We start from the raw sequence: 56,613 nt of genomic DNA on the forward strand, positions 1-56,613 counted from the left end.
CATGTGGTAATTTCTCCATGCTGAGACATGGCTGGGTGGGGGCGATGGAGCTACGTACCTCCGGAGTTTGGTCCAGGGGTTGCAGTTTTGACTTTTGATTCGCGCATAAGAATGCAATCAGATGAGCTTTTGTTTGTTTGTTTGTTTGTTTGTTAATCTCGTTCTTTGCAGTGCCGGAGCTTAAATCTGGTTCCTCTCTGCATCTTCTGGAAATCATGAGGCGGAGCGCCAAAGGAAAGAGAGAGAGAGAGAGGGGGAGCAGCTCGAAAGTGGTAAAAATCAAACGAGAACCCGGGGGAAGCGGTGGAGTCCGTGGTTTGTGTGGGCCCTACAACCCACTGCCGCCCTTTTGAGGGAGGGACTTCAACGTCACGACAGTGCGGATTCGCGAGGACAGCTAGCAATGAGAGAAGCGGGCTCACCTACCGGAGCAGTAGTAACAGCTGGGAATCTGAGAAGAGTGGAGGAAGCGGAGGAGCGGAGATAATAGTAGGACTGGTGGTGGGAACCCCCCCATATTCAACTTTCACCTCCCTCACGTTCTCTCCTCAAGCTCCTCTTTTCTTTTTTTAAAAATATTTAGGCCTTTTCGCATTTTGCTCCCCCGCCCCCTCTTTCTTTCTCCCCAACAACCCATTTCTCTCTTCACCGACTCTCATCCCCACCCTCTCTTTTTATTTACTTTCCCCTTGCCTCTCTAACTCGCTCGAGGTGAGGCCTGCTAGCTTCCAACGGGTTTGCTGCCTCCGGTTGGGGTGCCCTCCCGGTGGAAGAGTAGGGAGAATATAGAGGGGGTCTTCTCGATAATTGGCGACAGTCCCACTTGTCTTCCGGACCATCCTGCTGCATTACTGCCAAGGAGCTGAGAGAGGGATCAGAGCGAGAGAGAGCAGCCTTCCATCTTCTAGGCTATTCTCCGTTCGCATTCCCCTCTGTATTCCCTTAATTCCTTCGCTCCCTGCTCCTCCTCTGTAGGCCTTGGTGGTGGCGTTGGGTTTCCCCTTTTACTCCCTATCATTATCATTGGAGTTGGCTCTGGTCTCCCGTCCCGCATTGAATTCACGCTGCTACTCCCGAATCGAGGTCGCGGGCTTCCAGAAAGTACTCGATTCCAGCCAGAACCAAAAGGTATCGGCATTGCCCTCTTCGTTTCTTCTCCACTTCTTCGTTTCTTCCCCATCCCGACAAAACCGAATTCTTGCCTGGAAATCTTAAATCTTTTTTTTTCCCGAAGACAGAGTTCTTGCTTTTAAATCAAACCCGCTCTCCAAAGTCTTACTTTTTTTGAATTTATCAGGACGCCTTTCATTTCACTTGTTCAATTCAGTTGGAAACCTTTTCCAAAACATTCCTCTGCCAATTTTTGTTCGTTTTGAATTTTTTCTTCTATTTTTCCAACATGAAAGGAAGGAAGAAATAGCGACTCGTGAAGGAGGCAGGCGGAGGAGGGGAGAGAGCTCCTCCTCCTCCTCCGTACTCCGTCGCCGTTCGGAGACGACAGCCGTCCGCGTCGCTGCGTCACCGCTCACCAGGCGGGGATCACCGCAAGCCAGACGCTGCCCTCTCCGCTTAATGATCCTCGAGTAATTGGAGAAAGGGGATGAAGGGAGGCTCGGAAAAACTTTGCTCTACATATCATAAAGAAATGCCCCTCGGAGTGGACGCCGTAGCCCCAAACTTTTTTTAATGCATAAAGGCAAGCGTCACCGCCGCGGTAATTACGGCCGCGGTCGGCGGATAATGGATGACGTGTTCGAGTTAATAGTAATCATCCACGTGCCCCTGTGAGGGGTTAATTAATATTTCAGCTGGAGAATATCTGCAGCTGTGAAAACCGCGTATCTACCAAAATTAAGATACTTCGCTGCTACGGCTCTGCGATCCGCCGTGCGATACCTCAATCCTGCAATCCTGCGTGCCTAAATGCATCGAGCATGTCGAAAGGGCAAGCAATATGCGGATAAGATCGATTCTCTTTCCAGAGATGCACTCTATATACCGGTCTCCGAAATGTGTGCATATATATTTATGACGCGCACGCTTGATTTCTTGATCGATTTGCTCTACTTCTGGATTTTTCAAGGTTGGCGTGTGGAATGGCGACGGGGACGAAGAAGTACGTCGACAATGCGATGGCCCGGACGGTGGACGTGATGTGCGGCGATCTCTTCGATCACATCGACGACTTGCTGGACTTCCCCGACGACGATGACGTGCGAGGGATGGACGACTACCAATGTGGGCCCGCCCCTCCCGCCCCCGCTCCGGCTTTCACCCCGCTGCTTCCTCCCCTTCACGCCGATGGCTTGTTGGGCGGAGACGGCGCCGGCGGAGGAGACTCCAGCGATGGCTCTGGTGACGGTGCCGGCGGCGCTGCTTCTGCCTTCCACCGGGGGGACGAAAAACTCGCTCCGGTATGTTGCATGGATTTTTTTCTCTTTTTTTTTCCCTTTCCTTTTGGCTCGGTTACAATACCAGATCGTCATTGTCAGCCTAATAAAAAATTTAAATTATAAAAGATAGACGGATACAGGACGTGATGAAGATTAACAGCCCCTCGGGCCCCGACGGTCGCACGCACCATCTAGCCTGCAGGCACGGGGGCCCGCGCGTCTGATATGACCACCTTGCTCGATTGACGTGAGCTATCCACGTAAAAAAAAAAGAAAAAAAAGAAGAAAAAAAGAAGAAAAAAGGAATACTTAAAAAATCTGTTTGATGCAAGCATCCAAACCGACATATGTTTATGCGGGCCGGGTGCTCGATCGAGGTGGGTGCCACAAGAAGTGGGTTTGTTGGACCTCTTCCATTGGTATGCTTTCGGGATCCGGAAGTGACCTCACAACAGCACCCTTCTAGAAAAAGGTGGGTCCTATCTCGTAATGCAGGACTCTTATTTGTACTGGGATGGGACCCGCACCTTCTCCCTTTCTGCGCCAGGCATGCGTGGGCGTTTGTGGTCTCTGTACGCTCACCGACAGTCCAGCTCGACTCGCCGTATGATGTTCTTCTTTGAGTCGAGCGGTCACCAATTCCTGTGGTGGATGATAGAGAAGTCCATCGGTCACCAATTCCTGTGGTGGATGGTAGACAAGTGGATCGCTCCGAAGTCCATCAGTCATCCTTCGGCACGTATCTCAAAGCGGGCCGCGGATGATCCGCGCGAAAGAAGGTTGATCATCCTTTTTTTTTTTTTTGGCTGAAAAAAAGGTTGATCATCCTTTCGCGCGGAAGATGCACCCCTGTTCCGCTGCTCATGTAGTGGCAATGATTTGTCGTTCATGAGTTTTTACTGGGACGCCAATACTCGGCCCGGTGTAGAAATCTTTTCTCCTGGGCTGGCTCCCTCCTCCGCGTTGCTGTGTCTTTTCCTTGTTACGATCATCTCTCTCTCTTGACATGCAGTGGGACGACCTTGAAATCGCTGAGCTGGAGTGGCTATCCAGTTTCTTCGACGACAACGATTCCTTCACCGTCGACTTCCCCAAATGCAACACTGCCCCCACCGCCGCGGCCGCCACCGTCATCGGCACCAACGACAGCAACAATAGCAGCGGCAACAGCAAGGAGGGCTCCCTCTTCCGCACCTCCAGCCCTGTATCCGTGCTCGAGCCTAACAGCCTTAGCATTGGCGGCAGTGGCGGAGGTGGTTCCTCCTCCTCATCGTTCTCCTCCTCTTCCTCCTCCTGCTCCGGCACCGGTGGAGGAAGCAGCGGCGCACGGATCCGGGAGGCTCCTCCCATCAGCCATCCGGAGCCCATTCTGGCGGTCCCGGCCCGTGCTCGCAGCAAGCGCCCCCGACCTGCCACCTTCTCCTCCCGCCCCCACGTCACCGTCCCCTTCCTCCCTCCTCTCTCCGACAACATACCTGCCCCAACCCCTGTCGACTCCTCCTCTAATTCCAAATCCGAGAGCTTCGGCGAGTCCAATCCCGGACCTGATACGATGAAGCAGAAGAAGAAGAAGAAGTGCTCTGCTGGCACTGCTGCCGGAGGAGACGAGGCACCCCCGGTGAGGAAGTGCATGCATTGCGAGATCCAGAAGACCCCGCAATGGAGGGCGGGGCCGATGGGGCCCAAGACCCTCTGCAATGCCTGTGGGGTCCGCTACAAGTCGGGAAGGCTCTTCCCTGAGTACCGCCCTGCCGCCAGCCCCACCTTCGTCCCCTCCCTCCACTCCAATTCTCACAGGAAGGTGGTCGAGATGCGTCTCGAAGCCAGCCACAGGGCCGCTGCCGCCGGGCTGCCGTCGCCCGAGTCTGCTTCCAAGGACAGCTGCGATCTCCTTGCTTACATCCGTAGGAGGGAGTGAGAGAGAAAAGGATGATGAACCACATGGTTGTGGTTTTCTTTCTTTTCCTTTTAGTTTCAGGGTTGTTTCGGTTCATTTTCTTCTGCTTTTTGTTTCTTTTAATATTCTTCTTATTTTTGTACATAGGAGGGAGATCGAGGAGGGAAAGTGGGAGGGAGAGATAAGGGGACTGACGGAGGACCGACCCACTACGATTAGGTAATCTGTGTCATGAAACGGAGGGAAGAGATAATTAGATTGAGCTGTAGTTAGAAGAAGCAAGGAGGGGAAAAAATGAGTCTTAGAACGGGGCTATTGAAGAGGAGGGATCTAGTTTGATAATGCAGCTTGGAGTATTGAATTCTTTTTGCAGTCGATTGCTTATGTAGAAAAGCGTCCATTTTAATTGGTTTTTTTGTCTTGCTTTCTCGTTCATCAGCAATACTGCCTGATGCCCTTGTTCTAAATTATAAGCTTTCATCGGCAAATCGTTTGGCTTTTGTTCAGAAGGTGGTCTGGGCATCATCATCATCCATCACTGCACGCGTGATATGGGAGTTCATAAAATCGGTTGCCATGATAGTTTTCTTCGGGATTGTTCGTTGAAGTCTTCGTCCCGGCTTTTAATATCTTAGTTTTGTGATTTGGAAGATGATGAGCCTTCTATGATCAGATTACCTTATAAAGGTCTAAGAAAAAGAGCTTGATGGGCAACAATAGATTAATGTCTTATTTCGTAAACAATAATTATGTTACCACAATGGCGGTAAGTACTGAGAGAACTAAGCCATCATTTGGTTTGGAACGAGCTAAACCTCCAAGCCTCTCAAAGCATAAAATACTGGCACGTGCCATTTACTGCTACAACTTTTATATGTGGTGCCACCTAATTGACGTGTTTGAACTACCCAAATGTAAGATGTTCTTGATAGATGATATGAGAGAGGATGCCGTTCGTGCGATCGTTACTCATGGCCCATGTCTGCTTGGAAATTATTACTTTTGAACTAGTCCCATATTCATACTAGATGTTTTATTGCTGCTGAATCTGAATCGAAGTGGGAGCATCGCTCGATCGACCGTGACGTCGGCTGGAGGCGAGCTGAACAGGTCGGTTGATGTGTCGGGTGCTGTGCTTCTCTAAAAATGGCTTACAAAAAAGTCCATTTGCCAGAAAGTTTCCAGCGGAGAACCCTTTGATGCTTAAGTTAGAATAACAAGACAATAGTGTAGAAGGAAGAGATCTCAGCAAAGTGTGCTCTCTCTGAGTAAAATATAGCATTGTATCTTAAGTACCCAAGCTACCTCTGGCTGTCCCTTTATATAGGAGAGCTTATTTTATCGTTATCTGACCCGACGTGGGTTGGAAAGATAGCGAGGTAATGGCCGGTTGTACGGCCGCGGCATGTAAGTCAGTCTGCGTAGAAAGTATGCAGTGTTGGTGGGGCACAAGTCATGGTGCTGCCATGACTGTAGGCTGCTAGAGTAGTAGGCTGTTAGGAATGTCAGTCTTTGCCATCACATATTGATTCTTCTCCTTAGCTAATTGGCTTCTCGGTCGGGGTCGAAGTCACTCGCTTTGGTTGGTCAGCTACTCAGTTGGGGTTGCTGTTGTTCTCCTCGACTTGTTCCGAGGTCAAGAAGGTAGGTTTGGCCCGAAGTAGAGGTGTCCATTATCTCCCCCAACAGGTTCTTTTATTTTTTAAGCAAGATATTGTCAAATTGTATTTACTTAGTTTTTTATAAAACATTTTCTCCGTATAAACGAAGTGTCAAAGTGTCACATTATTGACTATGATTTTTATGTACTGCACTAAGGAGGGCAAATGGGTCGAGTAAGACTAGGTCACAAGTGACCTCAGCCCGATCTGATTCCTTGTGCAGATCCTAATGTTAAATCCAAACCTAACCCAATTAAAGATCAGGTTGGGGCCACAATTTTAAACCGAATAGATCATTCGGGTTTAGTCGGATCCATGCATAAACCGGTCTCAACCTATGTTGGGTCAGATCCATACATAAACCGGTCTCAACTTGAATAATTTGGATCTGGATCAAATCGAGGTCGTTCAACCCAGATTAGTTGTCAACCTATCGTAACAGTAACCCATTCATGGTACAACATAGACAAGATTGGTATGAGGAACACATTTTACACATCCACATGTGAGGCCTACAACATAACAATAACCCATAATGGGACATTTCACTCTCCAATTTTCCAAATTCACCATTTTTCTGGTGTAACAAATCTAAAAGGTCTCTGATTTTTCACATAGAATGAATTCCAACATCGCTAAGAAAGCAGCCAACAGATTTTGACACAGTAATAAATGATAGCCAAGAAACTTATAGATTGTGCACTTAAATTTGGAAAATTACATGAGAGATGTAGTTTAACATAACAATGATTTTGACAAATCAACGTTAATTAAAATAGCAACCAAAAAATGAAACACAAAATGACTTCGACATATCTAGGCACCTAGGCAATGATTTTGACAAAGTTTCTTTATGTCTTCTCAATTTCCTTGTGTCTCGGGATAAGCTCATGAACATCAGCCCAAGAAAATGCTTTTCCTTTAAAAATCAAAAGGTTTCCACAATGAATCCTACACTATTAACTTGAATTTAATGAATTTAAGTAAAGCACTAGGTTGCATCTCTGTCCTTTAAAGGTTCCTAATACTGTAAATATTCAGCTCAATGGAGATTTTGGAAAAGAGATTACATCCCAAACACAATAAAAATTGATCATATTTTCCACTCCGCAACCTAAAAAGTCAACCTTCGTCTATTCCAAGAATTCTTTGGAAAGATGCAGACGTTCGATTCCAATGCATACAATAGAATTGAAAAGGTATGCTTCAGAAGTAAAATCAATAACTCAATTCAAATCTAAAACATGCAATATAAATCAATCAAAAGTCAAAACATACAGATACGAACACTATAAAAAAAGGAAAGAAAGACAAATAGAAAAGAAGGAATACAGAGCAACCAGAAATGAGTAAGTTCTCGGTGCTCATGATGGTCATAATACACATGCTAATTAAATTACAAATTGATCGCAAAAGCTCCAGCATTGGAAACATAGAGCCAATGAGAGAATCTTTAAACATAGCATACATGGAAAAACAAAATTTAGCCCTACTTTATATGTACTAATCAGGAAACAAGCAAGCAAGCATCCTCTCTAGCATTGAGATTAAAATCCTAGGGCTCCAAGGTTTGGTTTGTAACGATGGATTGGGGCTTAAGGGCTCCATGCCACAATAGCAATGAGAGGGATAGATCTAGAGGAGCAAGGTAACAAGAAGGGAGGATGATGCTTGAGATTGAAGCAAGATAGCATCCAGAGGAGGAAGAAGGGAGGATGGAAGGGGATAGGGTAGGAGAAGACCTAGGGTTTCAAAGGAAGGATAAAAGAGTAATATTCGAAGATCTGGTCGGCATGGTGGAGGAGGGGGATATCTCAAGAGACCGTTTCGAAGCACACCAAAGTTGCCAGATGGCAAGAATGCATGATCAACCTATTAAAATGTCGAAGAGACCGATCAAGGATCAAAGGATCTAGGTTTTTGAAGCACGAGTGCATGACTGTTTCAAAGGAAGGGAGAGATCGATTTGGATTCTTTGAGGTATTTAGAGATTCATGACTTGATTTGGGAATTGGGAGTTTGGGAGAGTTAGCAATTGGGACTCTGGAGAGAATAGAGACAGAGTTGGGTCGGGAGAGATTAGAGACTGACTTAACTGGTTAACCCTACTCAATTGCGCCTCTCCCCCCCACCCTCTCTATCGATCCCCTAATGGGCATATTGGGTTTGGGTCGGGTCAGATCAGATTATAGACTAGAAGATCCAGAAATCAAACGGATCGGCTTGGGTTAGAATTCAGCAAACCCAAGTCTGACTCGAAATATTGGGTTAGAATTTGATAACCCGATTTGGTCCTATAGATCCTTTAGAGCGGGTCAGATTGGGTTGGGTCACAGGTCACCCCGACCATTTTGCTACCCTTACTATACTCTTTGATCTTTCTCTATATGCCAGGGTTGGAGTCAGGTAGGGAGAGGCTATCTTCTACTAGTCTGATTCAAAAATATGTGGATCTCAGGTCAAACTTAAGCCCAAAATAATTGTGCCCGAAGTCTAGCTTGTCCCAAAGTCAAAACAAGCTTGATCCAATGTGAAGCTCCTCATAGAGATTTTTCATGTATTGGGAAGTCAGGGAGGTGGCAAAGGCAATGCTGGAGGTGATGCAACAAAAATGTTGAAGTCGAGGAAGTAAGCGAAGAAGCTGTGCTGGGGGGTGTCGAGGAGGGAGAGGGGCAAAAAGGAATGATCATGAGGCAACGGGGGAAAGCATTAAGGGGGATGCTGATCTCTTATCCTATTCTATTCTAAGGAGTGTGATTGTCCCAAGATCCAAACTTTTTATTACCTTTCCCTCTCCATTGTTGTAGGTGGCCGAAGGTTACTATCTCAAACCCTAACCCTGGTTTACCACGCCAAGGATTAGTGGGGATTTAATTCAGGGAGGTGGAGGAGATGATATATGTGTGTATGGCTCGGGTGTGGTGCGGGGAGAGGGTGCTGCTTGAGGCATATGCCACGATCGAGACGGTATGGAGAATGGACTTACTGGGGAGCTTCAATTTAGGATTTGGGTTAGATGAAGGCTAGACCCAAATTTCAATCAGATCTTAGATTTCAAGTACAAAACCAGCCCAAAGAATACTAATAAACACAAACATCTTGCGCATGCACAGCTGGATCCAAAAACAAAAATCCATAAAATCCTCCAAAGTATCTCCACTTATCCGACACATGGAATATCAGATCAGTCGATCACTCAGTTCAACGAGATGACTTGGTCGAGAATCGGGTTGGTTCGAATGATAAGCATCAATCATCCCTGGGCTAGGACCTGGTCTAGATCTAGAATCGAATAGGTTATTAGTTCCCAGTTTAGTAGAGAGTTTTGGAGGGTCACAAAGTAGCCTCCTGAACCGAGGTCTGCCTTTCAGGCTCCGAGTTCTATTGCCTGGGGCGTTGCTAGTGCCTATATGGCTTATCACATTTAGCTGGATCGCAATGACAGAGTCTTTGAGAACAGGAGAGCTTCTATAAGGGCTGTGGTGGATAGAGCTATTTGTCAGGCTAGTAAGGTATCTGAGGTTACTATGATTGCTTCATTTGGGTTGGCTAGGGACATCTGGAGTTTCCCTTCTGCTGCTATAGCGCCTAGATATGTACTAACATCCTAGGAGCCCCCACCCCCGGCCATCTTAAGGTGAACTTTGATGGCGGTCTATCCGTTGGTGGAGGAGGCATGGGTGCTGCCTTTGTGATTAGAGATCACGAGTTCAGACTGATTGTGGCCGGTGGGCGACGCTCCTTCAAGTCATCTGTTCTGGGGGCCGAGCTCAGGGCCGCATGGGAAGGTGTCTTCTATGCAAGATGAGTTCCGGAGGCCCAGTGTATCATCTTGGAGGGAGACTCAATAGAGGTAGTTGAGTGGATTCTACAGGAGGGGCCTGGTGTCTTCGACCATCCGCTTCTAGAGAACGTCCGGCGGTTACAGTAAGAGTGTGATGTCTTTCAAGTTGACCATGTGTTCCGGAAGGCGAACAAAGTTACTGGCCGAGTCGCCTCCTTTACTGCTTATTATTTTAAATTTTTTTTTTAAAAATGCTGTTTACCTTTTTCTTCATCGTTGTAGAATATTTTGTCCCTCTGACTCAGTTAGCAATCCTCATGTCAGATTCGTATGAGCGCCAGCGTACCAAAAAAAAGAAAAAAAGAAGAAAAAAGAAAAGAACCCGAGGTCCGGTCATGCGGGGGCTAGTCGGCCCCGGGTCATCCTCTCAACCGGTTTCCTTCCAGCGTCCGATAAAATGGTCCGAGCAAAAGATGATCCATTCCCCCGCTGGTGAGAGAGAGAGAGAGAGATTAGGGTTGCGATCCTCCCCTTTCTAAGCTTTCTTCCTTCCAGCCCGGGATTCGTCGTTGTCGGCTGGAGGAATAAATCTCTTTCCCTCTTCTCCTTCCTTCTGCTGCGGCGTGGCCCACGAGGAGGAGGAGGAGGAGGAATAGGCCTCCGATGTTAGTTTCTGCGGCTTCTCTTCCGGCGGGCTCTCTGCCCGCCGGATTTCGAACACGCCGCGCGGACGTATGAGCATGAGGTGTCCAAAATACGAGGCCGGTGAACTCTTCTGGACCCCCACCTTCAATCTTTTTTCTTTTTGCCCTTTCTCTCTCTCTCTCTCTTGTTTGGGAATTGCGTCCTTGTTTGGGTTTGCATGGGAGCTTTTCCTGGGGTTGCTCCCTTCGAATTCGGCCAGGTGTTCTAATCTCGCAAGCAATTTCTTTCTTTTGTTCTTTTCTTTCTTTGGTTCTTTTCTTTTCTTTTCCCTCCAAAGATTTCCCCCTTTTCTGCTAGGACTGTGCTCCGTTTGATTCGTTAAACATTTCGTTCTATCTCCTCGGTCCCGTTCGTCCTTCCATTCCGTTCTATTCCCTTCGATTGTCGTTGGAATGTCCGGGAATCGCGCTGCCGCTGGTTTGGATTGGGATTATTTGTGGAACTGGTCAAGGTTTGCTCGATTTCTTGATGGATACCTGCTTCTTGTATGAGATTCTTGGAAGTACTTTCTCAGGACTTTCTTATGCTGGCTCGCTCGGTCTTATCATAGGTTTTGTCTGATTCATGTATGGGAAAGTTGGATCTTAATCTCGTTCTTTGACAATTCATTCATGATCAACGCGATATCCGTTAGCGATATTCTGGTTTCTGCTGTGCTAACAGGGTTTGGCCTTTCCTTTTTTTTCTCTCTTTTTTTTTAAAAAAAATAAGAAAATGCGCAATGTGATTCTGGAAACTGTATTGTTACCATCTACCTTCTGCCATTGTTTCATTAACAATCTATATTATTATTTTTATTTTGAAAAAAAAGCTTGCTTGCTGGAGCGGTAATAATAAATAAGAACTTTTGCTGCCAAAGTGCAGTGCACATGAAGAAAGGCTTAACAAAAAAGGGCAAATTGGCTTCATGGATGCATGTAATTCTTCACGAATCCATTCCCTGGTGGTAAATTGGCCACTCAAATTTTGTCACCTATATCTTTTCTTCTTTTAGCTGGGAATAATAGTTAATTTTTGTGGTCAATATTTTGAAAAGATGGTATGAATGGATTTTATACGCCAGAGTTTTGTATGTTGAATTATTTTGTGTTCAATATTGTGCTTATATTTCTAAAATTTTATTTTGTGGCTCTCAGCTTGTTTTTGGATGAGATGCTTTGTTGTCTTTTCATTCTTTTTTTTTTTCAAACATTGTTATGGATTATTCTCCTACTGGTGCAAGTTGCAACTTCTATTATTGCACATACTTCGCACTCCTTCCTTCTGCTGTCTTTTTTGCCAGTTCTTAATCATTATTCGTATGAAGTGTTTTCTGCCTTTTTATTTGTGTAGATATAGCTGGACAGGAAGCAAAGGAATGACATGGACTTACATATTTGCCATGTTAGTGATAGTTCTTTCATTGGGTATGACTGTTTATAGCATCTTCTTCTTCTTCTTCTTTTTTCCTTCTTTCCTCCTTTTCTTTTCAAGCATTTTTATATGGACAACTTTTTTTTGACATTTTAAAGCATTTTCTACTCTCTTAATTTGGTCCATCTTTTTATCACATATGTAGCTTTCTTTAATTTTCTCATTGTAACATCATGTTAATAGTGTATCTCAATATTTTCTCGAGTTCAACATCATTATTTTTCTTGCCACTTGATGAACTTGTTCCCTGTCACATCCTGTAATTTCCCCTTAAACTTACCTGCCAATGGAGTATTTGTTAACTAGAAGTATTAGATGGACAGGTTATGCCTGGAAGTTATTTTTGTATATGTTTATTTTATTTTATACTATTGATCTTCCATATAGCGGTTTTGTATAAGACCTGAGGAAATTTTATAGTCTCGAGCAATGTCTAAATTCTGGACTATAATTCTCCGTGCATATCTTATTAAGTTGAAACTTCCTCAAATTTTTTAGGTTAAGAAAAAGTAGTGTGAAACATTTGTCCTTTTCTAGTTTGTCTTGAAATTACTGTAACCTCAAAATTGTCAGGTTAAGAAAGACTTATCTGAAATATGTTTACTTATTGTTTTGTCTTGATATTACTCTTACTCTAAAGTCGTTTTGTGGAGGACTGATTCCAGATGATTCAGTAGTTCAATATTAGCAGTATGAGTGTACTTCATTAAGCCTTTCTATCTTTCCACCTTCTCAATTATTTTCTTTCAAACCCTTACTTCACATAACATGGACATTCTGATTTTTTAGAATACTTGGATTGTGTTTCACTAGTCAATGATGAATCCTACACGATGCATATATGATAAGTGGACTAATACATTTGGATTTTTTGTGTCTTTCAGTTCTGCTTCATCTCCTGTTTCTTCCGATGAAGATGATTTCTTCCAGTGTGATAGCATTGTTAGGAATTGGGCCGATTCTTCAAGTGAAAGTGGAATCAGAGAAGATTTAATCAACTCTAAAGGATCTGTTATTCTTTTTACATGTCCCAGGATTGAGGGTTGGACATATTTCTGCTGGTAAATAGTTCTGGCATTGTTGTTGGTGGCAGTAGTCTCTCTCTCTCTCTCTCTCACAGTTTCGTGGGAAAGCTTTACACAAGTGCTCAAGAAAGTCTGCACTCCTATGACAAATTGCATTTTGATCCAAGGTAATTATGCCCGATCTACACTATATTACAATTAAGATCTTGATGGACATTTGATAACTATAGATGTCCAAAAAATCTGCTCAGTTGATGCAGTACCACAAAGTAGTCAACATGCTCCTTTACCATTTTACAAGCTTGATTCTTGTAGCTTGAGGCAATGCAGGTCAATCAATTCTCTTGAAAAGACAGAAGCTGGAACACATTTGAAGCATCTATTCAAATTATGTTAAAATGCAAAAAGGAAAAGGGATTATAAAGAGTACTTGATACAAATATTTAACATATAACAAAAGGATTAGAATATCATTAATAAGAAGGGATGCTTGTATGAGTTAAACATGGTGGTGGTTATTCTGTAGCAGCAGAAAATGCTTCATGTGAGCTTTGAACTCCTAGATGGCATAAGGCCTATGATGGTTTATTGTTTAGATTGTCAGGCAATGTGGAGGGCCCAACCAAGCCAGATGAATGTAGTAAAAAGCAATTTTCAGTGACCTGGTTGGGTCGACCTGCTCGACCCATCTCTTGTTGACTGTTCAGGGTCGGGCTGACTCAAAACCCAAGACTGAAGAAAACCTGTCTGAACCACTATTAAACCACTGACCCAGATGGTTCATTTGCAGCACATGGTCAGGAAAGTAAAATTATGGAGCCCCCCCCCCCCCCCCCCCCCCTTCCCTTTCATTTAAGATTCTCATCCTTGACAAATATAACTCAAAACCCTATATCTCCTGGTCCCAGGGGCGGCCCAATACATTTGGAGGCCTAAGGCGGATTTAGTGAATGAGGCCTTTTTTTTATAATAATAAATTTTTTTAATAAGTATAAAATACTTAGAAAAAAGATATGAAAATAGCCATCAAGCACATTATTTCAACAAAAATGCATGTATGCAACAAAGACAAATTAAAAAGCCTTTTCAGTTTAATATAATTTTTGAATGAAAGCATGGAAAAGTAATTATGCTTAAGGAAGGGCCCATAAAATTGATTAAATAACTGAGATAATGCTTGCAGTACTGTTTGCCATGTCAAGCAAGAGCAGAGTAGGAAAAGGTTATCCCATGGCACTTCATGGTCAAGGTAAAGGAAAGAATTTGTCCAGAAAGGAACCTCTCTATGAGAGAAAGTAGGGGCATTATGGAAAATTTACTCTATCTAATTAAGAAAAGTCCCATCCCACCATCTCCCCTTCAAGTGAGTACCCAAGCAGCCACTGCAACATCACAGCACAGCAGCCATTCAACCTCCCCTCCCTCCTTTTCTTTCTCTACCCTCCAAGAAGTCCATCTCCAATCCCCCTATCTTTCTTCCTGATGGCCCTGCTGGATCAGGGGTAATGTGAGGGAAGGAAAACCAAAATTAAAATCAAAAAAGAGAAGGGATGAAAGATAAGAGTGGCTTCAGACATGTGTATCAAGCCAACCAAATGCCTCCTCTCTCTCTCTCTCCAGTCTCCACCCAAAACAAAACTACTATCCCCAACTTCCCAAATTGCCCCTCTGCAGGCCAAGAAACTCTCCACCTCCCTTCCATCAAGGGGGAAGACTCGTAGCCAGCTTCTGTTCCCATTTTATATGGGGCCTTTGCTTCCTTTTGGTCAGCCTTCCGGAGGTCTTCCATTGGCCCAAGGCCTTAGGTGACCGCCTCGGTCGCCTAGGGCTCGGGCCGGCCCTGCCTGGTCCCTCAACTTAGGTGTTGCAATTGAGCATGGAAATAGATTGAGCTACCAAAGCTTAGTGATGGATACTATAGTCACAAGTTTGACATTCGGGAACCACTCACCAAGGTTAAGAAGTTAAGAATTCAGCAAGACTCTGGTTATTTGAAAAATGTGTGGGAAAAGAATCAGAATATTTAAATATAAAATAATATTTATAATATGTGCATATGTACATACATATGTATCTATGTGTGTGCATGTAGCTAATATGTGGGTGCCCACACAACAACCCAAATAAGGTCGGTGTTGGCTAGATGACCGAGAACCTCCATGTTGATGGTTTGAGTTGTTGGATGTAATGTATATCTCTAAACTACTTACTATCAAAAAATCACGTGTTGGTTGTGCACACAACTCTAACAAGGTTGGTGACCTGATGATTGGGGGTCCAACACCATTGATCTGAGTAGTTGGATCCGATATGAAATATTTTTAGTTCCTCTTTTACTATCTATGTTAACCTTTTTTTTTTTAAAGTAATGTTGAGGGATGCTAGGAAACTTGGGTGATGGCTTAGGGGAACCCATGATTCATACATGGAAGACATGGTTATGCCTTTGCACAAGTTCATCAATGATCCTTTAGCACATGAGTTTGTTCACAATGGAGCCACTTTCCATGTATGATAGCTTTGCATATGTTAATGGTTTTCCAATAATTAGTTGATTTTGTTTTAATGTTGCCTCTTGTGGAGTCTGCATCTCATATTTCATGTGAAGTAGAAATTTTCAGAAACTATCTTACTATCCTATTGCAATTAGTCCTATTAGGGATGGTTCAAGGTACGATGTCTCGGTACCGAGCTCTGTACAGATGCCATCCTATTATTGTATCAGTGCATCTGGTATGGGGACCGATTCAGTATACTGAGTATTTATACACTCTTCATACTGCATACCGGTACCGAACTGATAAAGTATAGTAGGCTTCGTACAGTCTAGTTTGGTATGGTATGGCATAACTTGAGTGGTTCCTTTTCCCCTCTTGTGTGTATATGCGTGTGCAATTGTACTAATGAAGTATTCATGTGATCATACTAGCATTGTGCATTCACATTATTGTCAAAAACTTTGTTTTTCAAAGTGATGAAAATGCTCGAGGAGCTTGTGTTGATCAAATCAGATCAATTTCTAGGTCCCTGTTTGTAACACCTCTAATTGTCCAGTCTATTCTTTTCACTTATATGATTGCATTTGCAAAATACCAAAAAGGGAAAAGATACTGATTAATAAGAATAATAACACTGAAATGCTGAATTCTAATATGATTAAGCTTTCAAGGTGCTGCTATCTGTCTCTTAAGCTTAGGCCTTGATTCCCCTCCTCTTTCGTGTATATGTGTGCATGTGTACCAATGAAGTATTTACGTAATCATGCTGGCATGGCTTATTCCTCTGTTCACTTGTAGTATTTTGCATTCACATTATTGTCAAAAAAAGTTGTTTTTCAAAGTGATGAAAATGCCTGAGGAGTCCGTGTTGATCAAATCAGATCAATTTCTAGCTCCCTGTTTTGTAACACCTCTAAATTGTCCAGTTTATACTTGCAAAATATTTTCAGCCTTCTTTTCACTTATGTGATTGGGTTTGCAAAATACAAAAAAGGGGACAGATACTGATTTATAAGAATAATAATACTGAAATGCTGAAATTCTAATATGATTAAGCTTTCAAGGTGCTGCTATCTGTCTCTTAAGTTTAGGCCTTGGAACACAGTATGATCATGAAGTTAGTGCACAGATGCTTAAAATCCTTACTTTTCCTGTAGGCTCTGAGCTGAATGAAGGCACAAAAGCAAATATCTGTGATTCATCTGATTGTTGGTGCTCATCATGAATGTACGGACTTTGTTGGTCAAGAGCTTTATTTGTTCTTTGCTTTTTCCCGTCTTGTTTTCTGGTTATGTTTGTTTTTTTACAGTTTTATTTATTTTTCTAAATGCATATTGCATTCAATGTGATCTTGACTCGATAAACTTCAAATATAATGTACTATCATCATATGACTTTAACTTTTGCCACTATTATTTTAAGCAAGCATTAAGTCCTGGTGGGATAGTGGGGCGTCCCCACCTTCTCGAGTGCCAGAACAGGACAATGACCGGGATAGGACTGGATGGGTCATCCACCATCCCAAGTGTTAGGACACACCATTGAATCCTTGATTTTAAGATAGTATTTATTGTTTGATAGTCATCTGGGTAGAATGCATAGGAAACTACAATCACAATATCCAGTGCATATAAGACCTTGCCTCAGTTCAGTATTTATTTGTTAATTTTATCATTTTTGTCTTTCAAAACAAACACCACTATGTTTCATAAATGTATTTTGATTTGCTGTCTATAATTTTTCCTTTGCATCAACAGGCAGTAGGGTTGACAAACAACTCTTGTTTAGTAGAATCACATGAGGTGGGGCATTGTGTGCGGAAACACTAGAACTGGGCCATTTGTACTCTAGATTGCTAAGGTACACAAAAATTAAAACCTTGGATAATGCCTTGAATTGTGCACTTCATTTTTTGTTGATCAAAGAACAAGTGAGCAGCTTATGAATCCTATATTGGATCATATGTTATATGTTGGCCTTACTGAAGATCACAAGAAATCTGCTATAGATGTTTTGTCAATATGGTTGGTTCTCGAAGTTCTTTCCCAATCGGAGGCCTTAAATATGGAGCAGGAGGATACTACCGGTATGTTTGCTGCCAAAGTTAGATCTTTAGTTCTGGCCTCATGCCTATATTACAATGATTAACTAAAGATGTTTCATTGTGTGGATATTCCTTGGTGTTCCAATACTACTGGTATGGTTGGTGCTCAAGGAAGATATTTCTTGGTGTATGCTATTTGTTGATGATATTGTTTTAGTGGATGAAACTAAGGTCAGGGTTAATCGTATGTTGGTATTATTTAGGAGTGCATTAGAATTCAAAGATTTTAGGTTAAGTAAGACCAAGATAAATATGGAATGCAATTTTAGTAAAAGTAGAAATAAAGATGAAGGTGAAATGGAAATTGAGAATCATGAAATTTCCAAAAGTGATTATTTTTGGTGCTTAGGATTTGATTATTTATAAAGAGAGGTTGAAAAGGATGTTATTTATAGGATTAAAGCAGGTTGATCGTAGGATATTTGTCAGGTGATGGAAAAATTTTACAGGACACTTATACAACTAGCTATGCTATATAGTATAAAATGTTGGATAATTAGAAAATAAAATCGCGCAAGATGAATGTGTTTGGACTAAGAATGTGAAATGAATTTGTTGTAATACTAGAAAACATAGAATAAAAAATGAAGTCATTCATAAAAGGTGGAGGTAGTATCAATTAAGAACAATTGAGAGAAGACGACTTAGGTAGTTTGGACATGTAGAACACAACTAAGGGATGTACCGGGTATAAAAGGTTGTTTTGATATATAAAAGGAATGTGTAGTGATAGAGGAAGATCGAAAGTTATATGGGATGAAGTAGTAAGGAAAGACTTGATATCTTAATATCTTCAGAAAATATAGCCCTAAACCGAACGAAATGAAGGAAAATGATTCATGTAGCCAACCTCAAGTAGTTGCGTTTAAGGCCCTGTTGAGTTGAGTGTAGATGGTTCTTTGTATATAAATTTGCATATGGCATTGCAAGAATTTGAAAGTGTAATACTGTACTCTTTTGCTATGCTCTAATATACATATGTATACACATACTACGGTTGCATTGATATGCATGTATAAATAATGACTTGTATGGTTCATGCATGATTGCTTGAAGAATCATGGGTAGCAACATTCCAAGATAAAGGCTTGCAGCTGTGCATGTGAATGCATGTCTGAAATGTTGCATGCGTATTTGATGTTATCAGGATATTCTAAAGGTCACTGCTGGATTTTATTTTTATTAGTTTTTTAGGCTTTGATGCTAGTTCTATGTCATGGTTTATGTTCAATGTGTTCTTTTATCATAAGGTGAGATTGGGTGACCTGAGGTGGCAAGTTATAAGTGCCATCTTCTGCAGCCTTTCACCTTTTTTTGGGGATGGGGGTGGGGGTGGGATAGATCATAGGAAAGAAAAGGAGAGAGAATGGAAGATGGATGACCAATTCCCTTCGGTGTCTTTTCACCCATTCTTCCTGCCTCTCTTTCTCTAGTTGCTTTAAGGCCTGTCGCATTATGGAGAGACTTCAGGATTTTTTTTCTTAAATTTTGTTAGAGTTTATATTTATGTGTGTCCAAGATTTTTAGTAAAAAGGGCAAACTTTGGAGGATAAAAGTGACATTTCTTTTCCCTTTGGAGCAGCGTTTGCTTGGATTTCTTCCTTTTCTCATTGTATTCCATTGTTAACTATTTTGTATCTCCCAGAACTTGCTGTAATTGCTCCTCTAACTTAAGTCAGACAAACTTTGAAATTGATTTAGCAACAGAACAATTCAAATCATCTCATTCACATATGGCTAAATCAATAACTTTTAAATGGACAATTATCTAGTATTCTTTTGAATTTATGAAATCAAAAGGACGGGGAATATCTTTAGTTTAGATAGGCTATATATTTGGATCAGAGACTGGTGGATCTGTATCAAGTACTCTTTGAATGAGTCAATTCCTCCAGCCTAGGATATACATACGGATGTGCATGTAATTTATGCCCATTATCTTGAGAGTGGATAAGTGCACAAATTATGTATGCTAGCATTAAATAAAAAAATTGAGAAGTAGGACAAATGATTTTTCTTATACATGTATTTCCCACTTTGCAGAATTGAACCTCTTTTCCAGATCCTGAAGGCTGAAGCTGATGGATCAAATCAGGTTCAGGTAATCCTAGATGATTATGTGCAATAACATGATCATGCCTTGGAATCATTCTCAACAATTGTTTCTCACACCCTCTTTTTAATGATAGCGTGGCACCAACAGCAAACAAGCCGGCGAGATTCCCTCTCACGAATGTTGAACGAGAAAAAGAAAATGGAGCCCCACTGCCATAATTAAATTTCTTTGAAGTTTCGGTACTCATTTTGTACGATTATAATATGGACTTGATATCTATTGCCTATCCTTCATTAGAGGAATAGCCTTACTGTTTTCTCATCTTTATTTCTGTCCTCTTTCCTGTTTAGCTGCTATTTATTTTCACCTATATCAGATGACAGTCAGTAAGCTGTGGAAACTTATGAAGCATGCATTTCGACTTTCTGAAAATCTCAAGCAAATCAGCGGAACTGTCTTTGAAAAGATGTGCTCCTGCAAAGTTTTGAATGGAGGTAAGGTGCTAAAGCAGTCCTTAGGAGATCAAAGTCAGAATTATAGCCATATGTGTTCCTTTTGTTGTTCTAGCAAGCAGTGCCCCTTGCCTCTAAAATGTAGGGATAAGATGTATCATGTTTTCTCCGAGATTACCAGGGCTGGACCGGTCTAGAGATTTTTTCATCTCTCTTTTTTGTCAAGCTTCTCAGGTAAATTTAAAAGAAAACTCTTTACTTGAAAGATCTTATCAAGCTCGCTAATATTTCGGCATCCAAATACCACATTAAACTACCCATTTAATGCCATGGGGCCAATTGTAGGTACGATGCAACAATCGAGTGTTCTTTTCGATAATTGTAGCTGAGATGGAGATGGAGCTTGGGAATTGTTAACGAATGATGATGCAATGTATTATGGCTGGTCCTGAAAACCTCTGATGAATTAATGGGTCCCTGGCATTGTGCATGTTTTTGCTGTGATAGCAAGAGGTGGTTTGATCAACTTGATGGTGAGGCAGGAATGGTCCATGCGATACATGCTTACCAAATCATGAAGGTGCTGTTTAGATTTTTGCTGTTTTGATATCAAGGCACAATATCCTTGATATAGGATTGTGGATTAGGTTGTTTCCAACATCTCATTTCTAGGTCTTTGACCCTGATGTCCGATTAAGCTATTAACTGGAAGATGTTCGTAGGACAAGCTCAAGCTAAGAAATGTTAGAAATCGCGAGCAACCACAAACTCGCCATCTATATTCTTCAGATAAAGATTCATTCAAAGAAGGACAAAATGGTAATTTACATAGGTGAAATGTAGTGATTGCAAAGGACGTCCCTTCGGGTCCTAAGAGCTAGTTCCTGCTTTACTACGGGTCCGGGAATCACGATAGAAGGGAGAATGTCTCCGAAGGTAGGTGCGAGATGGCATCCGTATTCAGTACATGATTGTGTTAAAGGTGGTTTCCAGCATCCGATTCTTCTAGGGTTTGGTCCCATTTAGATTTAGATGTCTAGTTAAGATATTCCTGGAAGATATTCGCAGCACCCACTCAACCTGATGGAAGAGAGATCATGAGCAACCACCAATCCACTTCTCTAGTTTTCAGGATAACAGATTCATCAAAAGGCTATCATACGTCTAGTTTGCAGGATGGTAGTTCATTCTGAAAAGGCTTAGGGATTCGTATAACTTAGGGATAATGGCTTCCAAATGGTTCCCAAGTGCCAACTTGAATTTATATTTCGATTCTATTTCACCCCTTTTTCCACCGGTGCATACTCTGTAGATGGACAACTAACTGGAGACCCAAACGGTCTCAATAATAGGATGACGTTTTCTCCCACCATTTTGACCCGTTCTTAGCAGTAACCATATATTGCAAGATTCCCTGATACGTCATACCCGCATCCAAACTGAGTAAAAATTGGAAGGGTCAAAACAACCTTTTTATCATAGTTCCACGTCAATTAATAAAAAAAAAAGATGCCACGTTAGCGGTCTCCTCGCCCTTTGTCACCAATATTTTTAGGACCGACTGCAACACATTGCACCTGGTAGGCCCGTGAGCCTGAATCATTGACGACTCGATGGTTCAACTCACGGACTGTGTAGGCTTGGAGAGGCTACGTCTGCGCCAAGATAAAAAAAATCACCAGAAGGTATATTTACAATAATATGTCTGCACGTTGTGATGCTTGGGACTTCAAAATGTTTTACATTGTTTCCCACTTGGAATTTGCCAAGATGAAAGAATTGGTGGATAATCTGCAGCAAAAGAATAGGCAAGCGTGCATCTCATGCAATTTAAGAACCTGCACCGGGAAACCAAGGCAGCAACTCACTATACTACATTGTGATATGAGACTGCCTTAGCGCATCAAGATGGTTCAATCGACAGGTCAAGGAGGAATCTGGAATTCTCTTCTGCATTTCCCTGGATGGAAGTTGAGTTCTAAGGAGTTTTGATTTGTTGAAAGATGAATTATGGTCAGGTAATGGTGCTTACCAAGAAAGGATCGCCCAAAAAGGTGGAAACGGATGTTCGCAAGTTATTTCCATGTGAAATTGAAACATACCAAGAAATGAGCATAAATGTCATTTAAGTGAATTAACCCTGCGGATAAGTATCTCACTGGTCTCCTTACTGTACTAGGAAAGCCATTTCTATCACCAGAATTCAGGTAACCAAGGAAAGGCTGACAACACCCCTAGCAACGTCGATGATCCAATATCTACCAAGCTGAACATTCAAAGACATAAAAGTCAAGGTATATATCAGTTAATTCTTATTGTTAATGATATATGAAAAGGTCAAAACATATCATGCATGGGGGTAAATAATTTTATTGTTAATGATACATGAAAAGGTTCATCAAAAAATAAGCACGGGGTCATCACCAGAAATCTGACATCAGGCAGATATCCATATTTTGTTACAAGGTATACTTCCTGTCTAACATGCGTACAGAAATGCTATCTGAGGTAAGAATTTATCTTTTCATATGGAAGTAGGGATTAGAATATGTTAAAAATTGGTAAATCGGAATAAAAAATAGTTAATATAAAAGTCATGTACTGAAATTGAGGTCCCACAAACTTTGAAGACTTACAAAATGACAGCAAGAAATGGAAGTAAAGAGAAACTGCAAGGACTGTGGAAAGTGGAGAAAGTGAAAAGGGGCAGTAATAGCCCACTGCCAGTGCTGCTTTATTTTTTCAAACCCACTGTGCCTCAAGAAACGAAAGAATGCACCAAAAGAAGACGGCTGCGGTTAGATATCAAAACAAAAAACAGGTAGTCTTGAGCTGGCAAATTATTTGGACACAATGTAGCAATATGGAAGGGGCCATTGCTTGGTGCAATGGTAAAGGCTTGGCTGACGAGTGCAATGGCATGGATTTGAGTCCTGTGGAAGCCACCCTGTGCAAAAAGTGCCAAAGGTTAGGTCTATACCTAGTTTGCCCCTCTTAGGACTCTGGATTGCCAGAACTATAACTAGGTATAATTTTTTGTAGCAGCATGAGAATTCTCGATCTTGCATGGGTACAAATTACTAATTTCCGTTCTGAAAATTGCAATTATATTCCAGGTTTGCAGCCAATATTGCACTTATCAGGCCTCATCATATCATTTTAGAAAACAAGCTTTAACCTACTACTAAACGCATCATGTCCCATCATACAGCCCACAAGTATGTATCTTAATGTGCATTATTCATGCAGAATAGCCAAAGCTATTATTTTAACCACATATCTATCATCCCACAGCAAGACAGCGAGATGCAGACAAATTCCATTCACTTCTGTAACTATAGATGTTATTATCAAGAATATCTGATTTACCTCCAATAATTCCACCACGAAAATAATTTATTTCTAATGCTTGACCCACTAAGCATGCTTTCTGCCCACACTCTGCTTCACTATCCATGATCCCTACAAGAGTACCAATAAGAAACACAAATGCAAGAAAGTACAGTAAATGTAATGTGTATATTGAGACGTGTGCAAGAGACTGGTTTAGCAATTAAGAAAATGCATGCAACATGTGCTACCTTAGAAATAATGGGATGAGCTTAAACCTTGAATTCCTGTAAGCATCATCTCCTCTAACAAAGTTTTCTAGTAGAGGAACATCTCCAATGGGTATCCATCATATAATACAAGCAAGACTGTATGTGGTTGAACCTGGTACCTAATTCCAGAATAGGGATAAGAATTGTGATTGATACTTATTGAGAAACTAGGTGCATCTCTGAAGTTTATGGAATGATTGATTGGACACTCGTTCACCTGTATGTTTACAATGAAGAAGAACTCCCTGCCACCTTGTGTAGCATATTTCTGCAACATCAAAAATTCCCCTTGTTATAAAATAAAGGAAAGAACATTTTCTTTCAGGGTATTATAGTTGCTTCATACATGTACTGAACAATGCTCCGGCACGACTGCCAAGATCATCTTCAGTTTGCTAGATTTTAGCCATCAGCAGCTACCATTTGCATCAAAGTACCATTGGCTTTAATCTGTTCAAAGAAGGAATCACATAACCAAAACAAAAGGGCTTTTAATAAGCAAGATTAAGCAAGTTCATGCAAACACACGCCATACACACACAAACACGTACATAGTAATTGTAACAAGAATTTGTATTAGCTAACAGCAATTAGCTTTACAGTCATCGGAGAGGGATTAGAGCTAACATAGTATTTGGGACCTAGCAAAATTTATACATTTTGGTCTCCTCAGTTATACTACAACTAAATCCATCAAATCCCTATACTGCTGCACTTCATTTACATCAATAACATATATAAAGTCATAGATATACAAACAATTGAATGCGTGTTCATAATCTGAATATACTATTCACCGTGCTTGTTGATGCATTGGATGCCCTCTTTTTGATGGTGATCATAGATCCTTCAAACTTGCGAAAGGCGCTGGCAAGGAATCACAGCCAATGGATGGGATATGAGTAACTTCTAGTTGTCATTTAAGTCTTTAGTATCATTGTTGTGTCTTGTTGGCACTTGCGAGGTTGGACTTGTTTTAAATTTATAGGGTTTTTTATATAAAGATTTTGTAAGTAGGGGATTTCTAGCAATGTTGCACTTAAATCTATTTATAGTGGCTGCCCCTAGGGTTTGTCTTAATGATGATATGTATGTTGAAATAAAAGTTGCATCCTTTCTTCCTGTGTTTCAATGCAGCCAGGGTGTGAGACTTACTGGCAGAGAGAGACCAGCAGCTCGTTCTTAACTCCCTCTCTTCTTTTTGCTGTCATCTACTTCTGCTATAACAGCACAGGTAGCTCTTCCTGTTCCACTGCTCATCCCCAGCCATCTTTTTGAGGCTATCAGCCACCTGTCAGGGCCTAGTTACAAATTAGATCAGGTCCTGCTGTTACAGCAAATCTGTTCTGCTACTGCCAGCAACCCACTAACAAACCTCCATCATGACTGTTATTTATCCCTGCAAACTCTGATCCCTACAGGCTTGATAGCCCCTGCTGCTCAGATCCCTAGAGTTGCAGAAACAAATCCTGCTATTAGCCATCTTAGTTTATTTTCTTCCTTGAATCTAGACTGCAAACTGTTAGCAAAGACCCATTTTCATAATGCCCTTGCAAAGCTGGCTGTTCAGCTGTGATTCAACCCTAATCCCACTCCCCATCGTCATTCCATCAAGCCTATTGGTGCTCCTACAGCTTGAAGGCACATTAAGGCTGATCGCTGAGAATTGTGCATAAGCCTGTTGGGCCTGGCTGGATTGGTGTGCAGATGCAATTGCAGCCAAAGAATCTGAAAGGAATTGAATGCAACCAGGCATGGTAATCATCTTGAACTCTTGACAACTGGTTGAATGATGCATAGCTTGTAGCTTGATTTTGCGAGAGTTAGGATCTGATTTGATCTCAGCAGATTGGCTTATCATTGTTTCTTTAATTTTGCATCACTCTAGGATTAGCCTTAGTGGATTACTATTTTCTACTTTATTCTTATATTTGTTTTGTTTAAATTGTTTCCATCTTCACTTAAATTAAGCTGGTTGTCTAGGTTCAGCTTATTCTCTTCAGTTCAGCATTCAATTTTATTCCATTGATTGCTTTGTTTTGCATTGTCCTTTTATTAGCGAGCATATAGAGTTCCCCTCTAGGGCTGTCCTGCATCACTTTCATTAACATAAGAAGGAGATTTAAAGATACTAAATGTGCTGAACCCCATTACACAGTAATGGAATATGTGGCAATACATTGAAATATTGACAAAAAGACCTGTATGGACTTCCAGTATAAGAAGATACTTATCATTGGTAATATTAGAACAAAGCTCAAGAACATGGACAAACTTTCAGAGAAAACAATCCCATGGTTGACATGGATTACATGTGGTAAGCATGACAACTTCTGGAAATCTAAAACAGGTTGACATAGGTGTAGTAACATCCACAACTATATTAAGTGAAGTCAACATCCTCAATTGAGAAAGGGGTTAACATCAATATTATAATCACCTGGGACATCAGTACCTGGCTTTAAATAACAAATTTCACAGGAAACTTCAAATAAGCCTCTACAACAACAATAAGCTTGCCATTTGGATGGTTCATCTGTAATACACCACCTTTCCTTAACAACATATATTGATATGAACACTCAATAATGGGACACAAATGTCATAGCAAATTGACATTCGCATGTATGGTCATTCTTGTCACTTAGTTGTCGTTATTTCCTAAAGGATGGCAGAAAAATTTGAGTGCACAAATACCCAGAAAATGAATATCTCTATTGCCACTCACAAAAGTGGGTTTTTGGGGTCAGTTTTGGAGTTCTGGCCAGTGAAAAAGACATAATATATATATATATTATATATATATATATACTTCACCATTTCACCAGAGATAAAGGTGCTGCCAGTGCCTTCAGGTGTCATTTTTTTTATTAGCAACAACAAGCCTACTTACATCTAACTTTTCGGTATCTAAACTTCTGCATCTACAGGCCTCATTACTTTTCACAAAACAATAACAAGGATATTCCTTTTTTTTAAGATAGGAGGATGAACTAAGGCAGTAGCTATATAATTAGAAAATAGTACCTTTTTGACGGTCTTGTAAGTAAGTTTTGCTACGAATCAAAAAAGTTGAAGATCTGCAGAAGCCCAACTACAAAGCAATAGTAAAACTCGAGTCATTTTGAAGTGTAGCTCCATAGCAACATGGTAATTGCATCTTCCATTGAGGCATCCTGGTAGATCCCACATAACCCTCTTTCTGAACTGCATAAAACAGTAGCAACACCCAATCAGACGAATATAGTGGCCATCCAACAACGCTATCATTGGGACTGAATACATGTTGCAAAACCGTTTTATTTAAAAAAAAAATCAAAAGAAACACTCTCATACTAACCTGCAAGATCATGCAATCTTCTCACGAGTACTGCAGCGGTTGACAGCTTAGGCTGTCGCTGGTCCTGCCCAATGAATGCAACAAAGAAATAAGCAAGTGGCAAAATTCAACTTTTGATGAAGCAAACTATATGTATGAGTACGATTTAATGCTGGCACAAACATACACTTGAAAGAGAGTTTATGAAAACTTAATTATCTGCTTGTTTCGCTGTAAATGCTTGTGCAAGCAAAATGCTACCCTTTCTTTATCTTTTTCTTTTTTAAAGCAACTCTTGGAACCATTGCACTGTTGACAGGAGAAATGTAATGGACAGCAGAGTAGTTGGATATGGTATCATAACAATCTTTTATGCCAGCCTGTTTACACAGACAACAAAAGGCTGGAACCATCAAATTCAAGGTATAAACCAATTACCCCAAATGCACTATATGTCTGGGAGAGTTAAATGCAATCTATTCATCAATTGTATGGACGGATGTATAAAGACATACTATGTACAATCTCACCACATACAACATTTGACTTTTGCAACTGAAATAGATTGCTGATTCCATAAAAACTTTGGAAAATATATTTCCAAACAGAAGATCCGAGTAGAAGTGAATGGTAGTTAATAGAGGACAAAGTGAAAGCTTGACCCTCTGTTTTAGTGAGATGACTATGGTAATAACAATAGTCTACCAACCCCATGGGTATCTTTTTCAGTATGCAACAAGATCTTGATCCCAACATCTTCTTGTGGCTTTTGCACACTTTTTTAATGTATTTTCTAATCCACCAGGCCTTTCTTCTCATTTCCTTTCATCATGTGTTTGCCTTGCCAGCTTCTGCATCTCCTCTTGATCATATATGAACCTAACTAAGTCCTTTTAGCACTTACTTGATTTTGACATTCACTTGCTTTGCTCTTTATTCCGCTGAGTTTGAAAGTTTTGAGGCCTAATTTCTTTGAAGGGTCTTTTGGTTCTACTACTTACACTACATTCATTGGATCCCTTAAACATGTTGGATTTTAATCAATTATAAGATCCTTATTTTTAACAGGTTTAAATTCACCCAACTTTTTTGTTTTCAGTACCCCTCACCGTAACCATAAGATTTGCACCACCAATTGACTATTTTCTTTTAATAAAAATTTATCAGGTCATCCTTTAACAACTATATCAGAAGCGGGAAGCTCTACACCTCAACCTTCCAAAGTATGTGACAGTGTAACAACATGGACCCAATTGTCTGGAACCCACACCTGAGCCAACTCTGCTCCTCTTCCTCCTCTCGCCACAGCACACACCCCCCCCCCCCCCACCCCCCCCCCCCAAAAAAAAAAAACCCCCAACACCCCTGGGGAAACCCCTTCCTCTCCTCTCACATGAGACCCCATCCCATCCACCGTCTTCCCCATGCACCCCCTCTCCCACTCAACCCTCTCTTCCACCTGAGCACCACCACCACCATTCCCCTCTCACTCTGCCACCATCTATCAGCCATTCCGCCACCCTCTTCGCTCTCCATCTCCCCCACCTCTCTTCTCTTTCTCTTCCTCACTCGCACCATCTTCTCCTCCTCTCCAAATTTTGCCCCCCTCTTTCTCCTTAATCCCATTTTCTACCATTCTTCACCTATTTGGTAAGATCTCTATCCTCTCTCTCCCTCTCTTTTATAGTTTTTATTTCCCTCGATCCAAACCTAATTATGCCTTCTTGTGTAGAGAGAGGTGACCGACGGATTGAACAAGAGATCGGATTCCAAGCCCCAGCTTCTAGCTAGAGGCATGATTAAGGCGAACACCAATCCTATTGCTATTTGTTGGATTGACTATTGTAGATTTTGGAGCGGATCTGACATACCTAGGGAGAGATTTTATGCCATCGGCTACCTCCGGCGAGTTTTCGGTGATACGGTTATACATTTGGAATCCTCATGTTCTAGGAATTCCAAAGGACCCATATTGTAATCTTTGGATATATATTTTGATAATTATGAATTATGTTGTAGGAAAAACCTAGGCCTAAAGTTGATGGTGTCCATCAGAATCGCTTGATTTGACAAAGCTAATCATAAATTATATCTAAAATACTTTTAACTAAGTTTCATAATTTTGAAATTTTACTTTGTAAATTACAAATTACGTATCCTGCGTGAAATCTTGGGGCTTATTTTCATTGAGTTATGTGGGTTATGACTGCTTAGGCCTATTTTAGGGCTCTACTTTGAATGTCTAGGTTGTTTGTGATTTCCTAGTGTTAGAGAGGAATTGTCGTTGAGTGGCGAGACTCTTTGTTGGACTAAACATGTTTTGCAAGTAACCTTCTACCTGACTAGAGTTGCAACTCCATATCATCTAAAACATGTTTATGCTAATCATCCTATAAGATATTTGAAATGGAATATTTGTTGAATGTTTGTGGCACTTTATCCTCTAAAATGCTCTACCTTGTTATCTCATAAATACCCATGTTAGATAATTTGTAATGTTTTATGAATTTGAGAACTATTTATTTGATATGCTTTTTTTTTGAGAATCACCTGCATTAGTTTTCATTGAAATATATTTATGTAATTATTTCGCAAAAATACCATGGCGATTGTGGATTATAAATTAAGAAACAACTTCTTCGGATAAAATGCATGTAATTCTACGTAATACTAAGACTTTCGGAACGTGCCAGTCTATATCACACCAAGCCGATACGAAGTCGACACAGAGCATTGGTTGGCACGGGATGTGTGTCCCAGCTAGCAAATATCCATGCTGGTGTTCTCTTCTTAGCACGTGCCAGGTTCAATATAATTTTGGTATTATATTAGCTAGCTATTGGCATAAAAACTGAAAATCGAATTTCAATGTTAGATTCTTGCTAAAATTTTGTGCCATGTAAATGTAACTTGGATTAAGCAAGTGAAGATTTGTGACATTGGAACTCTAGGGCTTCATTGAAAAATCGTGTTTTCTAAATTATAGATTGTCGAGTATTTACAAAAAATACTGGAAATGTTGAGCATCTTTGCTTGGAACTTTTGAAACCATGTATTTTTGGATGTGGTTGGGATTCCTCTTAAAACCATGCAGGTTTTGTATTCTAAAACCCTACAAATAATTGTTTATGATTTGCAAATTTGGTAAATCCCTTAGCCATGTTTGTGATTTGAAAAAAATGAAATAAAACTAAATTTGCAAATAATTGAAATTTTGTGTTTACTTTGGAATCTCAGCCTAGCTATGTTTTGGATCTTACAATGAGGGTTATATACATTGGCACTTTGATTGTTCAAGAACTTGCATCATCTTGGACCGACTCCATGGCTAAATAAGTTCACTGGGCCTACTTGCAAGTGTTACATGCAAGGTATGCCATCTCAGTATCGGGCCCAGTGTCGGTGCCGCTGTATCACTATATTTGTACACCCAGTATGGAAGCCAATTCGGCATACCGAGTGTCTGTATGCCCCCATAACGTGCGACGTTATCGAACCAATACGGTACGGTATGCTCCATACCATCCGATTCGGTATGATATGGCATACCCTGGTTACATGTGACATAGGAGGACCCATATAGTATGTGTTAATGCAGTTCATTGGACCTAGCTTGCAGGGGTTAGGTTCGGTACTTTGCGTCCTATCACAAGGATAATATAGCCATAGTCGTGTTGACTGATGAGTTGAAAACTATTTTTGAATGATTTATAAGTTGTTCACTGGAATTATATATGAAATATTTATTTTGGAAAATTGTTTATAAATTGCTCTTTGGAAGTATATGTGAAATATTGATTTTGGAATTATATATCAAATACTAGTTGTGAAAATTCTATCCTTATCAACAGTATTATTTTGCTTTACACACCCATAGTTTGTTGAAAGCTTTTTGTTGTTGTATTTGCTTGATCCCTCTCCAGTCATGGTTTTGGTTATTGGGTTTTGAGCTCGCCATTTCTCTCTCTTTTTTGAGCCCAAGGCTTAGGAGTTGGTAGGTAGTGCTAGGGGTGTGACCTTAGAGCAAGGCCCTGGACCTAACGTGGACTCAACCTCATTTTAGTTTTTGCTTTTAGAAACCTTCTGTTATAAATATTATTTTAAATGACTTGTTAAACCTTGGTGCAAGGCTCGCTATACCGGTGCATACCGTATTGAACCAATACGCAATCTCATACCATATCGACACTCGGTATACCTTGCCGTCTCGTATTGTACCGCATACCAACACTGTAATAGGATGGTACTGGTACGGAATTTGGTACCGAGACAACAAACCTTGCCTTGGAGTATTTTGTGGATTTTTTTTTAACATTTAGCTTGTGGATTTGTTAATCGTGGTTGTTTTGGATGGCACATGGCGATGTCGAGTTATTAGAGAGTGTCAATATTGAACTTTGACTCTACCTACGTTGTTGAATAGTTGTTAGAATTGGTTTATGACTATTGTTTGACTGGTTGACACCTTGTATGCTTGTGGGGCCAAGCCCTACACGTGCCTGGGTTTGCCACCTCACTTGGCTCATGCTGCCAGGTCGGTGGCGTGATTATGTACCTATGAAATTTTTGACCGAGAGGAAGATTTATCTCTTAAAATTACTGAACATATTCGGAAGCCATGGGTAGAAAAGTTACCTGAGACTGCATGCCTGCATCAGAAGTCCACATGACCTCTGTTTGGTCATATTCCGATTCATCTAGAACATCAAAAAATTCATCAGCTGCATCATTCAATTGAAGGAATGAACCACTTGTTTTTGCAGGTTTGGCAGGAGACTTTTCTGATCCTTCTAGAAATTCCTCACTCTTACTATTTTCACCAGCTAATTGCACTTCCGGTTCCGTGTCATGTGACGAAAAATCAGTGTGTGAATAGTTTCCCAATTTTACTCGAAACAATTCTCGTAGCGCTGCAAAAATAAAGTTGAAGTGCATACATCAGCTATATGGTCAAAAAAATTGTTTGTCAAAAGATATACCAACCAATGGAAAAACAGGAGGTCATATTCTCAAGGGCATGTGTTACCTGCAACCCTCCCCAGCATTCGGATTGTTATGCATATTGCAGAAGAGGCAAATAAATAAGATTTCCAGAATTTCCAATCAATGGCTAGCATGTGCTTAACAACTGATATATTTCCTTGGTTTGCAGGAGATATAACATATCCTCCACCTACAACGGTGCATGAATTGAATTATTATGCAGCTATTTTACATCTGTGAGATGAGTTAGCAAGCATATTGCAGCATGATCAGGACTAGGCAATTCCATTGCCGAATACTAAGCATACATTACTTTTAAGGCAGGCACGAATATAGCCTCTCTCAGGTCGACAATTTTGGTGGAACACAGAGTGGTACAGAATTACTGCAATCAGTGAGTGTATTAGCTCATGATAAAGCCAAATAACCTGACAGAAAGAAGAAAATTTACAGGCATTACCATATGTTCCATCATCTTCCCTTCTCCAATAACGCCTCAACAATAGATCTCTCCGTTTCATGCCCCTACAAGCAAAATTTAATGCCATGAAGATCAAGTAAGAATGTAGACAAATTAACGGACATGTTTTATTGAAGATGTTAGTAAATTGAAAAGCTTTATAGGTCTGGAGTCTGACCAAGGCAACCAATCGCTATGCAATTTCTTGTGAATAATATCAGTATGACCATCCAGATGTTCAATCACACTGCCGCGAGCAAAACAGAAGTCCCATCTGCAAGAAATTTTATCTTAACCAACAACCACGGCAACCAGGATACTTCAATTTAATACTAAGAGCAACATGTCTTACTAACTTCTACATGTACATTACGATTGAGATAGTATAGGCATGTACAATGAAGATTTAGGAGGCTTCAGTAAGGTGGGGCATGTTAATCTGTGATAGAGGATATAGGAAAAAGAGGGTAAGACCTAAGATAACATAGAAGGAAGCAGGGAGATAGGATACAGAAAAACTTTGTGAGATAGTATAGTCAATGAAGATACAGAAAAACTTTTTGCATCTCAGATCCTATACAAAAAAATCCATACATCGCAAATATACAGATAGAACTATAGGACAAAAACATATGATTTTCTGCATGGATATCAATGTTTATAGAAGGAAGCTGTGAGATAGGAACCCTGAATAGGAACAATTGGCGAATGAGGATCCATAAAGCCAACCCCAAGGGGTCGGGGCATCGCTAGATGGTTATGGTTGTAGTTTTCTTTTGATAGTTGCTACTATAAAATTCATTTCTTGTATTATTTCACTGTCACCCTATTGCTATTGGGATGTCTATTAGATGTCTTTATCATGATAAAAATTGATGACATGGAATTCCATTTAGAAGTTTAGATTGTGGCACTGAAGTGTTGATAGATGGGTCCCCCTTTTTCTAAAAAATGTATGAAGCACATGTAAGTCTAAATGCCATGTGGCTTTTAAACAAGATGGCATCAGTTGGAAGCTCTAAAACACAACATCAGAGTTAGTCTTACTCTGATCTTGATGGACCAAGAGACATAACTGTCCGGAAAATCGCCTCAGGAGTTGCATCAACCACACCTACTGCCATGATAGCTGGATGGTCATCCCAGCACTGAGGAGAGGAGCATATTCAATAATAGCAATTCAAAAAAATGACGAACTGACTGTCTATTGATCAAATTTATAGATACCTTCCGATGGAAATCACCATCCTTTGCTTCTTTAAATAGCCGTAAGCCTACATTGAAGTGGAAAAATTAATTGTAGAAGGCTAGGTGGAGTAAAATATGAGAAACAAGAAATAATTACCATTTTTGCAGCCAAATATTGTCCATGGAGAAGGTGCAATAACATCAGATGCCATTGGATCTGTGTGTATGGATGAAAAAACAGTCCAATCTAGCAAAAATTACATGTAAATGTTTCATTCGAGGGGCAATATCACTAAGAATGATAAGAATTATCAGGATATCAAATAACCAAATAGAGGGCTAAAATATCACTAAGATGGCTATATATTATTATTAACAACAAGGAACAGGAATGTAAAACATAAGGATTAAGAGACTACTATTTCTTCATGAACAATCAAGTGCAAAACTTTGAAAGAAAAGAAAAAGAAGAGAAACCCCTCTGAATAGAATCGAAAACACATCATGCTTACCTATGGAGTGCATCCGACTCCTTCCCTTGCTCTGGCTCAACCTATCAAATCAATACACAGAAAAATGAGAAGCACAAGTTATATGCTGAAGCAGAATTTTTAAAAATATTGATATAAAGGATCAAATACAGTAACAACCATCTTGCTATCAACACCAATGAACTATGTCCTCAGAAGTCATAGTGCTCCTCAAGTAGTAGCACAAAATTGATAAAGATATTGCAGATAGGTGATGATGCCAAGCTAAGATCATGTTCTTTGCAAATTGAGAGTCTCATCTTGGCTGAGATATTTGTTCTTATTGATATTAGGTACTCACCAATACAATATTATTAAAATATGGGCCCTTATTAACCAGAAAGTTGTAAACCAACAAATTGTGAGATATTAGTTGATATGATTTCAAATACTGGCTGAGGTTTATTATTTTTCTTCCACAATGGATGAAAGAATTGAGCATTTGGGTGGAGAGAAGTAGCAGCTAACCAGACAGTGGAGTGGCATACTGTGCAGGAGTTGCAGCTGTAGATGGACAGCAGGCAGTGTGAGTAGAGGATGGAGATGAGAGAGCAAGAGAAGTGGATCAGCAGCATGCAGCAATCAGAAATGGAGGCAGAGAAGAGGTGTGCTGAGAAAGCAAGAGAGAGAGAGAGGTGGGGGGGGGGGGGGGGGGGGGGGGGGGGGGGGGTGGAATGGGTGAGGGGTCAGCAGCAGCAGTAATGTTGAGGGACAATGGTGGCAGGGGGGGTGGTCAGGGAGGAAGGGTTGGCACTGCAGATCAGGTAGGAGAGAAGGAATGTTAGGGGCATTTCATTCATTATTTCCAGAATCTTAGCATCTAGTCTGAGATTTTCTAAAAAAATAAGAAAGACATATAAAATATTCTCCAACTTTACATCTTGACCAATATAAAATGATATCTTGGTTCATCTTAGTACCAATCACTCACTGATATAGCTGAGATATTGGCATTTAAAAACCTTGCTGAAAATCTACCCAGATGCGGGTGCAAGAAAGTGGATATTTTAGAGATATTTTTAGTAAAGAAGTGCTTAGGAAGTGGGTGAAGGTATTCTAAGAAGCCTCTGAAGCCAGTGCATTACCCTACATAATGGTAAGTTAATTGAGGGCATGTTGCTATTACCCTTAGCATAAATACAGCCTAAGGGAAATATATAAAAGCATTGCTTTCTATCATGACCTACAGATAATTGTATAACCATGTTAAGCACAAAAAAGACGGAGTATGTATAGAAGAGAGGGAGTACGTACAGAAAGACTCCATGATGAACTTGGGCAAATTGCATAGACAAACAAGATAGACATTCATTTCACAAATATGTCAAAAAGTTGTGATATTCTTGCGATAATTATATGCATCCTAAAAAAGTTTTAGTTTCTGAACCTTTTAATCTTTGGATAAATCATCGCCTAAAATACAATTTTGATTAAACCAAATCAACATTTCACCAGGCCACTATTTCCAACATATTTAAGTAATTTTTGGTCTATTGCATTTACAGATAAGTGATTAACATTCAATTCAATTTGGACTAAATTGAAATCAGGATTGGGCATTTCCATATGCAGGCGTGTGCATGTGTATTCCTGCTTGCGTGTATGCAAGAAGGTGTATGTTCACACATCTGTGGGTTTGCGCATGAGTGCATGCACTTGTGCATCGTACAAGCAGTTCTACAACATATTTAGTAGTATCATCTAAGTTGTTGGTGTAACTGTGAGAAGCGGATGCAATGGATTGCTCTGCAAAGCTTATTCATAGTTATCTTTAAGGTTTACTTCCATCAGAATACCCATCTCAGCCTAAATAACTCTGGATAGGATCTAATAGATTTATTTTGTTTCTCATGTAAGATAATGACCTAATAGAATTTAAGTACGTTCATGCGTAGAATATCTTAACTCATGAAAGTCTCCACTTAGTTATTAAAGGCTTTCTGTAACTTATGGCCCCTGCAAGCACTATAATTATACACACTGATATATAGACCATTTAATAATATACATAAGCATATAGTAAGTTTCCAAATTATATTACATGAAACTGTCTCAAAGAAAATGCCGCCTACCTTGTGTCTATAAGGAATAAACAGAAACAAAATTAATGAATGACTGGTGAGTAAGTCCTAGTAATAGAAGGCAGGCTTATGCATTACCTTAAAGATGGCCATCTTCTTCTGGAACAAGCCACCGCATTCTCTCTTTTGATTGGGCACTCCTGTAATCGAGAAAAGAACGACAATTATATGGTTCTAATAAAACAAACGAACTTCAATGAGAGCAAGAAAACCTTTAATGCTGCTTCCATTAAGGATCGTATCCACCGAGCTGCTTCCTCTGGACTCCTAGCTCCCAACTGCAGACTCAAAGTGTGATACTTGACTATCATATGTTACTGATATAAGGTGAGAATGAAGAAAACAGCAACAATTACTGAAGAGATCACTGTGACATTAAGATTGTATATTCCGCGCACCTTGAGTTGGTCATTGTGGTTGGCAGCATTGTATAGCATAAAAATAAAGAAAACCTGCAGGATGGCACCAAAGTCAAAAATTTAGCAGAACAAATAATAGTAGAAGTGAAATATCTATCAATATATATTTCGTCATATGGTCAGGGTATTCTTACATTCCTGTGGATGCTCTCTCTCCCATTATCAGCGACACGTATGCAGGAATCAATTAGTGCACTTCTTATAGGATCCTGACAGAAACAATATATACATGGTAATTTTGAAGTCGGTGATTCGATTTCGCTCAGATAATAGACTGGTCAGTTTTAGGCATGCAAAAAACTCAAAGAAATCCTATTCAAACGATCGCATTAAATGCCTGTATGAAGAGTACAATAAGAAGTCACACAGCCACAATCTGCTCATTCCTTGTAAATGCAATAATGGAGGTGGGCTCCGCCCATAAAGGGAAATCCGTGTTGGTGTAATTAAAATCACAAATCGTATCAGGTATATACGAACGCATTCTTGTGCCGTATCCTGATAATACATATGTATATAAAAACCTTCTCGAAAGTGCCTCCCATGCTCTACGATCAATCAAAGAAATCATGAAGTTCATAGTTTTTCAGTGCTTAAATTAGCATGAAAAGTCCATTAACCCCTTACTCAACTGCCGAACGACAAACATGAAAGAAGAAACACCATCACACGAGAATAAGGTAAGGAGATAAAAGATTGTCCAAATCTGTGGAAATCGCCCCTTGGAACCATGTCAGCTCAACTAGAATTCAGATCAAATCAAAAGTAACGTGCAGATTGCGGATAATCTACATAAGCTCGACGCTTCGATCATTCATACATGAAAGATAATGGAAAAGGGGAACGGATTCAAGAGACGGAGGAAAAGGGGGGAACATATTCTCGATCGCGTAAGCCCCAACCAAGCGCATGTTTTCAAGAACCCTCAATACCAGATCGAGAGAAACCCGGAATCCCTGGCTCTCCTTTTTTTTGGCTCTTGGAACCCGGAAAGACAAACTAGTACGCCCTTGAGAACCCACCAAGAAAGATAATAAAGCAATAAAAAGAAACAGAATCAGGAGAATCGCAACCTCTCTGGTCGATGTCGGGATGGTCTTGTAGCAATGGAGGGAGTTGTCTTCGAGAACGAAGTAGCGGCGTCTCGAGGACTGCAGCCCGAAGCGATTGGACCGGATGAGGTACAGCCACCCTTCCATCCTTCCCCCTTCGGCCTCCGACTGCGACTGCGACGGCGACTGCGACGGCGAGGAACCGCCCATCTCTCTCTCTCTCTGTCTCTGTCTCTGTCTCTGCACCACTTCGGGGAGGGAAAAGAAAGAGAAAGGACCAAAAATGCGATATCTTGTTCGCCAGCCAGGCAAGAAAGGAGGGCGCGTTTGTTTGCACTCCCTCTTTCTAAAGGCAGACACAAACACCACTGCTGTTATTCATTAAAGCTAGCCGGCGCTTCGAACCGGGGAAGGGTTTTTATAAAAGAAGGAGAATAAAAACAGAGAGAAGCGAGGATGCGAGGTGATGGGATGATCGAGCGACCTCAAAACAAATTATTGTTATTATTATTATCATTAAGGTTCGCACTCGCAGCTGCATCCTTCACGAATTCACCACCGTTGGATCATCCGCTGCTCGCTTTCGGAGCTGTGCAGACAGATGATAGAGTTTGAGATGCTTTGAGAGCTGTGCGATCCAATGGTGGATGGGTCCTCCTCTCGCTGGAAGGTACGATCGCGAACCTGTCATTGACTATTAATTAAGAAATATATAATAAAAAGTTCAGGTTAAATCTTTCCTGGGCATCCCATGCAAAACTATCGTCTAATTTAGATTTGATAGGATAGGACTTAAGTAGAGATCCACGCAGGTGGAACCCCTTCTAGCTTTATATATTCTCGAGGCCGAGGCCGCCCTTGATAATCTATAGGTCCAGCAAATTAAAGAACATCAAACATCCTTTTGTATGAAAGACCTAACCTGAATCCATTGGTAAGAGGAGGAATCCAATATGTTCTTCTTGGGAGGTATTCCCGCATCTTTCTATCTCAAGATGAGATGCAAAAATATTTCTTTAAGAAAACAATGTGCAATGGTTTTAATGAGAGAAGTGCGAACAAAACAAAAGATTGTTCCAATAGATTGCTATGGGTAAACATGTCTTATTAATCCTCCCTTTTCTCTTATCGTATAAAAATCCCACTTTCCTTAATTTAGCGGTAAAGAGCTTATTTTCTTCTGGAGAATGACAGCGAAGATGACTTAAAAATGCCGGTTCATTTACCATGATTTAAGGTCAAGTATGTTCCCAAATTGAAATGACACTGTTGAACTACTGAGATATGTTAGCACAAGAACTAGGATGATGGGCCGTCAAAAGCCACCTTGAGATGAGTAACTAACTAAGTAAAACAATACTTTTACCGTTTACATTAAATTATACTTTTTAACAAGCATAATTGGATTTCTAAGGCTACTGGATCCGTGGCTTATATTAGGAGAGACAGTCTAGTCTGCCAAGAGCTGCCTCAGATTGAACATTCAATTAGTCAGATCTTCGAACATTCATTTTCATGAATAGATCTTCTTTGCTGTTTTTTTTTTTGGATCATTCTTGAATAGATTACCTATTAGCATACCTTTCACCTTAGAGTTTCTAAATGATTAAGTTTAAACATGCCGGGGAGGGTTTAAATATTTGAGTACATACTCTGGCAAGTGGCAACCATACTCTTTGCGGTTTTCTTAAATAAAAACATGGTGGAGAGGGTTTAATTTGAGTAGGATGCTAGGTTGTGATGATTTTCTTCTTACCTTATCAAGAGGAAGCTAATATGCTACATGATATATAATCTTTTGCCGATTGCGTGTCATTCTCGGATCACTCTAGCACGCAAACCAAATGGAGGAAAAAGGTAAACCCTCCAACCCAATGTGAAAAATAAACAAAAAAATTATTGATTATAAAGTTATTATCAAGGCGGGTAAAGCTGATGGCGATTTATACCTAGAATGGTATTATGCAAGGTGCTGGTGGAATGCTCCTGAGATTTGGTTTGGTATATAAATTAAAAAATCCGATGAGAGAGATTGAAGAGTAGATATTTATTATTAGTGTCCTTTGAGAGTCAGTCCTTCAATATATACCATCTTACTATCTCAAAAAAAGATAAGTGGTAATTTTTTTTCTAATAATTCTTACTCACTCAAAATGACCGGCCGAAATGTATTATTTTAATTTCTTAATCCTATAAATGGCTAGCCAAAATGTACTATTTAGTTTCTTGATCCTATATAAGTACCTAAAATCTATCAAGCAAATTACCGATATGGGACTAAACACATGTCCGTACATGTCTGGCTAAGGATTCAAATATATTCAAACCTAATCACAAATAACACGATCAGCCTTTGGTCAGCCCCAATGGATCTATAGTATTAATCGAGTTTCTTGATTCTGTATAAATATCCAAGATCTATCCAGCGAATAATCGATGCAGGACTAAACACAAGTCTGCACGGATCCTCGCACACACAGTCCGGATATGTAGATAGAGTAGTGAAGAAAAAAAGAGAGAACCGGCATAAAGAAAATAAAGGAGCATAAGATCTTAAATTTTACACTTTCTGCATATTTATTTGGATGTCCTGAGGATAGAAAAGAAGAAGAAAGAAAAAACTTGCTATTTGAGACAAAACAAGAAAACAACAAATTGGATTTGCACTCTCAATTTTTGGAAAGACTAAAGAAGCCGGGGAGGAGAAATCTCGTCTCTTCATTTCTCTCGTCAACTAATCTTCGTTCAGCCACCATCTACTATTGATTATAAATTTGCCAGTAGCGAGCTGTGCTACCAATAGCTGCCGCCCGACCGAATTGTTTGATTAGAGTCACCATGCAGTCTCACTGTGATAGAATAATATTCACGTAACCTAATCTCTAAAGTCTCATCCACCATAGGTATAGGTACAGATCCAATGGAGACACCGAGGAGTTATATATGGTGGAGTATCATTTACTCGTGCTGGTGTTTCTCTCTCTCCCTCTCTCTCTCTCTCTTCTGTCCAATTTGTCCGAATATATATGCAATTGCAGGGCCGTACATTGGCAAATATGACTACCTCTAAAATTTTGAACGCCTTGGCAGGAAGCAATAGTAAATGTTGGCCGAAGGAACAGCTTAATATTCTCTCAAGTCATATAGTGGAGAAAAACTTTGAAAATGCTAGTCCACAAATCTTGCCGATCAGGATGCTGGCCTTGATTTCATTTCTTCAAGGGGCCGTCTCTGTCTCTTACCAGACAATGCCTAAAGAGACATAAAGGAGTGGGAGGGACTAGGAGGATATCTTCCAGTATAAATTTTCTAAACTAATGCATTAAACAGCTTGGTAGGCTTGACCCGTCAGGCCACCCAATTGGTTTTCAATTGCAATTATGCAGAACCTTTTCAATCTGCGGTAGGTGAAAATTTGACTCCCAGCTGGCATCTTCATGTTGGCATCTGGCTTGGAAGCACCATCCACCTCATCGAATTGCAGACGCCCCGATAAGTGGCACTAATGTGGGGATGATGACATTCTACCACATGAAAGCCATGCATGAATTCTTCTCGTGAGGCTTCTTCCCCACTTTTTTAGCTCGTTCCTTGAATTATCATTGGTCTACATGTCGTTCCTTATTACTTAAATATTATATGGGTATATGGGTCAAACTCGTAACCTTCCGGTCCTTGACATTTCTTGCTTCTTCTGCTTCTTGTTTCTCTTTTTCTTTTCTTTTTCTTCTCACCTTACCGATTATTGCAGAACCGAAATTTTTCTCAACTTGATAGGGAGAACTAAAGGAAAACGAGCCATCCGGTCATATTTTGTAATTAATGGTAGAAGACATACCATTCTAACGATCAAGGTTTTTTTTTTTTTTTTGATACTACGGGAGGCAAGAGCCACCCAAAACTTTGCTATAAGAATTGGTAATTACAGAAAAGATGTGTTACAAGAAATTGGCAACTGCAGGTGTCAGGCGATCAAGGTTTTTGATGTCCATCCTTCTGCAAGATGGGTCCAATTAAGCTTGTCTGGCTGTGCGTGACCTCTAAGCTCTTTAAAAAAGAAAAGGAAAAAGAAGCCTTCCCATGACTTCACCAAACTTTGGATTTTTCCCTGCCAAATATAAAGCAGCGCAGGAGTAATTGAGTAATATATGCACCGGAACTCACAGTAGTGCTCCCAGGCACGCTGCAGTATTGCCGGCGAGAGGTTTATTAATTATTTTTTAATTCCGAATAAAATGCAAATGAGGATATTATATATATGCTCATTTACTCGGGTTCCTCAAAACCTCGCATAAGGTGGTAATTAGGGGGGAAGAGAAATGCCGTCAAACAAGACAAATTAAAATTTTGGTTTAATTTGCTACCATCCACTGCTGTAGTTTTTTTATATAAGTTTATCAATTATAAAGTTGTTCAACTTATTGAATATAGTTTAATAGGTTTACTTACACACTAATTTCTATTGTAAATTTTTTCTTATTATTTTTTATTTTTTATACAATTTTTTTGTAAATAATTTCTGTAAACTTTTCTTTTTTTAATAAAGGCTGGGGCTTTGTGTCTTTTTTTTCATTAAAAAAAAGAAATCATATAATTTTGCTCGAGGCAGTAAGAGTTCCTTACATTCCTTTAATTCCAACATTCAGCAGCACATCTTTTGTTCCTGAACGATAAGTGAAGATGTTACTGCTAAACTAACAACACGATGATGTTATAAACTTGCTTGGTGCTCTAATTAACAAGGATAACAACGACTTACGTACGTACACAGTCCTAATCGGGGACGGCACAAGCATCAGAACAAAAATACCGTATGCTGCAGTGCTGAAGCAGCAAATAACAAGACACCCCCCGAGTCATACACTTAATTATTAGACATCCATGCATGGAACGGACAAACAACTTCCGCCTTCTATTATAAATATAATAAATTCACTTAAACATCTTGGTACGATCGAAGGATAAGCAAGCTCTCCAGGGCCAGCGCCTCATCCAGCAGAGCTCCTACCCAAGGCCCTGCCAATAAGCATCATCCATACCTCCAAATTAAGCGTGAACTAGCTGCAAGCTTCATCAAAATCAAGGATGCATGGTTTAGTACATGTGAGCTACGTATAACTGGTACTGGCATCAACTCCGATGATTACCTGTGATATATAAAGTCATTCCTCCTGGCCATCATAGTTTCTCAGACATGAACACTCCAAAACCTCCTTTGCTTTCCTTCGCCTGATTAGCAGACAGCAGGCAGCGGAGGCCCATGCATGCATGTGAATATGTGATGCGAGTCCAAGGACAACGCCTGCTGATTCCTGAGAGGAAGAGGATAGGAACAATCAAACTCTGCTACCAGCACATGGTGGGCTGCACTTAGCAGTGATATATATATATATATATATATATATATATATATATATATATATATATATATATATATATATATATATATATATATATATATATATATATATTTATATATATATATATATTTGTGCATGCATGCATGTATATATTTGTATGCCCAACGCAGCCCGTGGTGGGGTTGATATTTGTCTTCTTGACTCTCTACCTGCACAAATGTTCCCTAATCTGATTCATAAATCTTGGTTCTTGCTAATTTCAGATCTGCTCGAGAGAGAGAATTATTTAAGATAGAGCTTGGGGGATTTCGCATGAACATAATTAGGAATACAAAACTGATATATAATTAATGATGGTGAAATCAACGACACCATGATGACAATATAGAAAGTTATGTTTATTTATATGGAAGAAAAATATCATTTGCAAACATGATAATTTGGTATTATCTTCATAGAATAGATCTTCAAATGAGAGGAAAGATAAGCCATGCTCTCACAAATTAACACTAATTTTTAAAATAATAATCCAAAATTGTTTCCTGCACCACAATTATCCTACAAAAACCTTTAAAATTGATATATATAATTCTTCCAAGCCCGGCTGAAATATTCCAAGGTTCAGGAGTTTGATAGTTTTCTGGTTATCTGTTGCTCTTTTTAGAAGTTCAAGTGATAAAAAGAATATTAGAGTCAAAGATCATGCAGTCAAAATCACCTGTGTCATTTACCCATGTCATAGATTGTGAGTTGGAAGAAATATCTGTCATGTTGATGAAAATGATGGTTTTGACGATATTTAATATGGATAGCAATTCAACATACTACTCTAGCATGAGATGGGGCACAATAGATGGGCCAAGAGGATTTTCACTATTGGCAATATAATTTGTAGTAGGAGTAAGGGTTTTGGTTCCTCTACGGTAGTTCGGATAGCCATGTGATCTGTAACAAGTGTCATATGTATGACCAAAATTATTGCAATAAGCATAGTGTAGTCGTCCTTGACCACCACGACCTTCATGACCATGACTTCTTCATTGGTTATCGGGGTAACTAGAATCGTGCTTGTCAAAACTTGAAAGAGCCATTGCAACGCCTTAAAGAGACTGCATTGGTTTGACTTGTAATGCCTTATATATATTTTTTTTTTGCAAAATCAGAGAAAAAGTTTTTACTTACTATAGGTAGTGGCTCCATAGTGAGTATTTGTCTTCGAACAGTTGAAAAGGAGTCATCGAGCCCTATAAGAAATTAAAAAAAACCTTTTCATCTTGAGGGTTTCAGTTCAACTCTTTCATTGCACTGTAGGTGAAGTAGAAAATGGATATAGATCATTGATTTCATCCCAATATGCTTTGAGTGTGGTAAAATAAGAAGTAACAAAAGATTAATCTTGAATATGTATTGAGATATCTCGCTTGATACAATAACTTTTGGCAGGTTTATTATAAAAAAAAAGCGCTTCTCCAAATCTTTCTATGCCTCTTTGCAGTTTCAAAATAGACTATACTGCTCACAAGATCTTTTGAACTACATTCTGAAGCCAGAAAAGTACCATGGTGTTGCAACATTGCTATCCATCAAGTGTTGCTGAACTTTTTTGTCAAAATTCTCAACCCCTCTTTCTTGTTCTCCTATTATCCTTCTAGCATTGATACTATGAGAAATTTGTATTGAAAATATGATTTGAATTGCTTATATTGTTCATAGCATTGGTGCACTTTATATACAAGTTGAGCCTTTAGATAAAATAGAATATAATAATAAAATTTTATGATTATGAAAAAGATACTAGGAACTAGATATAGTATAATATAATGGTAAAATTCTATGATTTGGTATAAATACTAAATTTGAATATAATAATCCGATTTCATAATTTTTTGAAATTGATCTGAGCTGATATACCAAGATTTATGCAAATAATATGTGACAGCTATGAAATCTAACATAGTATATATACCATATAGGCGAGATTGTGCATAGTTCTAAGCGGATATACTAAGATTGTGCATGAAGTATGTGACAGCTGTGATATCAAATATTATACATAGTATGATAAATAAAATTGTGCATGACAACTATAATAAAATCAACCTCACATTTCTGTTGCCCACACCGATGCAAGGAAAGAAAAAAAATTGAGTCCACCAATGGAACCGTGGCTACTGTTTCTCCAGGATGGCTGAGGGCTGTGAGGAAGTCTTGATTGCCCACTATAGTCTATAGCCTCCATCGGATGTATTTTTTAAGAAGCAGAAACAGCCACAGATTGCGAGGCCAACGTGGTGAGAACTACACCGAACTAGGCTAGGGTCCAGTGGTTGCAACCTTCCAGGTGGAAGGAGGTTTTGGAGATGACGCCTTGGATGCCATGCCACAGGCAATTTTCATTGATTGTGCTTCCGTTGTTAAAAAGAAAAAGGGGGAAAAAAAGAGAAAGGAAGAAGTGAAAACTGCAGACGAATCCTACCTATGGGCTGATGAACTGTCAAGCGAACATTCTTCACGTCGGTATATTGCTGTGAAACAAATGCAGGATAGTTTGTCCCTTTTTTTAAAAAGAGGGAAAAATAAAGCGAACAAAGTTAGCAGCTTATTCAATAGCTATCAAAACTCATATTGAAACGTTTTTTTTTTGTTGAAAATATGATAAATCTAGCAGATCCTGCTGATCATCCATGGATCCAAAATCTATGGCTGTTCTCTAGTAGGATCGAACCTGAGTCTACCAAGTAAATTATCCAATCTGATAGATATATATATATATATATATATCAGATTGGATGTATTTATATGAATCCAATATATCGGTAGCCTAAAGGCCGACTAATTAAGTCCAACAACAAAGACCGGCAAAGGAATTCTAAAGCAGCAAATGATGGGTTAAGAAGATCCACACTTTTCTGATCATAAAGTAGTGGACGGAGGGTGAAAGCAAGAAATGATTTTCTTGTTTTTTTTTTTTTGGATTGAAAAGAGGCATTAGCCACCCAAGTTATTAAAAGAAGAAAGCAAGGAATGATGAACAATTAATAAGAGAATGAGATATTTTCTCAAAAAAAAGGGGGTGGGGGGAGAATGAGATGGAGACCAATAAATATAACAGGAATTAAATATAATCCACTTTTGGCTGCATTGATGAAGAAATACCCTTTATTCCAGGGTCTTCAGAAACCAGGAGCAAGAATTAGAAAATGAGTTATCCCATTTTCGACCAAACAATGTTCTAGCAGTACACAGTATTGAAGACCGCAACATGTCCTGCCATTCTTTCTCCTGACAAGCTCTTGCCATCTAAATACAATTACATTTCCCCATCCTAAAAACAGAAACAAGAAATAAGAGTTGTACTAAAAAAATACATCATGTACCTTTTACGGTGAAAAAAAATCAAAAAAATTGCTAACTCAGAATTTTGTGCATTTCCTCGGCAATCCAGTGCTATGATCAACAGCGACAATCTCTGCTTCGTCGCAGCTGATCACATCCTGTCTGAGCTTCGCCCCTGCTGCCTTGAGGCCTTTCAAAGAGACTGCTTGGTTGAACAAGTTTAGTACTGGTAACTTGGAAGCTGGAGGCAACTTCCCAGCCGGCAAGAGCCTTGTGAAATCCTCCTTCATCAATGGCACCTCGAAGTCTACTTTGACATGCTTCACCACATTGTCCTTCGCACGAATGTGTGCACCAGGCTCCATGTGGTTCGTTGAAAAGCTTGCTTGGTTGGGGAAGTTGGGATACAAACTAACGTAACCTCTCAGGTACATCATGTCAATGAGAAACTTCTTCCATGAGGCTTGCCACCCGTTAGTCCTGGACTTTGGAATTTGAACTGGATTCTGCTTAGCATCTTCGGTGAACCTTGAGTTCATGTAAGCGTAGAACTCTCTCCAGTGCTTTGGGAAGAATACCGCCCCCCAACTGCAGGGGAGCTGGTGGAGATATGGTGTGTTGGGATGGCTATTCTTGAAGAACTCGGTTGCATTCCATTTGGGTCTTTCTTTTACCACCTCGATGAGGCGCGGAGTGTATAGAGAGATGGAAGAGAGCTCCGGCAGAGAGACTTGGGGGTCATAGTGGTAGGCCAAGAGTGCGTACTTGATCCAAAGGTAGTAGTAAGGAGAGACCTCGATGTCATCTTCTAGCAGGAGTCCGAAGTCGTCATCAGAGGATGGGTAAAAGCTCTCACTCACAGCTCGAATCAGCCCACCTTGGATGATACGCCTCCGTATGAATTTTGGTCCCTGCGCCCATTCTAAGGATCCAACAATCTTGAGAGTGGCCTCATCAACCTTGCCGTCCATGTTGAAACTCAGAGGGACCTCATCGCCGAGATAGTAGGCATTCTGGAGAGAACGAAGAAGTCTCTGGAGAGAAGATGCGCGGTTTTGGGTGATGATGTTCACAGAGATTCGCATCCGATTCCAATCTGCAGGAAATACAAACTTAATTGCTTGATTCCACCAAAAGTCAATATTTTAAAAAAAAAAAGCGAGACAATTACTGACTGTGCTGTATCTATCGGTCTATTGTGAGAAGAGCTTCTACAGAGCTACTATAAAACCACAATTCTCTAGCAGAGGGAAAAGGCTGAGCATCTTTCAGTCACCTTATGAAATCATATATCATTAAAAAAATATATAAAAAAAAATAATGCAATCATAGAAGTGAGATAAGATAGTAGAGGAAAAAAGAATTTCAGATTAAAAAGGAAAAAAGAAAAAGAAAAGAAATAAAGTGTCCTGCCAAACTTCTAGAATTCTATGGTGTTTCTGAAAAATCAAGTTTGCTGGTGCTCGAGCAGGCAAACAATCAAGTTTGAAAGTCTCAATGCCTAGAACTCTAGAACTTCTACTGTGTCTCTATTCCACATGTACAATAATTTAAAATGAGTCTTAATGTAATAATGTGTCACTGGCCAGAGAATAGATTCCTTACTGGGCAATGCCGTTGGTCGTAAATTTGCCATCCAGAGGACCTTGGGAATGACAGGTCTAGGCAAAAGAACCAGTGCAGTGCGATTTATACTGCTTTCAGCTGCCATCTTTAGCGCGTTCTTTATATTTATATCAATATCAGCAACTGTGATCAGCAGACTGGGGTTGTGAATTTTGATAAGTCCTTTCATGCTGGAGTAGACTGCTTGCAACACTGGGACCTCTGAGTTTGATACTCCTGAAATTGCTCCAGTCCCCAAATCAAAGATCTTGAATCGCCTTTCCTTGCAGACAATCTTTGGCCACTTAAGAGCAGTCGCAGCTTCTTCACAAGGACAAAAACCACCACCAGAAACAGCAATATAGGCCTTCCTCCCCACAGTTGAACGGAATTTTTCGAGAAGAGGAGCGAGGGCCCTCACTTCATCAAGAGAATGAGCATAGAAGAGAGCATCTATTTTCTGAGGGTACATTGCTGCCCACTGGGTAACATAACCACTAGAGAGGGCCCGCCACCATTGATCATCTCGGACCTGGACAATGTCCTTGAAAATTACTGTGGTCTCAGAGACATACGCAAGCCTATGCTCGCTGTCTCCCCATGTTTCCTTGTCATTTGGATCAACAGGCAACACAAACGAGCCGGCATTTCTGTACTTCTGAAGCTGATAGCTGCAACATTTGACATGAGATATCAAAATAAGATCCGTATATGTCACGAATCTTTGTAATGACCAATAAAATAACCTAACAAGAATAAGCATGGTAGCAAATCTATAAGTGGCCATAATGTGCACTTTACAAATGGTCGCTACTGTGCAATAATTGATGCTCGTTGGATAGGTGACATGCACCAAGCATACATCTTATGGAGCAGCAGAAATTCAAGTGTATCTCCACTGCTAATTCATAGTAATGTCTTGTAGATGATACTATAGAAGTACTCAAGAAAAGCAAACAGGGTGAAATTGCTATTTTGGTTGCAGAAATTTGTTAGTTTGTTCCTTTAATTATTATGATACGGTACCTACATAATTTGAAGCTGAAATGGAAATCACAAGATACCTAAGAAATTAATCAATTTTCTGGGCTCCGCAATTTGCTTGATGAAAAGAAATGGAGAGACAAATTATCATAAAAGTAAAATTTAACTGATCGCTTACCTGAGATGCAGATCCTCACCAGTCATAAAGGTGAAGGGGGTCTCTATAAACAATGCCTTAACAAGTTCTGCAGATAGGAACCATGAACTTGACAAGAAGTCCACCTGCACGATTCTCTCAACAGTGATGTCATAGGCAGGATCGGGCAAATACAACCCTGCCTCCTTCGACCGGAACTTTCTATAACTTGGAAAAGTGAAGTCCTTCTGCCTGAAAGGTAAAATTCTTCCAATACTCCCCAAAACAGAATTCTTGTACTTCTCTGTCCCTCCTACATGAGCCAAGATCTCTAGCATCTTCTTCCCAGGGATCATATCATCATCGAGAATATAAACAAAATCAGCTTCTGTCTGCAGGGCCATCTGAAACCTTCCATAATACTTGAAATCATATCCTGAACTGATGAAGCTAATCCTTGGATGATTGTAACTCTCAACAATTCTCTTCAGGGAGAGCTCATTGGGACTCCCAAAAGAAAGGACCCAGACATGGTGGAAAGGCAATGTCTGATTTAGCAGCGAATCAAGCTGAGCACAAAGTGTTTTCCTCTTGAAATGGTTCAAAATTACAGTAATCTTCGGTACGTTAGGACCACGCGGACTCCATTTGGATTCCATCCTCATGAGCTCAGCAAGTGTTTCAGTCCCCGAGTTTTTCTTCTGAAACTCCAATACTTCATCGTAAAGCTCCCTCTTGAGCCTTATCATTAGCGCATCATCTGATTTCTTCTGGAAGAAATCAATCCGCTCATGATCACACACCGCAGAAGGGGAGATAATGATAGGGTTTTCTTGCATGGTTGAGAGCGTGTGGGGCTGTGCAATGAATTGTTTCCATTGTTGAGCAATGCGGGTGGCCCATGAGAAGTCTGGTTTGGTGCGTAGATCTACAGAAGGGCTCATGTAGTAGAGAAGAAAGGTAGCATACAGTGCAAAGGCAAATTGAAGACAGGTGAGGGCAGCAACTAGGCGAGAAGAAGCAATCTTAGGAGCCCTCATCTTATTAGCTTTTCCAGCAACATAATCGTTGATCATCCCTTCCAAGTAGTCCCCACTTCTCATACTCGTACTCCGAAATAAACCCATCAGAGGAGTTCGGGTGCAAAAGAAGATCTGAAGAAAAGCTTAAATTTAGTGAAACCAACACTTAGCAAACATCGAGATGCAAATATAAAAGTCGCTACAAATTTATACATATCCCTATCCAAACTGAATATAGGGATAGGAAAATGAGAACTGATGAACAACAAAATGATTCGTTAAATTTGGGCGCACAAGAAAAGTACAAAAGGAGATGAAACTAGCCAACTGATCTCTCTTGATTTTCTAGGTAATGATAAGACCAGGATCGAAAATTTAGGTTTCCTAATCCGTGTAAGTGACTGTATAGTCTTTGCTATTCCCTTGTTAAGATTTCTTTAGAGCAATGATCATTATTAAGGAAGATAGACAAACTTAATTCTCCAAAAAAAAAATTTCCCGATATTTGAGAGGCAATGAGAATCTTTTAAGCAAGAAAGTCTGTCATGCAAAAATAAGAATCCAGCAATGAAACGTTGTAAAAGGAACACATGCTTTAATGATGTGTTCAAGACATGATTAGCCCAAATAATACCCCTTAAACAAAGAGGCTATGTAAAGGGTGGAGAGATTAGGAGATGAAAAGAACAAAGCTCAAAGTAGGCACCTGATAAATAAACGAGAAGCTGATGAATATGAGACACAATTGAAGAAATGCAACCAGTAACCAACTAATAGAAGTAAATGCACACCAAAAACACGGAGTAAGAAGAGGAAGAAGAAGAAGTATTTACCTCAACAAGTCAAGACCAGAAGTCCACCTAAAGATTACAGAGATAACTCCCAAAGCTGGCGTTCATTTACGTCTCCCTTGCACCAAATTGAAATGAGAGTTCGGCAACCGTTGGTGGTGACTATCTGAAAATGTAATGGAAATTAAGCCTCTTGATATTTATGTCCCAACTATTAGAACTAAACAGAAAACAGTTATAATAGGCATAAAATGAAGGTGAAAAAGGGAGTCCAGAGGAGATACAACAGAGAGAAGAACCCGACGAACTAATCAACGGTTTATGCAAAGACCCTAGAGATGGATTTCGAGCAAATGTTCTTTAGAAACACGACCAGGTTATAAAGCCAAAAGGAACACAGCAGGGGGAGAGCTAAAAACCGCAAGAGAATCGAATTGATTGAGCTTACAACTCAATTTGGGTAGAACCCTTGCCACCTCAAGTGATTGGAAGCAGCTGATGAACGAACCAACGAGGACTTAAAAGTAAAGAACAAGATGAAAGCTTTTGTATCAAAAACTGAAATAAATACAACAAAAGAGCTCAAAAGCCAAGAGACTCACACGAAGGAGAGGGTGTATGAGAGTTTGCGGAGCAATGGATCATGTGCGAAAGGTTATATAGCTACCAGCAGGATTTCTTTCTCTTCTCTTTCGGTCCAAAGAAAAATAATAAAGATATGGGAAACACCATGAGGAGTGCAACAAGAGGTGGGTCACATGGGATGAACCATGAATAAAGAGGGCTGAGGTGTTACCTTCACAACTTCGCATACGTTTGCCCACGTCCGACGACACCATTAAAAGCCGGTTTTGGAGGCGACGAATGAGGGGGGAGGGGAGAAACGACACACAAAATGCCTCCCCGCCCTGTGCTCTCGCTTCAAATCCGGCTCTTCTTTTCTCCTTATTCCAGGAACAAAAGATCTCCCCTTTTTTTCAATTTCTTTCTCTCAGTTCAGTTGGGAAAATGTATCTAGAAAAATCCTAACTTTCTTGCCTTCTTGAAATTGGATAGACGTATTGCAGAATAAAAGTTGAAAAGCTTGTTCGAAAACCAACCAACTAATAAAAACAAAGAAAACTGATTTCTTTACCTTCGGAAATGGGAAGAGAACTGAACAAAAGTTTTTTTTTTAAAAAAAGAAAGAAAAGAAACCGACACAGTGTAATATAAAAAAATGAACTGATCAAATAGGTTTTAAAATAGAGTCAAAACCCTAACAAGAGGAAACCCTTAACAAAACCCTGCTTGCTCGAACCCCAAAACGCCTTAACTTCGTCACCCGGATCCCAAGAACCCAACCTCGTGGATTCCCGGAAGAATCGGCATTCCCGGAAGAATCGGCTTCCCACGCCGCCGCTGAGAAAGATTAAACCCGAAGGCTGTCCTCTGAGGTTTCAAAACTTGAAAATAAAGATTGTTTTTTTTGGTTTTCAAGAAGAGAGATAGGGAAGCAGAGCAAGCAGAGAAGGTAAGCTAAATCCGTAAGAGGCCACCGCGATTGATGGATCTGAGTTCTCGTGCGGTGCTGCAGAGGTGGAAAATATTTCAGTAAAGGTGGAGTCGTTAAGGCCATATAAATAGAGCTCCGGAGAAAAATGCTGCCTTTGACTTGCAATCTCTGTTATATACCGTAAAATATTAACAAATCTCTCTCTCTCTCTCTCTCTCTCTCTCTCTCTCTCTCTCTCTCTGGGGTAGCTGGTAATGCCTTGCACCGAACTTAGGCGAGTTGGGGAGGGAGATTTGAATTGGGTTTCTTTTCTTGTTCTGGAGGAAGACTGGGAACGAAGCTCTGTTCTTCTCTTCCTCATTATTCTAGTCTAGCCAAATATAATTTTTTAGGTGGGTTTCCATTGGAGCTGCAGAGATGCATGCACGCAGAAGCGAGAGAAGGATGGAGAGAGCGGGATGGAAAGAGATGGCAGTCAACGCGCCACATCCATAGACTCTCAGCAAAACTAGCTTACTTGTCTGGGCGTTTCTGTGCGAGATTTGGGGAAGAGGGACCACCAACCGGCTCAAACATGACGTGCACCACGAAGCCCAACCAATTAACTTAACGGCCGCCGGTTTCTGTAGGCCTCATCTGTCAAACGCGCATCTCAGCGCACCATAACAGAAATCACCCGTGGCTCTGATTGGCTGCATGCACGGCCACGCTCATGCATGCAGTGTAGCAAGTAATTTCTCCTAAAATATATCATTGCGATATTGTCTCTTCTTGATCACGGGCGCTAATGTGGAATTTAGGTATTCTCCGTTCCAGGGACGGAAAAAAAAAAGAAGAAAAAGAAACGTCGTTATGTTATATTTTTTCTTTTTATTTGGTATTACCAACATGGTTCTGTTATTTGAATGGTCATTCTTAAATCATCGCATGAATCTTAAGCCAAATGCAAGGATTCGGATATTATATTGAGAGTTGAGATTATCAAGGTTATTTGGATTGAACCTTCATTCCTTCTTCTTTTTTTTTATCCTACACTTTGGCCAAATCGTGCAAAGATTATATGCCATCCGTTCAATATTCAAATATTGGGCTAGTTCTGTCCACCTGCACTTAGATTGGGCCCTGCTAAGACATATAATTGAAAATTAAATTGGCATGCATGCGCCAAGACCAAAATGATCTACTTGGCAAATACGGTTGGAATTCTCCATGACAGGCAGATTCTTTGTCAAACTACCTTAATTTTGTCAAGGAGATTGAGAGTTCCCGTTCTTGGTTCGAATCTGCCTAATTCTTTCGGCAACAACTATCCACAAAAAACAGTGGATCCACTTCAGCATGGGGCGCCAAAATTTGATGCTTCAAAGATATCACCATCTCATGGAGGAGATGGCGCAACTCATTTCAGTCAAAAAGGGCTTACGAACATTATGATAGTTTGTTTACCCATGCAGGTGCGCAAATTTCCTTCGGGCTTGTGATAGCAAATCTTGGAGGCATATTTAGTATCATCCAAGTTGAATTTAGTTATATTCTCGCTACGATGCTGGACTTCCTGGATCTTTCAATTGTCGTCCCTATTAGATTCTTTGTTATATGCTAGTTTCAGTCGTGACAGCTATATATGCAGTCCCTTCCCTATTTTCGATGCAGCCTGTGGCTAGCACGGTACATAAAATATAAGGAAGACGCGTTAAGTAGAACAAGCTTCGAGTAGCACCATCACTTGTCTCAAGCCATGGAACTAATGATTCATTAATCACCACCTCCTCGTTCCTGTTGCCTCCCCAGTATCCTATGGTCGGCGGTGCTGAGGGTAATGGGGTGCGAATGGGGCCAGGGTGGCGCAATGGCGAATGGCTCCTAGGTCTGGTCCGCCTAGCAAAGCTAGGTCTGGCCTCCAAAGCATTTTCGATAGCTTTCCTTGATCCATCTTTCCGAGATCGAGTTAATTTGAGAATGGAGGCCAGCTAGGTTTTCCATCCGACAAAATTAGGATCCAGTTTCAGAACCATTAATTCTCGGTTGACGGGTCCTAGTTGTTTTACGAAAGCGGATCAGGTCCGGATAAAAAGAAAAGTAAAAAAATAAAAATAAGCACGACCTACTTCCAGCTAGCCTATGTTGTAGCGTCAACCATCCGACACATGACATGATGTGGTCCATTAAATTATCCAGATACGCACTCTGGATTGCTGTTACAGTACTGGTAACTCGAAACCTCCGGGTAGAACGAACTAAGTTCTATAATCAAGAAATTAGAGTGCCAAATTTTGATGAAAAGGACAACCCTTGGCCTCTCCCATCCATCTCCATCGAGCTTTTTCGAGTTTCCGATGGATACGGGTCGCAATCCCTCTCTCTCTCTCTCTCTCTCCATGTGTATTCCGTGTACGTAAACGTATCCCCTCATCAAGTTTGGGGAGCCGCGTTCGCTGTAAAGGAAGCGGTCTTCTGCGGAGTGGAGTGGTACCTAAACAAAGCAACCAGGAGGCACGGCAGACGCAGGGGCAGAGGCATTTGGACTCCCCATCGTTCACACCGCAAGCATTTCTTCTCGGTGGAGGGTAGTAATCCGCAAACAAGCGGAAACGGATACTGCGAATCAGGCCTTGTCCGAGAGATGCCAGCCAGTAATTCAGTGATCGCTAAGTCACCGACGGCTGTGCAGGTCCATGCGTGAGACGGGGTGCGCGACTCTATAGCTTATAGCCCGAATTTTTTTTATTATTATATTTTTGGCAACAAGGAATGCTTTATACCAATCTAACATTAATACATCCAACAAAATAAAAAAAAGAAGGCAAAAAAAAAGGGGGAGGGTGGGTCGAAGAATCGTAGATAGCCCATAAGATGCCACTGAAATGTTGGGCAATATAGAAATTCACCCAATCTGCAACTCTATTCATCTTCCGATACATATAGGTAACCCAGTATTTCAGTTGAGTCCCCTTCCAGCTGAATCTCATTTTTCCTCAAGACAAGATGAGGATAAGATATGCCCTCCTAGGCTGCCCTCAGATCAGCACTCGGAACAGAAGTATCATAGAGCTAACACCCTCTCATCGCAATCAATCTGAAACCATAATCTCCGATAACAAACCCAGCGTCGCCTCTCTTACCGTCATCAGACACACTACAGTCAAAATTCACCTTGAAAAAACTCAGAAACGGGGCTCTAAGGCAATGAACATCATCCGAGGCACTTCTAAAGCTAAATGGGAGCCCCTGGTGTCTCTTGCAGTCCCAGTTCATCCAACATTTTGTGACTACATATACTTTGCTGCATAAATGAGTGCTCTGCCAACAACAATCCTCAGGCTCTGCCGCCTGCCCTCAAAGATTCTGGCATGTCTGTCGAACCAGACATATTAGGTGATATAAGTGCATCTAACACCACTGGCCGTGGTGGTGGGTCTCTCCACGGAATTCTTTAGGTAAGCTAGAACGCTGTTAGCAGGGTCAAAGACTACAAGAAACGCCAGTCAACTTCAATCAGCTGCCTCACCAAGGTAGCCCTAGGGTAGCCAAATAGAGCATGCTCCATTTATTCCTCTACCTGCAAGCATTTGTCACAAGTAGGGAGAGTCTCATGCCCCTCCTGCAAAGGACACTCCTAGTCAAAATAGCCCCAAGCAACCTTCCACAGGAATAAAGTAACTCGGGGATGAGTGCGAAGTCTCCATAAGTACCAGTTACGCTGATGAATTGTGGAGCCTCAACTCTATATAGATCCTCAAGGTTGGAGGCCCTCACCTTGGATCTGCAAGTCGTACCCCAGGTCCTTCTATTCGACCCACCCCCTAGGTGCCGGCAAAACAAAGATTCTCTCAGCCAATTGCTCCTCAAAGAGATGTTGCACCGTCATCGAATCCCATCTCCTATCCCTCGAGCAAAAAAGGTCGCACGCCTTGAGACCTCAACTATCTACGTTGATCATAGTGGATCATAAGCGCAACGGTTGTTGGAGATCCAGGTATCATTTAGCACATCAATCGACTAGCCATCCGCGATCACCCATCTAATCTGAGACAGCACCCTCGAAGCCTGGGAACACATCTCGTGCCATGTAAAGGAGCAATGCCGGCTCACTTGGAACTCAAAATGCTACGATCCGATTATCATACTTGGCTCTTATCAAAGCACTCCGCAGGCTCAAGCAAATACCAAGTCATATGTTTGGCCATCAAGGCCTCCCTCCTCATCAGCAAGAAGCAAATATTCAAACCCTAACTGCTGCAAAATTGGTATAGTACTTTCCA

At 40.5% G+C, this 56,613-nt stretch overlaps 2 protein-coding genes, 1 long non-coding RNA gene and 1 pseudogene across 14 annotated transcripts; 2 read left to right on the plus strand and 2 right to left on the minus strand.

Annotated features, from left to right (window-relative positions):
* The first annotated feature begins 372 nt into the window (after positions 1-372).
* LOC103719776 (GATA transcription factor 8) lies at positions 373-4,778 on the plus strand. Of its 2 annotated transcripts, none has more exons than XM_026809672.2 (3): positions 373-1,128; positions 1,407-2,414; positions 3,406-4,778. In XM_026809672.2, exons 2-3 carry the CDS (start codon positions 2,097-2,099, stop codon positions 4,309-4,311), a joined length of 1,224 nt encoding a protein of 407 aa, XP_026665473.1. In that variant the 5' UTR covers positions 373-1,128; positions 1,407-2,096; the 3' UTR covers positions 4,312-4,778. The 2 variants fall into 2 exon arrangements, with proteins under 2 accessions (XP_026665473.1, XP_008807395.1); XM_008809173.4 differs by having other exon boundaries at positions 377-1,128; positions 2,084-2,414.
* Positions 4,779-10,126: 5,348 nt separating this feature from the next.
* Positions 10,127-19,968, plus strand: LOC103719790. 10 transcript variants are annotated; one of them, XR_606036.4, is made up of 7 exons: positions 10,140-11,846; positions 12,738-13,045; positions 16,534-16,603; positions 17,134-17,236; positions 17,364-17,462; positions 19,524-19,581; positions 19,670-19,968. It is a non-coding gene; the product is annotated as an uncharacterized LOC103719790 (long non-coding RNA). The 10 variants fall into 10 exon arrangements; XR_003388097.2 differs by lacking the exon at positions 16,534-16,603 and having other exon boundaries at positions 10,127-10,891; positions 10,991-11,846; positions 17,134-17,462; XR_606035.4 differs by having other exon boundaries at positions 10,139-11,846; positions 17,134-17,462.
* Positions 19,969-22,742: 2,774 nt separating this feature from the next.
* On the minus strand, positions 22,743-38,193 carry LOC103719822 (annotated as a pseudogene).
* A 7,904-nt stretch (positions 38,194-46,097) lies between these two features.
* LOC103719835 lies at positions 46,098-51,538 on the minus strand. Of its 2 annotated transcripts, none has more exons than XM_026809281.2 (5): positions 51,459-51,538; positions 50,899-51,022; positions 49,086-50,197; positions 47,924-48,594; positions 46,098-47,414 (listed from the first exon to the last, which is right to left on the minus strand). In XM_026809281.2, exons 3-5 carry the CDS (start codon positions 50,168-50,170, stop codon positions 46,396-46,398), a joined length of 2,775 nt encoding a protein of 924 aa, XP_026665082.2. In that variant the 5' UTR covers positions 50,171-50,197; positions 50,899-51,022; positions 51,459-51,538; the 3' UTR covers positions 46,098-46,395. The 2 variants fall into 2 exon arrangements, with proteins under 2 accessions (XP_026665082.2, XP_038971219.1); XM_039115291.1 differs by lacking the exon at positions 51,459-51,538 and adding an exon at positions 51,305-51,448.
* Between the last annotated feature and the right edge of the window lie 5,075 nt (positions 51,539-56,613).

The sequence above is a fragment of the Phoenix dactylifera genome, chromosome 18 (assembly GCF_009389715.1).
Source record: "Phoenix dactylifera cultivar Barhee BC4 chromosome 18, palm_55x_up_171113_PBpolish2nd_filt_p, whole genome shotgun sequence".
In the NCBI taxonomy this organism is placed as follows: domain Eukaryota; kingdom Viridiplantae; phylum Streptophyta; class Magnoliopsida; order Arecales; family Arecaceae; genus Phoenix; species Phoenix dactylifera.

Excerpts from the sequence above, each read along its gene's own strand:
- LOC103719776 (XM_026809672.2), top strand. The coding sequence starts at position 2,097 with ATGGCGACGGGGACGAAGAAGTACGTCGACAATGCGATGGCCCGGACG. Across the intron at positions 2,415-3,405 it reads GGGACGAAAAACTCGCTCCG|TGGGACGACCTTGAAATCGC; the intron begins GTATGTTGCATG and ends CTTGACATGCAG.
- LOC103719835 (XM_026809281.2), bottom strand. The coding sequence starts at position 50,170 with ATGGGTTTATTTCGGAGTACGAGTATGAGAAGTGGGGACTACTTGGAA. Across the intron at positions 48,595-49,085 it reads GGTGAGGATCTGCATCTCAG|CTATCAGCTTCAGAAGTACA; the intron begins GTAAGCGATCAG and ends CAAATGTTGCAG. Across the intron at positions 47,415-47,923 it reads ACGACCAACGGCATTGCCCA|ATTGGAATCGGATGCGAATC; the intron begins GTAAGGAATCTA and ends TATTTCCTGCAG.